Source organism: Mirounga leonina, unplaced genomic scaffold (genome assembly GCF_011800145.1).
Source record: "Mirounga leonina isolate KUSES-001 unplaced genomic scaffold, KU_Mleo_1.0 Mir_82, whole genome shotgun sequence".
NCBI classification, from domain to species: domain Eukaryota; kingdom Metazoa; phylum Chordata; class Mammalia; order Carnivora; family Phocidae; genus Mirounga; species Mirounga leonina.
Genome location: NW_023270825.1, coordinates 38,335,529 through 38,407,003, shown reverse-complemented (window position 1 = coordinate 38,407,003; position 71,475 = coordinate 38,335,529). Strand labels below are relative to the sequence as shown.

General features: G+C 45.3%; 4 long non-coding RNA genes across 4 annotated transcripts; 1 reads left to right on the top strand and 3 right to left on the bottom strand.

Moving 5' to 3' along the window:
- Positions 1-22,344: 22,344 nt before the first annotated feature.
- LOC118002121 lies at positions 22,345-31,886 on the bottom strand. Its single transcript, XR_004676948.1, has 4 exons — positions 31,783-31,886; positions 31,569-31,669; positions 24,034-24,162; positions 22,345-22,420 (listed from the first exon to the last, which is right to left on the bottom strand). It is a non-coding gene; the product is annotated as an uncharacterized LOC118002121 (long non-coding RNA).
- A 1,667-nt stretch (positions 31,887-33,553) lies between these two features.
- Positions 33,554-35,611, top strand: LOC118002122. The gene is made up of 2 exons (XR_004676949.1): positions 33,554-35,107; positions 35,326-35,611. It is a non-coding gene; the product is annotated as an uncharacterized LOC118002122 (long non-coding RNA).
- A 68-nt stretch (positions 35,612-35,679) lies between these two features.
- Positions 35,680-39,144, bottom strand: LOC118002123. Its single transcript, XR_004676950.1, has 3 exons — positions 39,042-39,144; positions 37,043-37,203; positions 35,680-36,425 (listed from the first exon to the last, which is right to left on the bottom strand). It is a non-coding gene; the product is annotated as an uncharacterized LOC118002123 (long non-coding RNA).
- Positions 39,145-43,756: 4,612 nt separating this feature from the next.
- On the bottom strand, positions 43,757-57,063 carry LOC118002120. The gene is made up of 4 exons (XR_004676947.1): positions 56,929-57,063; positions 50,317-50,516; positions 46,212-46,313; positions 43,757-43,904 (listed from the first exon to the last, which is right to left on the bottom strand). It is a non-coding gene; the product is annotated as an uncharacterized LOC118002120 (long non-coding RNA).
- Between the last annotated feature and the right edge of the window lie 14,412 nt (positions 57,064-71,475).

Genomic DNA, 71,475 nt, shown 5'->3' with positions numbered 1-71,475 from the left:
AGGCTTCCTGCCGAGCAGGGAGCCCGATGTGGGGCTCGATCCCAGGACTCTGGGATCATGACCTGAGCCAAAGGCAGACGCTTAACGACTGAGCCACCCAGGTGCCTCAAAACTTGGAATTTTCTGATTGAACCTTTTCAGATGGACTTAATAAGTGAAACTGCATAACTCAAAGGAAAAAAAAAATCTACATTTTCATACATTTACATAACGGTAGACTTTTTACCATTCTGGAGTCAATACTTACCTTTGTTTAAATCCCAGCTCTACCTCTTTTTTGTCTAGTTTCGGACAAGTCTCTTTAATTCTCTGAATTCTTTGAAGACCTTCGTGTTTAAAGACTTAAGTTTTCTCTTAACCAGGTTTTATTTATTCCTCAAATCACATATCTCTTCTCTGCTTCAGCCACCTATTCAATAGTCCGATCAGAAAGTAGTATTCTAGAAATATTCTTGATCAGTGCAGTTTATGTTCACTACTGATGCATTCTTCCCCAGAAAAATAATTTTTGTAGTTTTGTAATAATGTCACCATACTCTGATCTTACATCAGCTTTTTCACAATGACAATACACTTCAGCCTCGTAAAGTATGGGGTCAGTAAAAGCTCCAGGTCTCTTTTCAGTGAACTGCCAGATTTGTAGGTCTTGTACTTGATTTTAATTTTTTTAAGTATAAAGGAATATATATTACATAATACATACACGTATTCATACACACACACCTGTTATCTATCTATATGTTTTAAACTTTGTCTTGTTAACTTTAGCTCATCCTTCCAGCAGTTGAGATCTTTTTTGAGTTTTGATTCCAATGTATCATTATTCCCTGCTTTTTTATATTTTTCATGATCCTGCCATTTCTTTATCCCATTCACAGATAAAGATGTTCAGTGAGACAAGACCAACTCTAGAGCCCTGCAGCCCACCACTAGAGACTTTTCTTCCATGTTGTTATTAATCTCCTCTTTGGGTAAAGTTACTGTCCTGTAGTGTCATCTAACCTGCATTTCTTCAGTCCTTCTGGAAGTGTCTCCCAAGTCAGTAGGTACAACCGAGATCCTCACCTATTCCCCACATTTCTAGTTGTCCTGGGATATTTCTGCTTGGATGCCTCACAGTTATCCAAACTTAGCATGTTCTAATCTGTCCTTCCAGCTAGTTTTCTTGCTTCCATTCCTGCCACCTGCAGTCCGTTTTCACACTGCGGCCAAAGTAGTTGTTTAAAAATGTAAATCAGATCATTTACAATGTAAATTGCTCTGCTTAATTCCTCCAAGGGCCTTCCATGTCCCTGAGAATGAAATCTGTCATGGCCTACAAGGCTCTGCTTGGTCTATGCCGACTTAGTTCTGACCTCGTCTCGTAGCTGTCTTTCACTCCTCTCCAGCCAGCCAGCCTTTCTGTGCCTTGAACACACCAAGCTTTGTTCCCACATGCTTACTGTTTTTCCTAGTTCAAACATTCTCTTCAAAGACCTTTGCAAGCCTGGCTCCTCCTCATTCAAGTGTCAGCTCAAGTGTCGCTGGCCCAAAGAGGTCTTCCCTGAGGTCTTCCCTGACCGCTTTCCGCAAACGAGCAGCCCCCAGCGTGGAGTCGTGCTTTCCGGCCGCCCTGTTGCGCAGTGTGTTCCTGGGAGTCCCACCTGTTGTCTGTGACCACTGGACTGCAAGTTTGTTAAGAACTGGGACTTGTCTGTCTTGTTCATCACTAAATCCTTAGAGCTTAGAATGGTACCTGGTACTTGGGAGTGACTTAATAAATATTTGTTGAATGAATGCAGAAATCCAACAGACTATATATCTTTTCACTCTTTACCTCCAGTCGGTCACCACATCAGTTCTTCCTTGGAAATGTCTCCTAGATGTGCTTTTATCCTGTCCCCAACCTCCTGCCAGTACCTGAACCTTAGCCTTCATCCCTTTGTGCCTGGATTATTACACTTCTCAACCCATGCTGCTCTTTAAATCACTTGGGGAGCCTTCAAAAATGAGAATGTTCAGGCTCCACCTCAAACCAATAAAATCAGAATCTCTGCCTGAGACTCAGGCCTCGGTACATATTTTTAAAGCTTCCCAGATGATTGTAATGGGCACCCACTGGATTGCTGCATCAGCCTTCTAACAGTTGTCTATTTTTTAGTTCATTTTGTCTGTTGTGTCCATTGATCTCCTTGGAATCCTGCTTTTATAATAGGACTTCCCTGCTCAAGAGCCTACAGTGGCTCCCTGCTGCCCGCCACGTTAATCCCACCTTCCCCTGCATCATCTACTAAACTGTATTTCATTCTTTTCTCTCTTACCTACATTCTATGCTACCCTGAAACCATCTCACTGTCTGGCACTTGATTTGCCTTTCATTACCCTGCTTCTCCATGTTTACTTCTCTCCTATTCTCCTTCCCTCCCCACTCCAACTTGTACGTACACACCTGGCCTGTCCTTACTCCTCTCCTCTTCCTATGCAAACACTTCCCATTCCTCAGGGCCCAGCTCAAATTCCACCTTGTAAATACTTCATTCTCCATTCCGGTTTATCACTTATTATCTAGATAATTCTTTTGGTATGTGTCATTAGTACCTTATAATACATTTCTTATATTTTTATAAATTGCTTTGTCTTATATTTTTTGATTGGTAATATTTAAATTTAATTGGTACAAATTCAAAAGTTACAAAATTGCCCTCCTTCATTATCTGCCCCAAGCATCCAGTTTTCTTCCTTGGAAGCAGCCACTCTTACAGCTTTCTGTATCTTTGCAAAATATACTCTAAGCCTAGCTAACTATATATTTATATAGAACACACACACACACAATGTTGGCATACTACATGCAATCCTCTGCATCTTGACTTCTTTTTACTTAGAGATCTTTAAAGATATGTATAGATATATAATTTCAATTGTAAAAAAACACAGCAGGAAATCTGTCCTCTTAATAAACCTTTAAGTGTACAATACTATTGTTAATTATATGTACATTATTATACATACAGTAGATCTATAGAACTTTTTTATCTTGCATGACTAAAACTCTATGTCCATTGAACAAAAACTCATTTTCCCCTCCTCCCAGCCCTGGCAACCATCATTTTACTTTCTGCTTATATGAGTTTGACTGCTTTAGTGGAATCATGCAGTATTTGTTCTTTTGTGACTGGCTGTTTCACTTAGCATAATGTCTGTAAGTTTCATCCATGTTGTAGCATATGGCAGGTTTTCCTTTTTTAAGGCTACATAATACTCCATTGTACGTATATACCACAATTTCTTTATCCCTTCATCTGTCTGTGGACATTTAGATTGTTTCCGCCGCTCGGCTATTGTGGATAATGCTATAATAGACATGGTAGTATGAATATCTCATTCAGTTCTTTTGGATAAATATGCAGAAGTGGAATTCCTGGATCTATAGTAAATTCTATTCTTAATTTTTTGAGGAACCTCCATACAGTTTTCCTTAGTGGCTGCACCATTTACATTCCCACCAACAGTGCACGAGGGTCCTAGTTTCTCCACATTCTCACTAGCATTTGTTGTTTTCTGATTTTTTTTATAATGACCATCCTAACAGATGTGAGGTGGTTTTGATTTGTATTTCCTTAACAGTGACATAGAGCATCTTTTCATAAGCCCAGTGGCCATTTGTATGCCTTTGGAGAAATGTCTATTCAAATCCTTTGCCCATTTTTAAATAGAGTTATTTGGGGGTTTTTAGTTATTAAGTTGTAGGAGTTCTTATATATTTTGGATATTAACTCCTTATCAGATAAGATATATGGTTTGCAAATATTTTCTCCCATTTGCAGGTTGACTTTTTACCCTCTTGGTTGTTTCCTTTCTTGCACAGAAGCTTTTAAGCTTGATGTAGTCCCACTTGTCTATTTTTGCTTTCACATCTGTTTTGGAGATTATTCTGTATCAGTACATATCACGCTGCCTAGGGGCACCTGGGTGGCTCAATCAGTTAAGCTACGGACTTGATTTCAGCTCAGGTCCTGATCTCAGGGTTGTGAGTTCCAGCCCCATGTTGGTCTCCATGCTGAACGTGGAGCCTACTTAAAAACAAACAAACAAACAAACAAAACAGCCTAACTCTATTTATAGCTGCATAGTATTTCGTTCCTACCCATTTAACTGGAGTTCTGAGTCAAAGGGTATGCACGTTTCTAATTTGTATAGATATTACTAAATTGCCCCCCATTAAAGGTTTTACTAACTTACATTTTCACCAACAATGTAATAATTACTCTTCACATTTTGTGGTGTTATTTAACTTTTCACATTTAAGCACCCTCTCTCCCTGACTCAGTTGTAGTTAACCCCAAAACAGAAACCATGTCCTGCATATATTAGCTTATACACAACACCTAATACCATAAGTTCACTCAATTGGTGCTCAGTAAATATTTGTTAAATCTTACTTCACTGTGTGTTTAGGGAGTTTTCTTGTGGCTCTAATGAGTGCCATGTGAAAGTTGGGCCCTTTACGTGTGTGCTGTTCCTAGGACAGGAGGTGACGTGTGACTGATACTCTGAGGAGAGATGCTGTCCGTCGCTGTAGCTCTTCCGGGATTCCGTATTATCCTTGCTTAGGTCAACCAGTCCTTGGATCCGTTATCAGGCTTGTTTAGTTTGAATGATCAGTGTAAGCACTGCAGCCGACACTAGACTTGTGTCCAGTACCCTTCATTGCCTAAAATTTCATATCCTAAAAATGTAGATAACACAGGTGTATACTAATTATGTAAAAAAAGAGCTCTTCTTTGTGAGTTTTTCCCAACTTTTTATTATGAACAATTTCAAATATACATCTGAGTTGGAATAATAGGTCCATAGACCCACCACTGAAATTTAACATTTGTTCATAGTTGTTTTGCTACATATATAAGCATATATGTGGGTAGCAAAACAGCTATGAACAAATGTCAAATTTATATGTAATATATAAAAAATATATATATGTATATTTGCTGAATGATTTGCAAGTAAGTTGCTGATATTCCATTGAGTAACAAATAAAGCCGAAAATTAGTTTTGTAAATACCACCTTCTCTGAACAAATCTGTTTTAAATGTTTCACAACCATTTTCCCCCCACAAATTATCTCTCTTTCTCCAAAAGGATAAGCAGCTGTTTGACGGCATCTTTTCCTCAAATGCCAAAAGACTAATATCCCTGGAAGAACAAGGTTTAAGGGAGGGGACGCAACTGGCATTCTAAATTTCCCTTAGGGGGGCACCTGGCTGGCTCAGTCGGTGGAGCATGTGACTCTTGATCTCAGGGTTGTAGGTTCAAGCCCCACGTGGGGTGTAGAGATTCCTAAAAAATATATGATCTTAAAATTTTTTTCTCTTAGTACTAGGAAATATCTTTCATGTCTTTGTTCAGGAAACTGTCTTGTTAAGTCATTGGGGATGCAGCCTCTATGGTTTCACAGTTTAATAAATGCCTATGAACTGTAAAATGGTTAGTTTTATGTGAATTTTACCTCAATTTTTGAAAAAAAGGTAAGACCTTATGAGAATGAGTTGGCAGGAGAAGAGGAAGTTGAAGAATTATCTACAGCACTCTTTGTAAAAGAGAACATGGATTTTGGGGTTGAGGAGAAGCCAAGGGAAAGAGGCAGCAGGTGCTAAGCCGGCGGTGGGAGTCTGGAGCTTGTGAGCGAAAGTGGCCGAAGGGTGTTTTACGAACAGAAACGTCTAATACTCAGCTTTAATTTGCCTGCCTGTGTCTCCTGAAACCAATAAAAGCAATACACAGAAATGCCTTGTGTGAGCTGGATTGTGTGTGCAAAACCCTTCCCTGGAGCCACATGGGGCAGAAAAAGTATAATAGCATCTGTGCTAGCCAGGCGATCCGAACCCTCACAAAAGTGGACTGCAAAGCCAGCGATGACTGGGAAAAATGTAAGCCAGTGCTTCTTCCCAGAGTGCTGGGGACGTCAGAAGGGCTGTGAGGCCATCCCCCTGTGAAGATGTGATTGAACCAACTAGGCTTGGCTCTCAAAGCGAGGCCCTTCAGGTGCCATCTCAAGAGCACCCCAATGTTATTTCATTGACTTAATGTCACTTATGATTAGTCTTCAGTTGTCCTTATAGGGAAATCCTCTCTTTTAAAGACAAAAGACCAAACCTCAAAGAAGTAGATCTTGGGAGTTGAGGTAGTTCTGTGCTTCTAACACTTCCCCTTAGAGTCATCTCCCTGGGTTCTCTAGAACCAAACGTGGTAGCTCAGAGACTGGTCTCCCAGAATTTGCCTTCTATCAACCTAAGGTGTTTTGTGTTTGGGATCAGAACTCCTGACCCCACTTCTGGTTGGATGGTAAAGGTAGGAATCGAAGGGAGTGCAGTCCCTAGGGAAGGGCACCCCCATGAGGAAAGAGTGAAGACCATTTTTGTAGTTCCCTGGTTCTTTTACTCAATTCTCTCTTTATATCTGAGTTTGATATTTTAAATGAATGGGAGGTCATCAGTCTCATAAAATAATATACCAATCATGAGCAAGCCCATGTGTGGATGGACCAGGCACCAGGCCAAGCACATGATCACATGTCATCTGAAGTAGGTACAGTTTTATTCCCCCATTTAATAGATTAGAAATTAAAGTTTAGAGAAGTTAGGAAGTTATATGACTTGCCCAAGATCACTCATCCAGATTGTAAGCAAGTTTTTGTGTGCTTAACTATTGTGCTAATGGTTAAATATATCCACTGTTGGAGTTTTCCCCATAAAAAGGTTCTGCTCTTAGTAGATACATCGTCAACACCAACTGTATAGAAAGCTGCGTTATTCATTGAAATGTTGCACCTGAGTCTGAGTCTGTTCTGTCACACCAGCCGGACAGCTTTGGGCCCATTCTTTGTCGTCTGAGTCATGGTCTATTGCCACAGCATTACTGTTTCTTTTTTGTTAAGTGTTTCAGAGGAAATTCTCTGCAAAGGAAAGGCATGTGGGCTTTTTGTAGAGCGGGAATGTTTTCCAATATTTGTCAATCAGACTTTGTGAAAACTTGGACCCCTTGAAAAACAATGTTAGAAATCCAATTCTGTGTTCTATGACTCTCTACAAATACAATTTTTAAAAATCCAAATATACCTCAGACCATCAACAATCTGATTCAGTGTTTTCCAGACTGGATTTCTTTTGGATCCTTAGACCTTCAAAATAGACGTTTGGGACCGTCCTAAGATGGCCAACTTTTTTTTTTTTTTTAAGATTTTATTTATTTAGTTGAGAGAGAGAGAACGCACACAAGCAGGGGGGAGGGGCAGAAGGAGAGGGAGAAGCAGACTCCCTGCTGAGCAGGGAGCCCAACGAGGGGCTCAATCCCAGGACCCTGAGATCACGACCTGAGCCGAAGGCAGATGCTTAACCGACTGAGCCACCCAGGCACCCCGATTGCCAACTTTTTATTTTGCAAAGTGATGGACATTAAGAAAAAACTTTGCCACCTATCTTCACTATCCTTTAATATAAAAAAGTTCATAAAAGAATATAATACACTCCTTTAAATTCAATAGACCCATATTTGTTCAAAATTTGCCATATATTCCCCCCGCCTTTTTTTTAGTTGGATTTCTCCCCAGTAATTGCTGATCCTAAACTTTGGAAGGGAAAAATATCTAAATAATTCCTGGTTTATAAATTTACAAAATTTGGCCAACATTTCAGCATTTAGGAAAAATACATTTCTACTACAAAGCTTCATAGGTTTATATGTTATATTAAGAGTCAATCAGTAATGATTATACCATGATAATATTTACATTTCACAGGGAAGCAAAATACTTGGACACTCCCATGTCTTTGTCTAAAGATTTGTCATTCATTTGCATTCAAATAAATTCTTTGCTTTCAGTCATCCAGAATAGTTCTCAACTTATTAGCTAACCAGACTAAATAAATAGAGTTGCATTCATGCATTTTAATGTCAAAGTAAAAATGGTTTTCCCGGATTTTTTTTCTTTTCAATCAAATCCCCCAAAAGATGCCTAATCACTCCCAGACTCAGTTACTTAAACATTTCACAATGTTGTCACTTCTCTAGTAAAACAAAAAGAAATTTGCTTTCAGTAAGAGAGCCATGTTCTAGCAACTTAGAACTTTATTCTTTTTTTTAATTTAATTTTTTATTGTTATGTTAATCCCCATACCTTACATCATTAGTTTTAGATGTAGTGTTCCATGATTCATTGTTTGTGCATTACACCCACTGCTCCATGCAGAACGTGCCCTCTTTAATACCCATCACCAGGCTAACCCATCCTCCCACCCCACTCCCCTCTAGAACCCTTAGTTTGTTTTTCAGAGTCCATCGTCTCTCATGGTTTGTCTACCCCTCCAATTTCCGCCCCCTTCATTCTTCCCCTCCTGCTATCTTCTTTTTTTTTTTCTTAACATATATTGCATTATTTGTTTCAGAGGTACAGATCTGATTTTCAACAGTCTTGCACAATTCACAGCGCTTACCAGAGCACATACCCTCCCCAGCGTCTATCACCCAGTCACCCCAGCCCCCACTCCATCAACCCTCAGTTTGTTTCCTGCGATTAAGAATTCCTCATATCAGTGAGGTCATATGATACATGTCTTTCTGTGTTTGACTTATTTCGCTCAGCATAATACCCTCCAGTTCCATCCACGCCTTGCAAATGGCAAGATCTCATTCCTTTTGATAGCTGCATAATATTCCATTGTATATATATATACCACATCTTCTTTATCCATTCATCTGTCGATGGACATCTTGGCTCTTTCCACAGTTTGGCTATTGTGGACATTGCTGCTATAAACATCGGGTGCACGTACCCTTTCGGATCCCTACTTTTGTATCTTTGGGGTAAATACCCAGTAATGCAATTGCTGGATCATATGGTAGCTCTATTTTCAACTTTTTAAGGAACCTCCTGCTGTTTTCCAGAGTGGCTGCACCAGCTTGCATTCCCACCAACAGTGTAGGAGGGTTCCCCTTTCTCCGCATCCCCACCAACATCTGTCGTTTCCTGACTTGTTAATTTTAGCCATTCTGACTGGCGTGAGGTGGTATCTCATTGAGGTTTTGATTTGGATTTCCCTGATGCCGAGCAATACTGAGCACTTTTTCATGTGTCTGTTGGCCATTTGGATGTCTTCTTTGGAAAAATGTCTGTTCATGTCTTCTGCCCATTTCTTGATTGGATTCTTTGTTCTTTGGGTGTTGAGTTTGATAAGTTCTTTATAGATTTTGGATACTAGCCCTTTATCTGATATGTCATTTGCAAATATCTTCTCCCATTCTGTTGGTTGTCTTTTGGTTTTGTTGACTGTTTCTTTTGCTGTGCAAAAGCTTTTTATCTTGATGAAGTCCCAGTAGTTCATTTTTGCCCTTGCTTCCCTTGTCCTTGGCGATGTTTCTAGTAAGAAGTTGCTGCAGCTGAGGTCGAAGAGGTTGCTGCTTGTGTTTTCCTTTAGGATTTTGATGGACTCCTGTCTCACATTTAGGTCTTTCAACCATTTTGAGTCTATTTTTGTGTGTGGTGTAAGGAAATGGTCCAGTTTCATTCTTCTGCATGTGGCTGTCCAATTTTCCCAACACCATTTGTTGAAGAGACTGTCTTTTTTCCATTGGACATTCTTTCCTGCTTTGTCAAAGATGAGTTGACCATAGAGTTGAGGGTCCATTTCTGGGCTCTCTATTCTGTTCCATTGATCTATGTGTCTGTTTTTGTGCCAGTACCATACTGTCTTGATGATGACAGCTTTGTAATAGAGCTGGAAGTCCGGAATTGTGATGCCGCCAGCTTTGCTTTTCTTTTTCAACATTCCTCTGGCTATTCGGGGTCTTTTCTGGTTCCATATAAATTTTAGGATTATTTTTTCCATTTCTTTGGAAAAAGTGGATGGTATTTTGATGGGGATTGCATTGAATGTGTAGATTGCTCTAGGTAGCATTGACATCTTCACAGTATTTGTTCTTCCAATCCATGAGCATGGAACGTTTTTCCATTTCTTTGTGTCTTCCTCAATTTCTTTCATGAGTATTTTATAGTTTTCTGAGTACAGATCCTTTGCCTCTTTGGTTAGATTTATTCCTAGGTATCTTACGGTTTTGGGTGCAATTGTAAATGGGATCAACTCCTTAATTTCTCTTTCTTCTGTCTTGTTGTTGGTGTATAGGAATGCCACTAACTTCTGTGCATTGATTTTATATCTTGCCACTTTACTGAATTCCTGTATGAGTTCTAGCAATTTTGGGGTGGAGTGTTTTGGGTTTTCCACATAAAGTATCATATCATCTGCAAAGAGTGAGAGTTTGACTTCTTCTTTGCCGATTTGGATGCCTTTGATTTCTTTTTGTTGTCTGATTGCTGTGGCTAGGACTTCTAATACTATGTTGAATAGCAGTGGTGATAGTGGACATCCCTCCGCATTCCTGACCTTAGGGGGAAAGCTCTCAGTTTTTCCCACTGAGAATGATATTCGCTGTAGGTTTTTCATAGATGGCTTTTATGATATTGAGGTATGTACCCTCTATGCCTATACTCTGAAGAGTTTTGATCAAGAAAGGATGCTGTATTTTGTCAAATGCTTTTTCTGCATCTATTGAGAGGATCATATGATTCTTTTTCTTTTGTTAATGTATTGTATCACATTGATTGATTTGCGGATGTTGAACCAGCCTTGCAGCCCAGGGATAAATCCCACTTGGTCGTGGTGAATAATCCTTTTAATGTACTGTTGGATCCTATTGGCTAATATTTTGGTGAGAATTTTTGCATCCATGTTCATCAGGGATATTGGTCTGTAATTCTCTTTTTTGATGGGGTCTTTGTCTGGTTTTGGGATCAAGGCAATGGTGGCCTCATAAAATGAGTTTGGAAGTTTTCCTTCCATTTCTATTTTTTGGAACAGTTTCAGAAGAATAGGTATTAATTCTTCTTTAAATGTTTGGTAGAATTCCCCTGGGAAGCCATCTGGCCCTGGGCTTTTGTTTGTTGGGAGATTTTTGATGACTGCTTCAATTTCCTTAGCGGTTATAGGTCTGTTCAGGTTTTCTATTTCTTCCTGGTTCAGTTTTGGTAGTTGATACATCTCTAGGAATGCATCCATTTCTTCCAGGTTATCTAATTTGCTGGCATAGAGTTGCTCATAATATGTTCTTATAATTGTTTGTATTTCTTTGGTGTTGGTTGAATCTCTCCTCTTTCATTCATGATTTTGTTGATTTGGGTCATTTCTCTTTTCTTTTTGATAAGTCTGGCCAGGGGTTTATCAATCTTGTTAATTCTTTCAAAGAACCAGCTCCTAGTTTCGTTGATCTGTTCTACTATTCTTTTGGTTTCTATTTCATTGACTTCTGCTCTGATCTTTATTATTTCTCTTCTCCTGCTGGGTTTAGGCTTTATTTGCTGTTCTTTCTCCAGCTTCTTTAGGTGTAGGGTTAGGTTGTGTACTTGAGACCTTTCTTGTTTCTTGAGGAAGGCTTGTATTGCTATATACTTTCCTCTTAGGACTGCCTTTGGTGCATCCCAAAGATTTTGAATAGTTGTGTTTTCATTTTCATTGGTTTCCATGAATTTTTTTTTTTTAAAGATTTTATTTATTTATTTGAGAGAGAGAATGAGAGACAGCACGAGAGGGAAGAGGGCAGAGGGAGAAGCAGACTCCCTGTTGAGCAGGGAGCCCGATGTGGGACTCGATCCCGGGACTCCAGGATCATGACCTGAGCCGAAGGCAGTCGCCTAACCGACTGAGCCACCCAGGCGCCCTTCCATGAATTTTTTAAATTCTTCTTTAATTTCCTGGTTGACCCATTCATTCTTTAGTAGGATGCTCTTTAGCCTCCATGTATTTGAGTTCTTTCCGACTTTCCTCTTGTGATTGAGTTCTAGTTTCAAAGCATTGTGGTCTGAAAATAGGCAGGGAATGATCCCAATCTTTTGGTACTGGTTGAGACCTGATTTATGACCTAGGATGTGATCGATTCTGGAGAATGTTCCATGGGCACTAGAGAAGAATGTGATTCCGTTGCTTTGGGATGGAATGTTCTGAATATGTCTGTGAAGTCCATTTGGTCCAGTGTGTCATTTAAAGTCTTTATTTCCTTGTTGATCTTATGCTTAGACAATCTGTCCATTTCAGTGAGGGGGGTGTTAAAGTCCCCCACTATTACTGTATTGTTGTCGATGTGTTTCTTTGCTTTTGTTATTAATTGCCTTATATAATTGGCTGCTCCCATGTTAAGGGCATACATATTTACAATTGTTAGATCTTCTTGTTGGATAGACCCTTTAAGTAGGATATAGTGTCCTTCCTCATCTCTTATTACAGTCTTTGGTTTAAAATCTAATTTGTCTGATATAAGGATTGCCACCCCAGCTTTCTTTTGGTGTCCATTAGCATGGTAAATGGTTTTCCACCCCCTCACTTTCAATCTGGGGGTGTCTTTGGGTCTAAAATGAGTCTCTTGCAGACAGCATATTGATGGGTCTTGTTTTTTAATCCAATCTGATAGCCTGTGTCTTTTGATTGGAGCATTTAGCCCATTTACATTCAGGGTAACTATTGAAAGATAGGAATTTAGTGCCATTGTATTGCCTGTAAGGTGACTCTTACTGTATATTGTCTGTGTTCCTTTATGGTCTATGTTGCTTTTAGGCTCTCTCTTTGCTTAGAGGACCCCTTTCAAGATTTCTTGTAGGGCTGGTTTCGTGTTTGCAAATTCCTTTAGTTTTTGTTTGTCCTGGAAGCTTTTTATCTCTCCTTCTATTTTCAGTGACAGCCTAGCTGGATATAGTATTCTTGGCTGCATATTTTTCTCATTTAGTGCTCTGAATATATCCTGCCAGTCCTTTCTGGCCTGCCAGGTTTCTGTGGATAGGTCTGTTGCCAGTCTAATGTTTCTACCATTGTAGGTTACATCTCTCTTCTCCTAGCTGCTTTCAGGATTTTCTCTTTGTCTCTGAGACTCGTAAGTTTTACTATTAGATGTCAGGTTGTTGACCTATTTTTATTGATTTTGAGAGGGGTTCTCTGTGCCTCCTGGATTTTAATGCCTGTTTCCTTCCCCAAATTAGGGAAGTTCTCTGCTATAATTTGCTCCAGTATACCTTCTGCCCCTCTCTCTCTTTCTTCTTCTTCTGGGATCCCAATTATTCTAATGTTTCATCTTATGATCTCATCTCTTGATTCTGCCCTCGTGATCCAGTAGTTGTTTATTTCTCTTTTTCTCAGCTTCTTTATTTTCCATCATTTGGTCTTCTATATCACTGATTCTCTCTTCTGGCTCATTTATCCTAGCAGTTAGCGCCCCCATATTTGATTGCACCTCATTAATAGCCTTTTTGATTTCTACTTGGTTAGATTTTAGTTCTTTTACTTCTCCAGAAAGGGTTTCTCTAATAACTTCCATGCTTTTTTTAAGCCCAGCTAGTATCTTTAAAGTGATGATTCTAAACTCTAGATCTGACATCATTCTAATGTCCGTATTGAGTAGGTCCCTGGCAGTCAGTACTATCTCTTGTTCTTTTTGTTGAGGTGATTTTTTCCATCTTGTCATTTTGTCCAGAGGCGAATAGATTAATGAGAGAACAAAATGCTAACAGGGTAACAACATCCCCAGAAAATATAATCTAAACAAATCAGAAAAGACCTGAAGCAGTGGGAAAAGAAAGGGAAAGAGAGAAAAAAGAAAAAGAAAAAAAAAAAAAAAAGAAAAAGATAAAGATAAAAACAAACAAAAACAGAACAAAACAAACAAAAAAAACAAAATATGATCAAATATGATCAGGCTGGTATATAGATCAGTGCCACACACTAGATTTTGGGTGTATTTTGGTCTGTTAGAAGAAAGTGCCTCCCAAAATTTTAAAGAAAGAAAAACTTATATATGTACAAAAATAAGGGTTGATATGATGAAGGGATGGAATATGACTCTAAAGATGGAAATTATAAAAAATTTTATAAAAGGAATTGATAAGAAGTTTGGAAAAAGAAAGAAGAGGATTTAAAAAAAAAAAAGGAGAGAATGTGATCAGGCAGGGGAGTAGGAAAAAAACCATACATTAGAGATTTAGGGTACATTTTGATCTGTTAGAAGAAACTATCTCAAAATTTTAAAGAGAGAACAACTTATATATATATGCCAAAAATACAGGTAACTACTATGAAGGGATAGAATATGACTCTAAAAATAAAAAATAAAAATGTTTTTTAAAAAGGGGATTGATAAGGGCGCCTGGGTGGCTCAGATGGTTAAGCATCTGCCTTCGGCTCAGGTCATGATCCCAGGGTCCTGGGATCGAGTCCCGCATCGGGCTCTCTGCTCCTTGGGAGCCTGCTTCTCCCTCTGCCTCTCTCTCTCTGTCTCTCATGAATAAATAAATAAAAATCTTTAAAAAAAAAAAAAGGGATTGATAAGATGTTGGTAGAAAAAGGGAAAAAGAAAAATTAAAAAAAAAAGTTAAAAAAAAATTAACTTTGAAAGACTACAGAATCATGGTAAAAAAGCCATGGATTCTATGTGCAGTAGTCCCCTAGCGCTGGAGTTCTGCCGTTCTCATTGATCGGTAAACTTGGTCTTGTCTGGCTGTTCTCGCTGATCTTCTGGGGAGGGGCATGTTGCCGTGGTTTCCAAGTGTCTCTGCCGGAGGCGGAATTGCCCCGCCCTTGCCCCCTTCCGGCTAAGTAATCTGCTTGCGTTTGCTCTCCGGGGCTTTTGTTCCCTGCGAGCTTTCCGTACAGCTTTGGAGGCGGAGAGTGAAAATGGCGGCCTCCCAGTCTCCGTCCCGGAGGAGCCGAGAACTCGGGGCCCCGCTCCTCAGTGGACCCCCAGGGAAAAGCCGCCAGTCACTCCCGTCTCCCCGGTCTCTGGCCGCACTCCTTGCTCACCAGGCCTGTGACCGCACGTTTCTATCTCTGACACCCGACCCCGTGTGGAGTCTCCAAACCCAGCAGATTCCTGCAGTGTGCTCCCGTGCCTCTCCTCCCGGGGGAAGAAGGTGAGTCTCCCCGGATCTGCCGCTTGTTGGGTCCCTGCTGGAGGAGCAGGGGCCCGACTCCCGAGCTGAGAGCCCGCGCCTGGGCTCCGCCTCTGCAGCCGGCTTCCCTGCTCCGATACCTGGGAGCTCTGCCGCACTCAGGCACCCCCGGTCTTTCTGTGACCCCGAGGGTCCTGAGACCACACTGTCCCGCGAGGTTTCCACCCCCCGCTTAGCCACCAGAGTGACGTCCCTCAGCGGAGCCGACTTCTTAAAGGTTCCAATTTTGTGCTCCGCGGCCTACGGAGGCCCCTCCCCCGCCGTCTATCCTCCCGAATATCACCTCGGATTCACTTCTCCGCACGTCCTACCTTCCAGAAAGTGGTCGCTTTTCTGTTCAGAGAGTTGTTGCTATTCTTTTCTTCGATCTCCTGTTGAGTTCGTAGGTGTTCAGAATGGTTTGATCCCTATCCAGCTGATTTCCTGAGACCAGACGAAATCCAGGTCTCCTACTCCTCTGCCATCTTGCTCCGCCCAGAACTTTATTCTGATGAGAGAAAATTCTTTAACTCCATTTCCAACCTCATTTGCGAGTGGATGATTCTGTCACATAGGTTCATGGCATCATTCCATACACATAGTAACTATCCTTTGGTTGGTGAATCACTCCTGGAGCTCACAATCCAATAGAGGCAAGCTGTATACAACTAGGATCGTAATATCCAGAAGGACGGGGTTTGGCCATAGTGCATGCCATGTGCACACTAGACATCAGTGTACACTTGTTGAAAGAATGATATAGCTTGGTGAATACTAGGAACATTAAAAACTCTACTGGACAAGTTCATAGTGAGGGAGGCTCATGGCCTTCTGGGTGAATGGGAAAGATTTTGCAGAGGAAGTAAGAGCTGAGTAAAATTGTAGGACAACCGAAGTAGAGATGATAATGGGAGGAATGCACTTCCACTTGGAAAGAAAATAAACACATAAAAAAAATGAAAAGTATATTTTAGAAATGACAAGTAAAAATTTTGTCAGGAGTAAAGATGTAATGAACAGTTTGAGAAATAAAGCTGAAGGATAGGATCCTGGTTGTAAAGAATTCTGGAAGCCAGGCTGAATTTGGACTTTTTTTTTTTTAGAGCGAGAGCACGCACCCATGTGAGCAGCAGGGGAGGGACAGAGGTGGGGGGAGAGAGAATCTTAAGCAGACTCCATGCACAGCACAGAGTCCGATGCAGGGCTCGATATCACGATCCCCAGATCATGACCTGAGCTAAAATCAAGAGTTAGACGCTTAACCGACTGAGCCATCCAGGCGTCCCTGAGTTTGGACTTTAAATAAACAAAAGGTTGAGTCTTGGTTGAAGGCTTTTGAATAAGGCGTGTCCCAAAAGTGATCTGAATTGCCTGTCTGCCTTGACGGCCACCACCATCGTCTTCCAAAAACGCACTTTCAGCCTTCAAGGGCTGGTCATCTAAAAACCCACGCATAATTTCTTCCAAAGTCTCAACTCTAAGGGGCACAAGGAACTTTTTCTGGAGCTGTGGGAAATCCCTCATGCTCTCAGATCCTATGAAACCCATGGCATCTTAAGGAACCCATCCATGGGTTCTGCCTCCACACTTTCGCATGAGCCATTCATGCTGTGTTCTCTTTCCAAAGTTCCTCCTCTTCCTCAATACTTGCCTCTTCTGAGGACTTCTAAGACTAGGAAATCATGAAACTATTTGCTCCATTATCCAGGAAACCCATCTTTAACATCTTGGTGCTACATTTAATTTCTTTACATTATGAAGTATACAAATCCTTGTATATTGACATCTAACCACACTGTAATAGGCTTTAGGAAAGATACTATGTCTAGCAGCCCCTTTACATCCTCTGTCCAGGACCTGCCTCCCATGCCCCCCCCTCCCCCCCGCCCAACTTCACAGTACCGTGTAGTGCACTTGGTGAGTGTTGGTGGTATAAGAGCTTGCCCTCAACAACACAGGATTTCTTTGGACTGAAGACCTATGGGGTCTGTGGGGTGTGGGTTTTCACCTCTTTGGCTCCAGCTTCTTTTCACCAGCATGTATAGAGCTTCTAGAACAGTCCCCACGAAGACAGCAATCATTTCATAAGCCTTCTTTCTATCCTCAATGTCTCCAGTTTCTATGGGCCTCCAGTTTCTAGCGATGAAAGGAATGCAGGCTAGTAACATGGTCGTGCTCTTAATAACCTGGGATCGGGCACCATGAACAGTAAGCATTTAAAAAGAAACCCCAAAACCCTCTCAATTGTATTGGGCTTAATTTCTTCCTAGCTCACTTTTACCCTGCTGCATCCACTCTCTCAGACCTATGACTGACAATGGTAGGTCACATACACGCCTAATTCCATCCGTCCAAATTTTGTTTAGTGAGCTCCAGAGCCTGTTTGTCCTGTAACCTGCTGTGGGGACAGGCCCAGCTGAGGGGATTTGTGAGGCCAGACGGACAAAGGCACACTTCTATCTCCAGGTGTCAGCCCAGCAGAAACCATAGCACCTGAGGATTTGGAGCTGGCCCTCTTCCTTGGAACTTGCGCCCTCCCAAAAATGTCTCTTAGGCTGCCTGTCCCTGCATGATCAACTTTGTCACCAACTGCTGCTTCAGACCGAGCTTCAGAGTCCTACCTCACGGATGCAAATCAAAACAGCCCAGAATCAAGCCTGGGAATCAAGTCAGAACGGATTGATTTGCATGGAGGAGCACTGTCACTGAGTGAAGCCAGCCAAATTCTCCCCGGGGGCTCTCCAGCCATCCGGAAATAAGCTTTACAGGGCCCGGGGGCCTGGGCCCAACAGGGTGGGCGTGATTTGAATATTCACTGCCACAGCTGCTGCGGCCCAGCCCTGGTCCCTGCCATGGGTTTCGCTTCATTTTACTGCCTCAGAACCGCCCTGTGCATGTTAGTGGTTAATACAGCAGCCTGGAGACGCCAGACAGCTCTCGGCACCTGGTTCAAATTTAAGGCTCATTTACACATGATGTCACACACGCATTGTCAGCACAAGGGAGGTCAGGATGGTTCATTTTGGGAAGGTTCGCATTGTTGAGTCTTTACAACACTCACTGCTATTAATGCTTTAACCATCTGACTTGGATTTCGGTTTTCTGGCATGAGGTAATCCCAGGCAGCAGATTTATATGCTGAATGGGAAGCCAGCAGTGGTGGCTAATCACGCTGGTTTGCAGATCTGCACCTCTGGAGCCTTGGGATGGAATTAGAGGGCCACATGGCATGTAGCAAATCATGGAGGGTTTGAGCAGAAGGGGAATTAGCCAGACCTGGAAGCAGGGGCTGTGAGGGGGCGGTTGCCTGAGGTGGGAGGCTTGACTGAGGACTTAAAACCAAAGTAAGTTGGACAAGGGTCTGGGCCCAGAGGCCGTGGGATTACTTTCGTTTGGCCAGTGTTTTGGGGTCATTGCTTGACCCGTCCTTTTGCTCACCATCCACAGACATTCCAAACCCACCTTCCCAGGCCCAAGTCAAGTTTCTCAGGTTCCGCCAAGCCTTTCCTGACCACCCAGCCCATGGCGATTTTTCTCCCAAATCCCTAAGTACTTCTGTCAATAAAACAAGACAGCTAACAATTGCTGAGTATTTCATTTGTGCGGCTTGTTCATTTTACTCTCACAGCAACCCGATGCCAATGGCACTACTGTTTCCGTTGCACAGACGACGAAATCGCTTCACGGAGCTTAAATAAATGTGTCCAACGTCGGAGCTGGTCAGTCAGGATGGAGGCCTGATTCCAAAGGCCAGTCCTAAAGCACTGAGGCGTGCGGCCGAACTGCGGAGGAGCGCCACGTCGCCCGCAACGCTCCACCGCACGGGCGAGGCAGGCCGGGCCTCAGGGAGATGCCACGCGGGAGCGCAGGGACCGCCGCTCATGCTTTTGTGACCCCCCCGACCTCCTAGCACAGTAGCCCCCACCCCGAGGGTGTGCTCGGATGGATGGATAGATGGATGGATGGATGGATAACCCCCTCCACCCTCGTCTATGCTGTGTCCTGCCTAAAACATATTGAAATGTTGACATCTTTGGGTGACCACCGCTATCATGTGCTATTGTCCCCTGGCACATGGCTAAAACCAGAAAACTGGTCTGCCTATTACATCTGCAATAAGAGTCTCCTTACCTTACAGGAAGTTCAGAGTATGTCCCTCAGTCCTGCCGACTGCCTTGATTTTGATTTTGGACCGAGGCCTGTTGCCATGGGTCCCCCCAGTGGGCTTTCTCATTCTGTGAGTCTCTGTTTTCGTCAAACGAGCGGTACAATGCGGAGAACATTGGCTATGATGGTTGCGCGCTAAGGGGTACCTACTCTGGGCCTGAGAGTCCAAGAAAGGGTTCTGGGAGTGGATGCCTCTCTTGAAGAATAAGTGAGAGTTGGTCAGTGAAAAGGAGTGTGAGGGCGCTCCAGGCAGAGGGAGCAGCACAGGTAAAGGCCTAGAGGCGTGATCACATGCAGCCATGAACACACCTAGACTCCGACTGGAAGGGCTCTGAGGAGCCGGTGGAAACCCAGGTTATCCCTGATCCTTCTCCGCTGTCCGCTTAAGTAATGTGGATGATGCCTCTGCCCCCAACCCTAGAGAAGACATCTCCAAAGACTGTTTTCTTGTGAAATGTCTGCTTAGAATGACCCTACAGACATAGTTGTTTTCCCAGTGTCCTCTCACCATTGAATGTACCTAGGAATAATTGAAAAACCAGGCAATGGGATGCCCCTCTTGTAAATCACCATCACTTCAGAGCAGACTTTAGTGCTCAGTTTGTAAGCCATGCTGAGTATCTCATACTTGCCCCTCCACCCTTTCCCACCCGGCTCTCAGTCAAGGAGGCAGACCCCTGTGGGCTGTGTCAGTGGGATCGCTTGCCAAAGAAAGAAAGTCACCCGTGGGAGGTCAGAGAGGAGATGAAAGTGATATCAGGGTAAACACCCCCCCACACCCCCTCTCTGCCAGGCCATGTTGGCTGCACCTCTCTACCAAAGGCACAACTCCTGTCAGGTGGCCCTCTCCATGTAGCCATCCTTGCCGGGGGCTTCCTCTTTGCCACTTCAGTCATAGGGGAGTAATAACTACCTGTCCCTCATTGTTACTAGCTGTTATGGGCTAAATTGTGTCCTCTCCCAAATTCATATGTTGAAGCGCTAACCTCCAATACTTCAGAATACAACTGGACTTGGGAGATGGGGCCTCTGAAAAGGTGATAAAGTTAGGGCCCTCATCCAATCTGGTCGGCGTCCTTATAAGAACAGGGAACTTGGACAAAGAGACACCAGGGCTGCCCACGCATGGAGGAAAGACCATGTGAGGAGGCACCCGCCCATCTGCAAGCCAAGGAGAGGGACCTCAGAAGAAACCAAACCTGCCAACACCTTGATCTTGGACTTCTAGCCTCCGGAACTGTGAGCAAATGCATTTGTACTGTTGAAGCCACCCAGTCTGCCCTGTTTTGTTACAGGAGCCCTAGCAGACTCATACATGGGCCACGAGGGTACTTCACTGTCCCCCAGTGATTTCCTTAAACCTTGCTTCTTACATTGTGTAAAGTTTCTTTACTACACTTTCCTTTTGAGTACATCATCTGTTTCTTGTTTCCTGACTGAGAGACAAGCTCAGACTCCAACCGGAGGGCTTAGGGACAAAGGCGAGGACATAGGTTGCAGAAAGCAGCTCCCACGTCAACTCCCTCCATTGTGTGAAACCCCCCCCCCCCCCCCTGCACTCTAGCGCTACTCCAAGAGATTTCTCCTCCTTAGGAGCTGAGTGACTGTGTTCGTCACTCCCTAGGAGCTTTGATTTTCCTCTCTGTGAAGTGTAGATAACAAAATCTACCTCTTTAGGGGTATTTTGAGGTGAATGTGGGATGCAAGTATGAATTAACTGAGAGTCTCAAACCCTACAAAGAAACAGTGCTCTTCTATAGCCTATCTGTAAGCAATTTCATTGATAAATATGCACAAGCATTGAAACCTTTGAAGGCAAGAGCATGGTGATTTTCACTTTGAAGGACACCCCTGAGTGTGGTAGAGGAGGGGCTCTGCTGTGTGCTCAGCGGCCCCTATTCGCTCTTCACTAAAAGGAAAGAAAGAAATCAACTGTTCCTTTTCAACACTGTTACAGACCCCATACATAAAACATATGAGTGTGTGCATCTCTCTGCCCTGTCTCTCCTTTTTGTTAAGAGTGAAGGCAAATGAACCAGCTGGAAGCCAGAGCAGCTCAGACACCTAAGAAGGTACACAGTGTGGAGTGGGAACACATGGACCCCGTTTTCTATTGCCAATAAATGTGGCTTCTCAACCACGTTATCTTCACCTGCCAAGGCTGAAACAATCTCCACCGCCCCCGGCTGCAAAGAGGGAGCTCCTGGCATTACACATGCGTAAGCTGCTAGGATGGGGGCAGCCTCCCAGATGACAGCTGTGGGGGCACAAACAGGCACTGGAGACTGATACAGAGTCTGGAAAGCAAAGGGGCTGCTTGCATGCTCATTGCTCTCTCTGCAAGCTGGACTCTCTACTGACCCTTCCCAGCGTGGGACTGAGGACCCCGGCTTCCTCCTCAGCTGGACCTCTGGCTCTCCACAGGGTAGACCTGGCTCCTGGAAGGAGGCTCCCTCCAGGCGGATGGGAGCATGTCCGTGCTAGTGTGGCTGTCTCTGAGGCATTCTTGTGAGTATGAAAAGCATATTGAGGAATGAAATGGCCCTGTGGGCTAGCCAGGTGAGAAGACAATAGAAAACTCAAGATGTAGACATCTAGAAGGAACGTCACCTCCACTCTCATTAAAGTAAACAAACAAACAAACAAACTACAAGTTTACTCCTTTTTTTGGACCCATCCGAGAGCTGAGGTTACAGGGCAAGCAAGTAGGCTGAAATCGAAGGATCAGTCGGGCGTGTGGAGAAGTGCAGGCCACGAGCCCTCGCCTCCCTGGGGGGGAGATGGGGCCAACAGAAGTCACCTGGAGTAGGTAAAGAATTAGTGGAGAATGAGTGTGGGCTGGTAAGGGAGTGTGAGCCCCTGGGGACCACATAAATAGGGGAGTCTGCATCTGTTTTTCAGGCTTTTCTCCATGAAGCCCATCAGGCCCTCACAGAAAAGACTGGCCAAAGTCCTGAGAAAGAATCCCTCCGTGGGGCAGGTCTGGGGAAGGGAAAAATAGCCACTGTGGAGGGACCTGAAACCATCCACTCCCAGCCCTCCTCATCCCTTCTGGAACAAAAGCCTTAATCTGCAGGAGATAGGACAAAACCTCGTTTTCCTTGCAGTACTGATAAAACTGAGAGAAGGAAACAGAAAAACAAAAACCAAAATCCTTCCCCCTAACCAAGGGGCAAGAATTCAGAAAATGAAAACCAAGACTTTATTGCCCACAGATGTAGTCTACAAGAAATGTTGAAGTTCTTCAAGCAGGAGCTGAAACAAAGATAACGAAGAGCACTGAGAATTGAATGAATGAAGGCAAAATACATTACAAATTCAATTGTTCTAAAAAGACACAGGACAAGAGTAAAAATAGTAACAATGTGTTATGTGTGTTTAAAAATGCTGTTCATATGGTGGAAGACAATTTTTAATATTGAACTAGTTTTGCTTTCTCAGAATAAACTCCATTCACTAGTAATGTATTATTCTTTATTTTTTGACCCAAATTTCCACTTTTAAAATATTGACATGAGCAATTTTATCCATTTATCATTTAGTTGGTGTTTATTCCCTGTATTCTTTTTATATATCTCCAATTTTTTGAAGGATTTCTGCACCAATGTTCGTTCATGTGGGATATTAATAGTTTTTAAAACTATCTTTGATTTTGATGTCAGGATAATGCTGGCCTCATAAAATGAGATGTGTTACCCTCTCTTCTATTTTCTAGAATATGTTGCATATAATAGGTGCTAATTTCTTTTCTAAATGTTTGATAGAATTTTCCAATGAAACCATCGGGTCTTTCTTTAGGTGTATTGTTGAAGTTTTCAGACATTTGTATGTATAATCCAATCCCAGCAGTTTGAATATAATGTGTTTTGGTGTGTTGGCTTCTTTATTCATTTGTATTTATCCTGCCTGGGGTTCTCGGCATGATGTCTTTTATTAGTTTTGGAAAATTTTGACACCTATCTTTTCAAATATTTGTTTCATTTTTTCTTTCACTCTTTCACTTGCTCTTTTGCTCTTTTTTTCTCCCTCCCCCCTTTTTTTCCCCTCTCTTTTTAGAATTCCAAACAGAGAGTTTGATATTGTTTCACAGCTCTTAGATTCTCTGGGCTTCCCCCCCCCCTTTGTGTTTCAGTTTGATTCTTTCTTTTTTTTTTTTTTTAAGATTTTATTTATGAGAGAGAGAGAGAGGCAGAGGGAGAAGCAGGCTCCAAGGAGCAGGGAGCCCGATGCAGGACTCGATCCTAGGATCCTGGGATCATGACCTGAGCCGAAGGCAGACGCTTAACCATCGGAGCCACTCCAGGAGTCCTCAGTTTGATTATTTCTATTGACCTACCTTCAAGTTTACTGTTTCTATCCTCAGCTGTGTCTAATTTATTTTTGAGCCTATCAAAGGCATTCCTCATCCTCACTATGTTTTTTTACTTCTGACACTTCTGCTTGATTCTTTTTTATGGTTTTCATTTCTTTGATAAAAATTTTGATGTGTTCATACATATTCATCATTTCCACTAGACTTCTAATATATTAGTTATTTTAAATGCCCTATTTGATAATTCTATCTGGATCATCTCTGAGTCTGGTTGTGTTGATTACTTTGCCTCTTGACAGTGGGTTGTTTATTTTTCCCTTGATTTTTTTTTTAATGTTTCTCCTAATTTTTTTATTGATGCAACATTGTGTGTAGACCAGAAAGCTAAGGTAAATAGTATTTGTGCCTGGAAATAGACATTAACCTTGTTCTGTTAGACTGAGTGAATATAGCAGGATTTTAGCCAGGCTTGGGTTTGGTTTGGGGTTTTTTTTTGGGGGGGGGGTGCTATGATTATATTCAGTGCATGACCAGATTCAGATTCTTTCAGCATTACCTTATGTTTATGATCATGGCTGGGGTATCGGAGGGTTTTTCTCAGTGTTCTTTCTTCAGCTGCAGAGTTCAGCCTTCACTTTGTATCTCTGCCTCAGAAAGGTTCTTTCTCCATGCTCTTGTCCCCAGCCTGTGGGGTAGACTGCTGTTACTTGTTACTGGGTACTGGGAAGTGTGGGTGGGTTTTATCCTGGTGCAATCCCAGGCTGGCCCTGTGTATCTGGGTCTCAGGAGTGGGGCTTACTCAGAAATTCTGCCGTTTCTCCCTGTGGCAGTTGAACCATGCCTTCTGTCTTATGCAGGAGAACATGTCCTATCCCTTTCCCACTTCATGAGAGACTTCTTATAGGATCTTGGGCCCAGAACTGTTTCCTGCCCCTTTTCCAGGAAGGATTTTTTTGTCTCTTACCCTTCTCCCAGCTACAATGGGTGCCCCAGTGCAACAGAGTTTGCTGCCTTCCCCCAGCGGCTTAAGGGGAATAGTGTCTGGGTATAATCTGTGCCTTTCCCTCAGCAATGCTGCTTCCCTTCCACAGGCCTGTACCGCGGAGGGCAGCTGCTTTGGTCTCTTGCCCTACTTTCAGTCCTTTCTCAAGCAATGGGTGGAGGCCTCTGATGAAAACCTGCAAGTGGGTGTAAATTCCACTTGTATTTCCAACTCCCAGGGGTGCTATACTCTCAGGCTTGCCCACTTTTAGCCTTTAACAATTTATTACACTTTTTAGCTGAATTATTTTTTTTCTTTTTTCTTTTTTTTGTATGGCACCTGGTCTCTGTTGTTCATATACTCAACCACAAGAAAGCCCTTGCTTATGTCCCATCTCTCCTTGGAGGGGCTGTCTTTCCATAGATTTCAGGCTTTTTGATTCTGTATGAGTTTAACTTTCTGATGGGTTTAAGGAAATTTATGGTTTTGTAGTTTATCTGACTTTCTGTGCTTGTGAGGATGGGAGAGGCACTATTTTCAGCTTTCGACACACTGGACAGAAGTGGAGCTCATGTTTTCATATCTAATCAAGCATGTACCCTCTCCTTCCTCTTCCTTTCAAAAATCTTTCTTGGCTATTCCCATATATTTATTCTCTTAAATACATGTTAGAATTGTTTTGTCAAGTTTCTCATTTCCCAAACTCTCAAAAAAAAAAAAGTCTTCTCTGATTGAAATGGTGTTGAAATATATAGACTAATTTGGGTCCCAGAGGGTGTTGAAACTCCCATCCCCATGATCTGAACATAGCAGCCAAAGCAGGTGTTGTGATTGGACGAATGCTCAAAGGCCACCCTGTCTTGAAACTGCCCATTTGCTCTGGTGCCCTGAAATTCCAGCACTGGAGGTAAGAGAAACACTCCCAAAATCTTAAGGGATTAAAATCCATGCAGTTTGCCTTGGAAGGACCAGTATAATAACTAATTTGGCAACCATCACTCCACTTACAACTTAAGACCATGGAACTAGATTGAGTTTTATGTGATTTGAGTGAGTATGTGAATGTGTGTGTAAAGAAGGGAAAGGGATTCGTTAAGGACATGGGAGCTGGAGGGGAAATTATCGAATCTGGAACTGCGAGCACCTGAGTGGTTGAAAATCCAAATGCTCAACCTCCTGGTGGAGAAGGGCAGTGGGAGGGCGAGCTCCTTCGGCCACCCTTGTGGTCCTCCCCTTCATTCTGGCCACAGAGGAGAGCCAGAGGCAGGGCAGATGAGGCTCCTCAGAGCAACTGGGCATGACCAGGTAGCTCGGACTATCTAGAGGTCATGTAGAGGAAAATGTTCTCCAAGAGGAACCAGCAATTATCACACCTATTGACTTGTGCTCCCAAGGCCCTTGCAAATAGGAATCTCTTAGAATCCTCTGAAACAAACCATCAACAGTTTCAGGAAGAATTTTCCAGGAGGGGGGATAAAGACAAAGATTCCAAGAAGGAAAAAAAAAATCCTTGATGTTTTCCACAGACTGCTCTAGAAACAGAAGGAATGATGTGATCAACACAAGGTGACGATCCTTGGTTGACCCAGGACATTTCATAGACCAAAGCCAGAGCCACACAGCCCGCACAGACACCCCCATGTGGGCCTGAGTTCTGGTTTTTAAGATGCACCATTTTTGTAAATATTAAATTTTTAACCAATTCCAGCACCTCATTTAGGAGAGACCTGTTCTTTGCCAAACTCTTCCGAGGGAACCTGCTGGATTTGAGTGTAGGTGTCAGCAAACGTTCCCCAGTGTGCTCTAATGGGGAAATATTTATTTTGTAACACTCCTCCATGCCCCCAAACACAATTCTGTGACATGCTTTATATGACCGTGGGGATTTGGACTAAGATTTCATATCCACAATGTTCTTTAACATTGAGAAACACAGTTTTAATTGTGTTTTTTTCTTTGGCATGGAGAGGGTGCCGCATCCTGGAAAAGTGGGTCTTCATGGGAATTTCTCTTTAACCCTGAGGAAAAATAATTTGGGAACACATAAGACTGTATTTGGTTTGGGATCTTGAATCCTGGAAGGTCTCTGAAGGAGGCGAATGGGTATGTGAAATAGTTATTGGCTACACAAGTGGGTTTCATGATGGCCTGTAAAAATATACATTTTCTATTCCAAAGCTGCTATGCCTTTACTAAAGCTACTTTTTTTTTTTTTTTTTTAAACACAAAAGACTTTCCACAGAGTCATTTTCTGCTTTGGAGGGATAACATTTAGAGCAAGGTATAAAGGATCTTTGCCAGAGTAATTACCATTTAAGGCGAAGATCTCCAAGATTGTATTTGGACCAGAAGGTGCTAGCACAGTCCCTGCTCTGTGGACACATGCCACTCTCATCCAGCAACCGTGGGAAAGCTGGCCACCCATTAATTTCAATCACATGTTCTAAAAGGTGAGATGTGATTATCTGCTAAGAGAAGGCTCTATCCAGAGAAGCCAGAGGAATGGCAACAGCACCCTGAGCCAGAACCCAAGAAGGGGTCCCAGTCCTTTTCATTGTCCTCTTTTATGTGTTAGAACCTGTCCCTGTGGGCACTTCCGGGCTTGGGTGCCAGAATTCAATGTCCCCAGCCCAGGGCGAGTTTATGTGCAGAGGGCTCATTTACATGACTGTTGCTTCTGAACTAGTTCAGTGATTTGGGATCACAAGGAAGAAGGGTAGTGATGTGTTGTGGCCAAAGACAGAACTTGGGCTAATGTTCATTAAGACCAGCCAAAGAGCGTCTGCATTAATTAGTGTCTTTGCTGGTAGTTCTGTTAGGAAGGACTATCGTTTGTCACTAAAATAAGACCTTTTGTTAGGAGATGATTGTTTTTATAATGAAACTGGTTAATTTTGGGGGGGGATAGTTTTTACATACACACTAGCAAAAATCAAGTTCATCATCTGATACACAAACACAATAGGAAAGGTAGAAGTGTAAGTTCAAATATTGGTACATTGATTCGTGGTCCATCCAGCATAATATTTGGTTTGAGGAACGACAGGTAGAGGGCATAGTTACTGGCCTCAGTGTCTGCCTCATCAACTTAGGAAATACGTCCCTCCTCCCACATACTGTTTTCTCTTCATAATTTACAAGATGCCTTAATCCATCCAGCTCTAAGCCAATTATCTTTTACTAGTTGTCACTGTGTAAAAAGTTAGTACTACTCTTTATCTTCCTTCTCAATGTGTAAGCAGTAATACTTCTTTTTATGTACCTACATTTATGTTGATCTCCAAGGTAGAAAGAAAAAAGTGTTTCTGTTATTTTGGAATTTGGAAACAACTCTCCATGTTTATCTTCTTTGTGAAACTTTCACAATTTTATAGCTTTTTATCACATTTTCTTTCATCATCTTTCCAGGAAAAAGAACATTTTTTTTCTTTTTTTGGCTGCATGGAAATTATTCCATTTTCTTGACCATATTATTGTATTTCTTTGGATCTTCTCCAGCTCCATTTTGCCTTCCCAGCAAAGAGATGTTTTTAAAAAGCACTAATTTGGGAAATAACATCAACATGGTTTATTATTTTTCTTGCTTCATTAAACACCAGTTTGCTGTACTAACAGCTGTCAGTAAAGCCAAAAGTTAGTTAAGTAAGTAAATAGTTTAGTTTAAAAATAGAAGTGTTGACACAGGCATAATGTATTAATTTGCTAATCCTTTTGGGACTCACACACACATAACTAATTTGTACACACTCTTGTAACTTCAGAAGATCCAAGGTGGTGATAGAATTATGTACCCACCCTTAGCTATCAGTCAATGATCAATAAATTGGTAAATTATGAGTGTACCGATGCATTTACACAAATAACTCAATAGGACTATGGAGTGTGTAAGTTAATTAAGGTTCCCACAATTGAACAACTGGAGAAAACTCTCAAACATTATCCAGACCAGCCCCATACTCCTTGGTTTGGCAATACTCAAAATAGGCAAATCCAACTGTCTTGCAACTCATACCCCTTTCAGTAGGCACTGACTGTGGCCAGCACTGGGTCAGGCACCAGAGGCAGGAAGATCCTGGGGTCTGGTTCTAGCTATGAAAGTAGGGTGATGCCGGGTTTGCTGAGCCGCTGGGTTATTGAGAAGATTGATGCGTTGATATCTGCACGCTGCTGAGAGGAGCCCAGGCATGCAGTGAGCCTTGCCTAGGTTATTATTAAAATTCCAACATTTTAACTTTGTTTTCCTAATCAGAAGGAAATGGCCTATGTAAAAATGAGCAGTGCTGTACTAGAGGTATGAATGGAGAGTGTTGGGGGCCCAGGGAAAGGGGGGGCTTGGGACATCTCGGGAAGTTGGGACCAGTATCGGGAAGAAGTTTAATTTGGACCTCAGAAGCTGGAGGAGGTTGAGGAAGAGCTTTCCAGATTGGGGGAGCATCAAGTACTAACTAGACTTGTTCTTGCTTCATTTTGAGGCAATTTCCTCATATTTAGGTCTTTGGAGAGCTAGAGAACACTGATGAGAGATGCCCTGATAAGAGCCTGTCTTTTTTGAAGGCTGGTAAATCATCCATAATAACACTTCCCTTCCAGACAGTAACCTGCCCAGTTCCCCTGCTCTTTCTTTGGGGGATTCATTTTTGTCTTTTTTTGGTGGAGAGGCAGCTAGGAAGAGCCTTGGCAAAATCACAAAGTAAATACAGTCTGTTTGCCTGACGTCGGGTTTGCCGCCCCCAGGGCGAGCCCTCCCTGTGCCCGCTGAACTCAGGAAGTCAGCCTTCCACCTTTTGGCGGAAAAGGAACTCGCAAGCTCATTGTCACGGGACTTGCCCGGACTTACGTACTACCTGCATCCTCATGTCAAGCTTTCTGAGAATGTTTTAATGCAGAGGTTCCTAAGACCAGTGAAATTTGCAAATATTTTGGCAACCCCTGGCAAAGGGCTAACTGCTTATTTTGCTAAGTGAGAACATTAAAAAAGAGAACATCATCTAACATCATCAGTCCTTCCTAAAAGAAAGCCTACTTTAACAACAACAAATAGTGGAAAGGATAGTCCTTGCCATGGAGTATAATTGGTTTATGAAAAATCAACTACCTTTATTTTGCCACTGGCTGTGACGGTCATTTGGGGAGCACTGTATTAACTAGAGGAGATGAATACCTAAAAGTAGGAAGGCAGACACCTGTAGGGGCCAAGTGGGACCAGACGGAGAGGGTCTTGGTTTGCTTTGCTGTTCTGCCTTGTGTTTCCACCATCGGACCTGTCTGTGCCTCGGTAGCCGGGCTTCATCAGCCTCCAGTTCGTGACTGTTACGGGAATCCAGCCTTGGTTGCTAGGATTGACAGCCCAGACCGTCCGGGTCAGGAATTGACCTAAATGGACCTATTGTTAACGAAGGCCATATCAAGTCTCCTTAGTCCTCCTCCCCATTTCAAAACATTGTTAAAACCCATGGTTGACCATGGCCCAGGCCTTGGAGAACACATTAGTTCTAAATGCCCACTGAAGTTTAGAAACCTTCACTGCATCGAGGGAGGTTAATGTGCTTAAAATATTAGACTGTGACGTAAATGCTGCTCTGAAGGTAACTGTCACCTTTGAGGCACCTGGCATTTCAGGCCAACTTGGGACACATCAAGTGTCAATAAAGTTTGATTAATCATAGCAGTCTTCTCAGTCCACTATGGACAAGGTCAAAGTGCTAGCATTAAGGAATGAAATGTGCAAAACCTGCATTTCTATTTTTGGTCCTGCTCTGCAGTGTGGTTTCTTAGGTCGAAAAGCACCGCTGCACGGCAGGACTCAAGGAAACAGTGCTGATGGCCTCACTCTCCTTGCATTGCGATGCCCGGGGAAAGATGGCCTGCTGCTGACTTGTGTCCTGAATGAAAAATGGATTCCAGGTAGAACTGTGACTCCTTACAATTTACTGGAGCTTGCTCAAGAGAAATATCCTTGAGTATTTATTTATAGCTGCTGACTCCCTTTCAGACACACTCCAAATTTATTATTCTTGAAATTGAATTGATCGTAATCACTGATTATGGAAACATTGAGCAATTTCAAGGCGGGCTGGGAGGAAACCTTTGTCATCAGATTCTGCATTCAACCCTGCTGTGTGCCTTGGGCCACGATTTGATCTTTTCATTGTACTTTTGTGTCTGTGAAATGGGGAGATGCCACCTGCAATGCACAAGTGTGGAAACTAGAATAACTGCACAGCGCCAGACACATAGCAGACCCGCAACAAATAGTTCTAGCAATTATTGGCAAAAATTTTTTAGGGTGGGGGGAAGAAAGCTCCTTTGGCACTTCCTTCCCCGTCTGGGACAGGGGTGCGGTTTGGGGGGTGCTGGGAGAATATAGTCTCTTTCATTGTTCTTGCTTCTAAGAACGTTTCCTCCTGCTGCCATCACAGGTGGCGTGAGGAAGCGAGTGAGCAGCTTCTCCTTTGCTCTTGAAAGTCCGGGGCCCTCCCCCACAAGGCCTGTGCTGTTAGTGCTTGCTCACAGGCACGTGTGTCCTTCACTTAGGCCGAAAAAATCCTTGTATGGCCCCCAGCAGGGCACGAAGCAAATGCTGGTTGGTTGACTTTGGAAGCTAGGTGAGCACAAAGCAAATAGGGCTCGGATCCAGACCAAGTCCAAAGACCGGGACATCAAAGTGTAATCTCCTATTTACTATTAAGTTTGCCTCTGCTGTTAGCATTGCACTTTGTAAACACTCGGCACTCAATAAATGCCGGCAGACAGATGGAAGCACCGATGCCAACCAGCTGGTCGGAAAGTACTGACTGCCCAGCTCCCAGAGCTGGCTTCTGAGTCTCGGTGTGTGGCACAGCTCTGGCTAAGCCCCGCACCCCCCCACTTAGCACCTGTCAGTCTCCTGTCCTCTGTGAAAGAGCCCGTTTTTCTCCCTGCTGGGCCCCCCACTTCTCCAGGATTTCCTCAGTGCTGTCTGCCCAAGTCTCACTGCTGTGGGAGGTGTTGCTCAAGAAACTCAGGGACAGGAAAACTGGAAACTCTAGCCAGCTCTAGGCTAGGCATGGCTACAAATTCTTCACCTTCCTAGCAGCCCCGGGGACGGGGAGGGGGGGGGTTCTTCTTACCAGGACAACAGTGAGTCTCTGAAGTCTGGCCCGCCAAGGCCCCGGCCAGCTCTCATGGTGTCCCCTCCCAACGGGTAGATAGCCATGTGATCTCGAGGAGTCTGAGGAATAGGAAGGGAATGGAAGGGTGAGGGTGTTTTCTGCTGACGCTCAAAAGCCCCCTCCCCTGGATACAGGCCCGTGTGCCCAGCCTGAGTCCCAGCATGAAGCTTACCCCGTCCAGTTTGCTTGTGCATTAGTTCATGGCAGCTGTGGTCGCAAAATAGGACCAAATCGTCCCGTTTTTAATTCTGTGTAATGCTGCCATGAAAATGGGCTTAACTGCTTTTCAGTATGGTCATTATGACTCTCTTAACTTCCCTTCCCCATGAAACCTTGCATGAGTCATGGCTGGAGAATCTCACTCCACCCCACTACCCCAAGAAGCAGAAAGGCTGGCTTCCTGGGGTTTCTCTTCCTGGCAGTAAACCCCGTTGTCCCTGCAGGACTGTTATAAGTGATCCAAGGTTATGGCCAGGGAGCCCATAACCCCTGGCAGGGGTTCTTCTTACCAGCTCCCTCCCCATCCAGGAGGGAAGACGGGTGTCTGTTCCAGATTTCCCTTTTGGGGGAGAGGGGAGGATGGAGGAAGACCCCGAGGCCTACCAGACACAGAGCGTCCTGCCCTGTGAAGTCCTCCCTGGCCAGGATCTTCTCTTCCCAAACTCAGGTCTGTGTGCTCCCAGGGTCACTTGGGCTGTTTTTACTGTGAGGGACAAAAACCCACTTAGGCCTCTGTATTAGTTTCCGAGGGCTGATGTAACCAAGTACCACAGACTAGGGGGCTTAAGCAGCAGACATTCATTGTCTCACAGATTTGGAGTCTGGAAGTCCAAAATCAAGGCGTCGGCAGGGTGCTTCCTGCTGAGCTCCATGAGGGAAGGATGTGTCCCAGGCCTTTCTCCCTGGCTTGTTGGGGGCTGTCTTCACACCATCTTCTCTCTATGCATGTTTCTGGGCCCAAATTTCTCCTCCTTATTAGGACACCAGTCATATTAGACTAGGGCCCTTGCTAATGAGCTCATTTTAATTTAATATCTCTTAAAAATCTTCTCTCCAAATACAGTCACATTCTGAAGTACTGGGGCTTAGGACATCAATGTATGAATTTTTGAGGGGATGCAGTTCAGCCCCTAACAGCCTCCTAAAGCGAAGGTTTATTTTAAGGATGCTCACGGCCCTGAGCTTAAGTGGGCCAATAGGAGCAGCAACTTCAGGGAGTTTTTCCTTTCCCCATCTCTCTCTCTCTGGCCTTTCTGTTCCCTCCAGGTGAAGTCAGGTGTTTCTGTTATACACACTCCTAACACTGCTTTGTCTCTTATGGAATTTCCTGGTACGGGGACGAGATGGTGTATTGTGAAGTTACCTAGTCGATTCGATGTCTGCCTCCACGTTAGACTGCAGGCAGCGGGACAGACAATAGTCTTGTTCTCTGCTGCATCCCCAGCCTCGACCCAGGCATGGCACGTGAAGGTACTTAGCTGGTAGTTGTTGAGCTGAATGTCTCCCCCTCTTGGTGTTTCTGCTCCCCTCTCTCTTTACTGGCTAATTCCTCAGCAGCCTCTGATCTAATTTACCAACATTTCAGAGTTGCATTCTGTATACCATATTACACTTTGTACCGTTTGTACTTTACTGAATGTTCTCCTTTAAAATAATTCACATTGTGTACAAGCAAATTTATTATTATTATTATTATTATTATATTTTAGAGAGAATGCATGCGCATGAGGTGGGAGAGTGGAGGGTGGTTGGGGGGGGAGAGGGAGAGGGGGAGAGAGAATCTTAAGCAGGCTTCATGCCCAGCACTGGGCCCCACAGGGGCTCGATCTCATGACCCTGAGATCATGACCTGAGCCCAAATCAAGAGTCGGAAGCTTAACCAACTGAGCCACCCCAGCACCCCAAGAAAATTTATTTTTAAAAGAAACCTGGTGTCACAGGTTTGATATTCTACTTATAGGTTTAAATGAATAGATGATAAATACATAACTACTAAAAGTTTGTGTACCAGTTAAACCAGTTCCTGAACCATTGGTGGGCTGCTTGTCCTGCTCACGTCCTGGAGGGGGATTGTCTACCCAGCTTAGCTGATTGTCTTTCAGGTCATATCAAATAGGGTGCTCTGGGCTGTAAGTAACAGAAACCCCAGTGAAGCAGACTTAAATAATGGCATTTACTACCTCACACAACTGAAGTAGTGGAATTGTGAGTGTGAAGAATGGCCGTTTTAGGGGCTCAGTTATCTCCTCATAGACTAAGTCCTTGCCACCTCTGTGCTAGAAGCTTCGGCGTTGGTTTAACTCCTGGCAGTAGCAAGATGGCGGCAGCATCCCATTGAGACACAGCGTGCAGGGAATAGGGGAGATTGTCTTTGTCATTTTCTTTTTCCTAGAAGTCCCCAAGCAGACTTTCCTATAAATTTCACTGGCTAGAACTGAGTCACATGTGCATTCCTTGGAAAGGGAAATGAAATGACCAGGTCCTCTGAGGTAGAGAGGATTTTGAGGTGAGGACCACAGTGTCCATCGAATATGTCAATGACTAGCCTATGGACAGGTTGTCATGGAGGCAGGTGCCCACTGTAGGTCCATTCCATGGCCAACCCTCGCCCCAACCCAGCCTAGCTCAAGGGCAGACCGTTCCTACCAGAGGAGGGGCTGGGGTATGGCAGATGCCACAATTACCACATCTGTGCTCTCCCTTCAGGTGACCGTTTCTGTGCCTTCGAGCTCTGCCTGGCCTCAGGCTGAGCCATCGGCTTCCAGATCGATGCTGCCTCCTCCCTAATTCCCCCACACTCTGGCTCGAGGCAGACCTGTGCAAACAGAGCCAGCGCCCACCCCACCTTGGCCCCTGAATCTGGGAAGAGAGATTTTGCCCTAAGTCTGCTTTTGATGGGGCTGGGCCAGACCCACAGGGCTCATTTTCTCTGTCTCCTGCTAAATTCCCTGGCTGCTCCTCAGCTGTCAGGTTGCCAAGCCCCGAGCGTCTCCTGGCTCCGTCTGCAGCAGGAAATGGGCCTGACAATTGTTCTTCCAGAGCCGGTGATTTTTCAATATGTATTTGTGTGGATCCCACCCACACTTCATCTCTACAACCCAGCTTGAGTTCGGCTCTGATTTACTAAGCACGTACTACAAGCCCAGCTTTGTACTCAGCACCACGGGGGGGTGGGCGCAGAGGAAGCGTCTGACACGCTCTCTGCTTTGGGGCTTATCCTCCAGCCATAGCGACAGCCACACACTGGGAAAGTAAGATCACCAGCCAGGGGCGCTTGGTTTGGCTACAGGTCACGTACGTGGTCCAGATGAAAAATGCCCTGTGGGATCCAAGGAGGGCAAGAGAGACAGGGTGTGTGCTGATTATTCTGTCTGCCCTGGACTCAGGCTCAGAGACTCTCTGTTCCCTGCTGGGCGCCCTGGGAGAGACCTCCGTAGACCACATCGACCGGCCCCTTGCCCCCATCTTCTAGGTGGGCTTTGCCCGTGGAGCCACAGGTAGGAGACAGGAGGGCAGAAGGAAAGGGAGGCCTGTGAGGTGCCCCCCCCTTCCTCCCTGTCTTGTTAGGATTCTGGTTTGGCTGGTTCCTCTAAAGCCACAGCTCCTGGGGAGCGCAGGATGTGTGGCTTCCTGCTGCCGCTGGGTCTCTGGGTCCCTTTTTGCTTTCCCTTAGCCTCCCCCTTCCTCTGAAAATAGTCCTCCCTTTATTCTTCAGAGTTCCCTTGAGTGTGCTGGGACGCAGACTAGTGAACCATCCTAGGAAATAACCCTCGAAGGAGCAGAGCCTGCAGCTGGGCTTCTGAGCGGCGGCTGAAGCTGGATGCGCCGGGACGAGAAGAGAGGGCTTTCCGGGGAGCGCGGTCCGAGCCCGGGCACCAGGGAGGGAAGGCTGATCATGGGAGTCCTTGACCACCGGGCTGAGGGACTTGGCCTTCATCTCTTGGGTTGCATTGAGCTACTGGAAGGTTTTGAGCTAATGAAACAAACATCCAACTTTATTATTTAATGGTTTTGTTTTGCTTTTGTTTCTACTTTTCCCCTGGTTTTGAATTTACTAACAGCTAACGTTTATGAAACACTTACCTTGAGGTTGAATTGTGTCCACTCTGAATTTCATATGTTGAAGTCCTAACCCCCAGTACCTCAGAGCGTGACCTTATTTGGAGGCAGGATCTTTACGAAGGTTATCAAGTTACATTAACGTTGGGTGGGGGGCGGGCATGACTGGTGTCCTTATAAGAAGGAGAAACTTGGACACAGACACGCATGGAGGGAAGAGGGTGTGAGACCTAGGAGCAGCTGACCATCTGCACACCAAGGAGAGGGGCCTGGGACAGATCTCCCCTCACAGCCCTCAGAAAGAGGCACCCCGGCCCACGTCTGGCCTCTGGAACTGTGAAATACACAATTTCTGCCACTTAGGACGCCGGGTCTCTACCCTTGCTAGAGCAGCTCCAGCAAATGAATCCACTCCTGGCGTGTGGGTCACGTGTGCACGAAGTGAGTTGCGGGCCGGCCCTCCCAGCTGCCCCACCACGCAGGCCATGCCTCTGGGCCCCCCTCTGTCTCCGCACACTCGCATTCTGGCCGTAACACTTAGAGCTCGGGCGCCTTTTCCGTGGTTATTAACATGCTCATTTACTGAGCGCTTATTATGTGCCAGGTGTTCTTGTAGGGTCTGGAGAGACAAACGGATGAAACTCCTGACCGTCCTGGAGCACATCGGATGTGTCTGCATTTGTCTGTCTGTCTCTACCAGAAGAGCAGCTCCGTGAAAGCGTGACTGGGTCTGTACCGTGCATGACACTTGAATGTCTGTGGAATGAATGAGAAGGACACGCAATTAAAACATTGACGTTTTTGCCCAAGGTCAGTAAGTGAGGGCCAGGCCCCAGATGCTGCAGATTAGACAAGCTGAGGCTTTGCATCACCATCGTCAACTCAGTATCTCTTGTCAAACCATAGGGACAAGGGACTTCGAGCATGAAAAGGGACGAGCCACTTTACAGTCCTTGCTGAAGCCCGTAGCTCCCAGTTGTTTATTTGACGCAGAGATGCCATGACTCAGAGGACCCGAGGGATGTTTAAAAGAGAGGGACACACAGACTTTCTATGGAATGTCTATTCTGGTTTCAAGCACATCTAAATACCCAATTAGCTTGAAAGAACTCTGACCCGCCCATAGGCCAGCAGTGGCCTCCTAAGTGCTAGTTCATCCAAGGATCTCTGGCTACTGTGTGAGGAGCAGGGCTCAGTGCTATCTGGTGTGGCAAGCCACTGGTTTGATTTGAAGCTCTGAAATACATATTTTCAGCTGCATTCTTTATTGGAGGTAGGAAGGAAAAAGAAAGAAGGTATTAGCTGGCCGGAGGCCCAAGGTATGGCACAAAGAAAGCAGATTCTAAATGCTGAAAGAATCCTTCACCCCATACCTTGGGAATTCTCGCAGACATCCCCGCATTTTCTTCTAAGGCCTCCCTGCCAGCCCACCTTCCTCAGCTTCATCTCTCCTCAGTGGCCCAGGAGTCCAGTCTCTTCTTTTGGGTCACAAGATCACATGATCATCTTGACGATGTGATTACACTTCAGTTACCTGCCAGACACAGAAGTCCTCAGACTGCAACAATGGGGGTGCAAAATGCTACAATATTTGCATAGTGGACAACACCAGCCCTGGGGCCACCACTTCTGAAAGGCTGCAGATGCTATCCTGGAACAATGGCAAGTCCCCAACACCAGACCCTGAGACTAGGGCAGCCAGGCCTGTTGGCCAGGGGTCAAACACCCTCAGGGAGCTCCACGCTGCTCCAGCTCTCTCTCTCTCTTTTTTTTTAAAGATTTATTTATTTGAGCATGCACAAGCAAGGGGAGGGGCAGAGGAAGGAGAGAGAGAATCTTAACCAGACTCCCTGAGTGTGGAGCCCGACACGGGGCTGGATCTCAGGACCTGAGATCATGACCTGAGCTGAAACCAAGAGTTGGATGCTTAACCAACTGAGCCATCCAGGTGCCCCTCCAGCTCTCCTTTTCAACCATCGTCCCAACAAGACTACACTTAGACAACAGTCATTTGTCCCTTCTAGTAAAATGTGTGAATGATTTGTTCACTAATTTATTTTTTGCAACTAGAGTGGTTTCTAGATTACCTCCATTACAATGCCCTTCTACCCACTTTTATCCTGATGCGCCGTCGTGGGTGGGAGAGGAAAGGTGGAGGCTGGCCAACATGCTGGGAATTGGGCACCGGTGTGGGAGGGGCCGTGGGAGTGTATTGCTTATACGAATGTCATCATCTTATATGTTGTGGCAGAAAAAGTGGGGACCCAAACCTCTTTCAGATTGTTAAGAGATGGGCTTCTGGAAGACCCATTAATAGAATGCTTTGGAAACCAGCTTGGAAAATTTGACACGTTGTCACTTTCATCTGCTAAGCAGCTTACAAACATTCTCCCAGTCCTTCCCATGACTCCCTCCAACGTCTTTGCTTCAGCCCGACCATCTGAATTTTCCAAGTGAGATCACAGACCCAGAGTGGGCTGGCTCCAGGCTCTGGGAGGGTGTCAAAGGCAGATGTGAGGTTTGGGGACAGGAGCCATCAGTCTTCCGGAAGGTCACCCATTTCACTCAATCTATTGTGATAGCCAAAACCTGCCCATCACAAGACAACAAATCCCTGAATTCCTCAGAGCTCCAACCTCCTGTGTGGGAGCAGTCCCAGTCCTTGCACTGAGATGCCCCCTTGCCCTCCTGGCTGCTGGGGATGCACACTTCCCCAGGCTGACTCCTGGTGCCTCTGGGCTCAGGATGAGCTCGGGCCCCTTCTTTGCAAGAGTGAAATACTGGAGGGACCAGAGCTGCTTCTGGGACGTTTTAGAATGTGTACCGCAACAGGCAAAGCCCAACCCAAAGGGGCATTCTCTTTTCTAGGGGACCTCAGGGACTGCCTTCGGATTCCCCTCCCCTCTGACTTTTGTTGCGATGGCCCAGAGCAAAGTCTCTGGTCTGCCCGCCCCCCCCCCCCCCGGCCCCGTGAGCAGGACCCCTCTGCCGGGCCGGGGCTGGGGAGGCAGCCGCCGAGTTAACGGTCTTTTTCATGTGTGCCTCTGCGCCTGCCCGGTGAGGGGCATGATGGATGCCCTGGGCTACCCAGGGGGCAAAGCCGAGGGATGACCTGAGGTGGGAAAGGAAAGCAGGTTTGTAAATAAACAAGGGCAGAGTCGGAGACCCAGGGCCTGGCTCCCGCCGTGGCTTTCCGGGCTTCTGACGAGGGGAGCTCCTGAGGCTCCCTCTGGGGTGGCTGGGGAGTCCGTTATTGTTTTTGGATTTCACTAAGATGAACTCCAGATGATTTTCCAAGGGCTGATTTCACAGCACATTTGCTCCATCTGAGCAATCACTCTCTGCAACAGTTGGATTTCCATTCGCGTTTACCTCGTGTGCCCGGAATCAGGACTGTCTGCCTCCTTAGGGTCGAATCATTTTCTTTTCTTTGGGACTTGGCCAAACCCTTTCCGTCGGTCTTAGTTCCATCTAGGCATTTCCATTTGCGTGTGGGCAAGACCAGATCCAGTTCACAGAGGTTTCCAGAGCATGAGGACAATGGCCACTCCTTACAGAATACAGAAAGTGAGGAGAGAATCACCCTATCTTTTCATTTCACAGAGCTAGATATTTAGCTGCAATGGAAGACGTCAAAAGCCAGAATGATACCAACTCGGGAAAGGCCATGTTCTGTGCCAGGACACTTCTGAGGGGCCAGGACAGGCCTCTGGAGGATGCGTGCCAGGACGGGGATGGGCAGCATCGCGCACGGCGGAGCACCCCGGAGATGTGTGAGGGGCGGGGGGCTAAGCGTAGCCTGACTGAGCTGTTTCGGGGACTGAATGCCTGGGAGGCAGAGGCAGTCGACCTTGCATTGAGTCATGTCCTTGGTGTGTTGAATTGCATCAGAGGCTCATTGCCTTTATTTAATTTTGTATCTTCCAATTTTTCTGATATTTATACTTTTGCAGTACAAATAAAACCAGCCCTGGAAGTCAACCTGCAGGTCATTTTTTTTCACTCAAGGAGAGATACCTGTGCCTAGCCTGGACACAAGGGTCACCTGATGCCTAAATGGTTACGGTGAACAGCCTTCGATCCTCTGTGAGCCCTACTCTCCATAGAATGCCCAGCAGTCGCCCTGTCCTCATGCGTTTCCTTACTGGGACACGTGCCCTCCACCAGGACGGCCCTACTCCCAGAGCTGAGTCCTAAGATTCTCCCTGCTCATCCCAAAAGTTACTGCCCCTTTATCTGCCCTCTGACCTCACTTGGGGGGCCATGCTACTGTGGCTAAGGGTCCATCTCTTCTGGTGCCTTGGTGCCCTCCCCAGGGCATAGGGATGGAACCATGGAGCATGTCTGTCATTTACTTGCTGACTGAACACCCTCTTTTATGATGGCTCATGGTCTTCTCAATCCCACTGCTTCCTCCAACCCTCCACCTCTGGCTTTGCCACCCTCCTTTTCATGTCCCCAAGGATTTCCACAGACTGCGCTTGATGATCCAGCTGGGGGCAGCCACCCAGCAGAAGGGTGAGTCCAGGCCCTGGAGCCGGACCCAGATGCTGGCTTGTCTCTGCCTCTTGTTAGCTGTGTATCCCTCGTTTCTCAACTTCCCTGAGCCATAGGGCCCTTATCTGTAAAAACAGAGAGAGGGCTAATGCAGCTCTGAGTCTTACATTATAGATGATAGAATCTAGTGTTAAGTAACTCCCAAATTTTAGGAAAGTGGGAAAGAAAGGAGTTCTTCTCCACTGGGGTTTATTTTATAATTAACAATGGTTAGGGAGCCCTCTCTGAAACTTATCTCTTAGAAGACTGGGATTTCACTGAATCCAAGAGAAACGTGCAAACTGAATTCTAGAAGAAAAGCAAGGAAGGGAAGTTGAACTTTGCCAGACCCTTGGGGATTGAAGATCTTATGCAGCTTCCTTCACTGTAGTATGTGTGTGTCCCTGGATTGTGGTGATCAATTTTAATCAGTCAAGGATTAAGATGGCTGATTGTTCCCTGACATTGGCCTTTGTTGTGATGGGAGGTGGCCCTGGAGGCTGCACCTGTTTATTTGTCTTGTCTTTTTTTCTCTACTCAGACCGTGTAGTAAACATGGCTTGGTCTTTATTGAAACTCCACTCTTCTGTTTCTCTGTGCCTATCTTCCGAGTGCTCAAGATCCTAACTAAAAAACCCCAGGAAGGAAATCGTGGGCATGTGAGGAAGAAGTTGGCAAGCTTTCTATTTTCACTGTTCAGGTGTCTCTACTGCTTTTCACTCCACTACTTCAAGATCTTTGGTTGGGAAAAAGCACGGGAGGGTCTGGAAAGAGATCATTGCCTCCGAGGATTTGAAGAGAAAACTTGTGATTAGAATGTCTGTTTCCTACCACTACACTTAGGCTTCATTTCCTAACAAAAAGGGTCTATGCTCAAAATGCCTACATTGTTGTCCCCAGGAAAAAAATGGCTCTTGAGTTATGGTCCAAGGCTAATGGAAGGGCTGAGAGAGGGTTATGAAACCCAAAATGCCAATTTCTCCCAAAGGTTATTTATTTGAAGCCTACTAAGAATCATTCAGCATTACTAAACTTTTGAAGAAAGCATTGTTTCATGTTATAAAATATAATGCTATGTAAAAATATTTAAGTTTTTATAAAATATATACACATGAGAAATAGGTATTATATATATTAGAAATTCAGTATAAAATCATGTGTATATGTTTGTAATGTTTTTATAAAGTGAATAAAAAATTCTTGTTCCTCTGATTTTTTTTTCCACTGGGTTTTTTTAAATTTTCTTCTGGAAGGAGGAAACAGGCAGAGGGACATAGGCTGTGGGGACTTCTGCCAAGCCTAAGTTGGCCACAGGCAAAAACATTTGAGGACACTCTCCAGAAAAAGGACATTGAGAGTAATTTTTCCTAGTTTCCTCTCTTTTTTCTCAAAATGGTTTGAGAATTAGTGGTTGGGCGGTGAAGCATTTTCAGATCTCCACAAAGGCAATGGTACAGAAAAGTTCCAAGTGTGAAAGCATAGATTATCATCCAAGACAGAAATATTTGCCTTGTCCACCCGAAGGTGCAATGGGCATATGGGTTGGTTGTCTTTTTTTTTTTTTAATGGAAGGATAGTTGACACATAGTGTTACATTAGCTTCAGGTGTACAGCATAATAATTCCAGAAGTCGATACATTATGCTGTGCTCACCACCCTCCGTGACCATACAGCACTATTACAACACCACTGACTGTATTCCTTATGTTGTACCTTTCATCCCCATCACTTATTCATTCCATAACTGCAAATCTGTATCTCCCACTCCCCTTCACCCATTTTCCCCATCCCCATCCCCTTCCCCTCTGGCCGCCATCAGTTTGTTCTCTTTACTTATGGGTCTGACTCTGCTTTTTGTTGATTCATTTGTTTTGTTTTTTATTTTTTTAAGATTTTATTTATTTATTTGACAGAGAGAGACAAAGCGAGAGAGGGAACACAAGCAGGGGGAGTGGGAGAGGGAGGAGCAGGCTCCTCGCTGAGCAGGGAGCCTGATGCGGGGCTCGATCCCAGGACCCTGGGATCATGACCTGAGTCGAAGGCAGATGCTTAACAACTGAGCCCAGGCCCCCCTTGTTTTGTTTTTTAGATTCTACATATAATCATATGGTATTTGTCGTTTCCTGACTTATTTCACCTGGCATAATACCTTCTAGGTCCATATATGTTGTCACAAATGGTAAGATCCCATTTTTTTAAAAGATTTTATTTATTTGTGAGAGAGAGAGAGAGCAAGCACAAGCAGGGGGAGCAGCAGGCAGAGGGAGAAGCAGACTCCCCGCTGAGCAGGGAGTCTGATTCAGGACTTGAACCCAGGACCCTGGGATCATGACCTGAGCCAAAGGCAAATGCTGAACCAACTGAGCCACCCAGGCGCCCTATGATCTCACTCTTTTTTATGGTTGACTAATATTCCATTGTGTGTATATGTATGTATACATACACACCCCCCACATCTTATTTATCCATTCATCTATCAATGGACCCTTGGGTTGCTTCCATATCTTGGCTATTATAAATAATGCTACAATAAACATAAGGGTGCATATATCTTTTCAAATTAGTGTTTTCATTTTCTTTGGGTAAATACCCAGTAGTGGAATTATTGGATCATATGGCATTTCTATTTTTAACATTTTGAGGAACCTCCATACTGTTTTCCACAGTGGCTGCACCAATTTATATTCTCTCTAACAGTACACCAGGATTCTTTTTTCTCCACATCCTCACCAACACTTGGTGTTTTCTGTCTTTTTTGATTCTAGCCATTCTGACAGTTGTAAGGTCATATCTCATTGTGGTTTGATTTGCATTTCCTTCATGATGAGGGATGCTGAGCATCTTTTCATGTGTCTATTTGCCATCTCCATGTCTTCTTCAGAATAACGTCTATGTCTTCTGCCCGTTTTTTAATTGGATTGTTTGTGTTTTTTGGTGTTGAGTCGTGTAAGTACTTTATGTATTTTGGATTTAACTGTTTATTAGCTATGTCATTTACAAAAATCTTTTTTCTTTCAGTGGGTTGCCTTTTAATTTTGTTGATGGTTTCCTTTGCTGTGCAAAAGCCTTTCATTTTAGTGCAGTCTCAATAGTCTATTTTTGCTTTTGTTTCCCTTGCTTGTGGAGACGTTATCTAGAAAAATGTTGCGAAGGCCCGTGTCAAATGACTGCCTGTTTTCTTCCAGAAGTTTTATGATTTCAGGTCTCACATTTAGGTCTTTAATCTATTTTGAGTTTATTTTTGTGTATGGTGTAAGAATCTGGTCCAGTTTCATTTTTTTGCATGTAGCTTTCCTGTTTCCCCAACACCATTTATTGAAGAGACCATTCTTTCTCACATTGTATATGCTTGCCTCCTTTGTTGTACATTGACCACATAAGCATGAGCTTATTTCTGGGCTCTCTATTCTGTTCCACTGATCTGTGTGTCTATTTTTGTGCTAGTACCTTACTATTTTGATTACTGTAGCTTTGTCGTAGATCTTGAAATCGGGGATTGTGATACAAGCTTTGTTTTTCTTTCTCAAGATTGCTTTGAGTATTCAGGGTTTTTGTGGTTCCATACAAATTTTAGTATTATTTTTTCTAGTTCTGTGAAGGGGGTTGGCTTTCTTTTCGTCTCTCTTGACTATGTGCAGAATTTCTCTTCAATGAAAGAACAGAGAAAAGAGAACAAATCCAGCAGTGTCGGCTTCTGCTCTATCATAAGGAGAGGAAAGATATTTGAAGATGAAAATCAGTGTGGAATGATATTTTACTTGCAAGCTTTTAGAAGACACACCTAAACAGAGATCAATGGAAGGCAGAGAAACCAGGAGACAGTGGTTGATTATATTTTTCCAAATGTAATTGTGCCTCAGTTTGCAGGCAAATAGGTTCCCGTTCACAGACCCACTGTGAGCTGTAGGACCCTCTAGGCTGCAGGAGAGACCAAAATGTCCCAGAGCTCCAGCTTGGGGGTTTCATGTGGTCTGTGTGTGGGCAGGGCCCCTGGCCCCCAGTGCTGCACCAGGTTACATGAAGAGTCAGCATAGATGGTGGGATCTGGGCCCACCAGGCTTCTCATCCACACATAGACAAACACAAACACTCCAGACGCCACATGGAATGGCTGTGCTTTTTATTTGTATTTGTTGTTTTTTTGAAAAATATAAAAAGTCTGTTTATTATTTGAGGTGGAAATTTCTAAGCTGTATAAAGAGGAAAATAAATATCATCATAGACCCACTACCCAAGTAACCATTGTAGAAATCTTGGTATTGCTTCTTTCAGTGCTCTGTGCATGTGCGTGCGAGCGTGCGTGCATGCGTGTGTGCGCGTGTGTGTGTGTATACATGCACGTGTGATATTAGCAAGATTCCCCAGCATCTTGTACTCCGGAGAGGCTCAGCCCTGTGGCATTTACTCCGGAAGTCCAAAGTTCTCCCCAGTGTTTCTGGAAATCCCAGTGAGTCTTATGTCCTCTGGATTAACTCTGCCCACAAGCATCTATTTCTACAGCCATTTTAATTGTGTTGTTCTGCATTTCATAAACTTAGATGGGTATTAAGTCTTTCTCTGGATTTCTTCCCCAAATGTCTACTCACACGAGGCATTTACTGATGAAGTGGACTTTCCTGAAAATTTCAGGTGGGTACAGAGTTGAGGTGTCGATGGCAGCCACCATGGCACCTTTAGATGGAACACCAGGCATCTTTGTGCCTCGTAAGCAGCTCCCCCAATGTGGACTATCTCTGGCTGCTTTACTCTGGGAAGTCTCAGAATCATGCCCCCAGCTCCTTGCTCCTCCTTTGGTTCCATGCCCCTTTCTCCCCATGGTCATCACCATAGCCCCCCAGAGCTCTTCTGCTACTTTGCACGTATTCAGTACCCAACCTTCAAGGTCTCCCTTCTAATACACGTGGCTTATGAAGGAATCTCCTTAAACAGGGACCTTTCTAATCTTATAGCCACTGTTATAATAATAAAAAATGGTGAGATCATACTCTCTCTAGTCTTCATTCTGCCTTTTTAAATCAAGTATTACATTTTTAGCACTTTCCCATATCATTAGTATGTATCATTATTAAATAGATGCTTTGTTGTTCATTTCACTTTTCTCCTATTGTTGGGCATTCTTTGTTTTCGGGAAATTTATAAAGCAGAAATGATTAGCTTAAGGGGCGTGAATATTTTTAAGGTCCGATAGTAGTTGCCGAATTGTCTTCCAGAAAGCTTATGTCAGTTTGCACACCGCTGTACATGAGCGTGTCAAGTGACTTTATTCTTTAAACGATTTGCTAATTTGGCATTGGCTGTGGGAGACTCTTTCAGGGCAGGAAAGTATCTGGTCAGTTACAGCCACAGAGAGCCCAGGGCGCTGAGGGAGTTCTTGGCCTGGCTGGGCTTCGGAGCCCTGGGGTAGTCTACAAACTTCTCAGGACCTCTGGTCCTGCTGCCCCACCCAGGCACGGATGCCCATGGACTTGTGTAATCCACACAGGTCCTCCCTCACCCCCTGCCTCCTGCTCTTCGAGATGTAACATTCCCTAGGGTATCTCTTATTCCGTCTTGGATATGCTGCCCTCAGCCGCTCCTCCCAGCTATTCTACAGCAGACCAGGGTAGCTTAGGGGAACCGGCCTTCTTCCCCATTCAGTGGGGCACCAGGCCTGTGGTCCCACCTCACTTGTTTCTGTCTCCCTCATTGGAGCCTGGAAGGGATCAGAGCATCAGCTTTTCCACCATTCCATCCCTTCAGTAGAGCATTTCATGGGCTCTGCTTTCTCCCTTCCTGAAGGCCTCAGGAGGGCACACACAGAACGTCAGAGCTCTCCTTTCCAGACCCCCTTCTTTCCTTTTCAGAGATGGAAGACATCTAGGGAATGTGAGGCGACCACCCTTCGCTCTGTCAGGACGTTAGTGAGTTCTGCTTTTCCCACTTTGCAAGCAAAGCACACATGTGCCCAAGCAGCTGAGACTCTGGCTGATCAGACTATTTTTAAACAGACTAAAAGTACTGACTTACCTCACAGGATTGTGCTGAAGGAGCTTGTTTAGGGTATCGGATGAACGTTTACAAATATGAAATGCTTTGCATCCCCTGCTCTTACACTGCACAGATTCCTCCCTTGAGAACAAAGCAGGAAGATAGTTATAAACTCAGGCTGGGCAAAGGAACTGGGGTGATGGGCAGACGGGGGAGCGAGGGGCCCTCATGGGTTGGGTGATGTTCGGTTTGATTTGGCCTCTCTGGTCTCTGGACGACTCTGGGGCAGACCCTGGAGCCCCAGGCCCTGTCCAGGCCCAGCACATAGAGAGAGTCCTGGAAGTGTCAGCTGGTGATGGGGAGGCAGCAGGATGGGTGTCCCTGGGCTAGAACACAGCGGTGCTTGAGGCCAGCTGCCCGAGATGCTCTGATTTCCGATCTCCCTGTTTGGGTAAGAGAAACCCGGGCACATGCACACCCTTGTCTGCCCTCCTTTCCTCCCTGCCCCCCACCCCCAGCCCTTCCATGGTGTCCCTGGGCTCTGTCCCTCCTCGGGCCACCTGCTTCCCCAGCCTAAGCCTCTGGGGTGCTTTCACTGCCGCGGAGGGGAAGAAGATCAAGTGCTCTACTGTTCCAGGTCAGGCACTTTGGATTTAACCTTGAGGCAGAAGCTCAGCTGCCCTGACAACCGGCAGCCTTCTACAGCAACACCTCCCGCAAAGGTGGCCCAGCACGTCCTTGGCCACCGGCTTCCTGGGGTGGTAAAAATAGCCGAGGCCGTGCAGCTGCTGAAGGATGAGTTCTGGAAGGAGATGATTGATTCCCACAGCTGAGCCTCAGGGTCAGCGAGCGCCAGGCCAGTGGAGAGGCTGGGGTGAGGGCTGGGCCTGCCGGGGCTCCTGCTATAGATAGAGCTGTTGACAGAGTGATCCTGGGCTCTCCCCACCTGAGGGCAACACAAAACAAACTAATTCAAAGGAACTGCAAAGGGCTCTTGCGAAATGAGGCCGAAGGTGCACCTTTTCTTTCAGGCCAGACTTGACCTTTCTTGGTACGTGCAGTCATTCCCCGCTCCTTTGTCTGGGACAAGACTCGAAGCAGGAAGAGTGATCCCTTCCAGGGAAGGCAACGGGGTGGTAAAGTGAGAGGAGCCCCCACTTGTCCTAACACCGCGCTGAGGAGCTGTCGGGGCTTATGAAACACCCCGGGGATGCCGATGTCAGGCCCCTCCCGGTGGCCTGGAATTATTGCCACCCCGCCCCCACCCCTTGGGCTGGAGCAGTGGCCCTGCTTGCCTGGCCAGGAAGCTCGGTTTGAGTGATCTACCAGGGCTGTGGGCTGAGTAATCACGGTGATCCAAGGTTAACCACGCACTAGACGCTCCTGACATGAACAGAGTAGCTCTTAAGCCGGTACCTACATCATGAGGCTGCTGGGTTGTGCGCTAGTGAACAGCTGGACCTGTGAAGTCACACAGCTGGTGTAGATCTGGACAGTTCAGAGCCAGGGCCATATGCGTTTACAAGACATGTTTTATCAGGCAATCTATCCCCCAGTGTTCTATAAAGCAACAATAATCAGGGGAGAGAGAGAAAGAGAGAGGAAGGGAGAGAAAGACATTTGTGGAGGAGGGAGAAATTAAGAGACAAATGAAAAAGGATATGTTTTCAGATGAGATTATGAAAAAGCTGATGAGTTGAAGAGAGCTCCAGGCAGAGAAGATAATCCAGATGGTTGCTCCCCGCTCCCACCCTCCAACCAGGAGAAGGCACCTCATTGTAATCAGGGCAGAGGGGAAGGGAGAGGAGCACCCACAGGTGTTCAGGCAAGAGACAAAAGGAAGACTGCAGAGGGTCAGCACCGTGGGCTTGAGAGTGAAGTGGACCTTCCCTTCCCTTTGTGTTTGGTGTACCTGCGGGACATGTAGGTGTGTCTTTGTCTCTTCTGGAGTCATACGAGATGCATGCACTCAGCTCCTCTTCCTCTTGGTTCTTTGCTCATTCTCTCTCGTCTGGATTATGGCTGTAGAGCTCCAAACCCTTCCCCGAGTCGGCACTCTCTCTCCCGCCACTACCCTAATTCCTGAGTCACTTCTACGTCCCTCAGTGTTTGGGGGGGACTTAGGCTCTTATATATAATTGAATCTGAATTCCCCGGTTGTCCTTGATTGTAGTTTATGCAGCAGAGATCTGAATTTCTAGTTACACAAAACGGTCAATTCAAAAGAGGTAACCACGATAATGAGGGGTCTGGAAAGGAGTCGGACCAACCTTGGGTGGGGGTGGGAGGTAAGGCGGGCTTGCAGATATTATAACTAATCTAGAAAGGAGATTTCAGAACACCAAGTAACCCTACAGGTTACCTCTAGGTCAGTCCCTAATATTTGTGGGAGCCAAATGGAGACGTTTTTTCTTCCAAACCCCTCCCCTGTCCCAGACCCCAAGAGGCCTTACACACATGTATAAGTGCAAAGACCCCACAACCAAGCTCTGTCTGTGCGCTGCACCAAACAACGGCCACTTGGCCACTGCCTGGGACTAAAGTGTGCACATCAGCCAGCCTGGGGTGGACAGGCCTGGGAAGAGGCCACAGACTGGGTCATTCGGGCAGGGGATTCCCAGGTTCTAGTTACCCGGGTCAGGTCTAGAAGGAGGCGTCTCTGCATCTAGGCGGGCACGTCCCCATGGTCCCACAGACTTCTCCTCGTTTCATGGGAAGCAGTGTGACCCAGGAAGGGCTCCAGTGGGGCTACCAAGGTGAGAAGGCCGGGGGGGCACCCCCTTGCCCAGCTATATATCTGGTAGTGAGTATGTCAATCTCGAACTGTCCAGAAGGGGATGGATTTCCTGCCCAATCTACTCCCCTCCATGCTGCTACCGTCACCCACCCTGAGGGGAACCGTGAGAGTGAAAGCCCTTCTCCATCCCCAAAGCAGCTTTCTAAGGGCTCCAACTCCTCCACAGAATCTTCCCTCTCTTTCAGCCCCCGGCTTCCACCCAGTGGCAGCTCTCACTGTGCCTCGCCTGATTCCCTGGCCTCCCGGGTTGGTCTCCTCTCCTCCAGGCTCCTCACTGCCACCCCCAGCAGTCTTTACGACCTCTACACTCTCTGTCCCACTTAAAGCTCTTCACGGGAGCTCTGTGCCCACAGGATCACGTCTAAGCCCGGCATCCCAGCACTCAAATCTCCATAACCTGCCCCACCCCCCTAATCCCCCCAGTATCGGACACTGAGTCTTGCCAGATACACATACAATTCATGCAGTAGACCCTTTCTGAACTTCCCCCCCCCCCCCCCCCCCCCTTGCTTACCCTGCTCCCTCCACCAGAAAGACCCTTTCTCATCTGCCTGGTCAACATGTACTCACTCTCTCCAAATGGAAACCTTTCCAATGTCCCCTGCTCTCCCTTTTCTCCCCAGCTACAATTGATCACCTCGTCTGTAAACTGAGCTGGTGTTCTACATCAGAGCAATTAAAATACTTTCTAGCATTTACTTGTTTACAAGTCTTTACTTCTAACCAGACTGTAAGCTCTCGGAAGGCAGGGCCCGGCCTAGAATTGTGGGTTAAACTGAAATCCAAAAGTGTCCCTAGGGTCAGTGCTTCTTGCCACAGATCAAAACATGCGATGAGGGGCGCCTGGGTGGCTCAGTCGTTAGGCGTCTGCCTTCGGCTCGGGTCATGATCCCGGGGTTCTGGGATCGAGCCCCACATCGGGCTCCTTGCTGGGCGGGAGGCCTGCTTCTCCCTCTCCCACTCCCCCTGCTTGTGTTCCTGCTCTCGCTATCTCTCTCTCTGTCAAATAAATAAATAAAAAATTAAAAAAAAAATGTGATGAGCATATGTTACCCGATTTGTTTTTACCAGATTTTTTCTATGTAAACAATTCTCAAACAATGGGCAGAAACTCATCGTGAGTTTCTGCCGTGCCCTCAAAACATGGATGAGCCCATAGAAGGTGCTCAGTCTTGCTGAGAAGCCTTGGCACTGCCTGCGGCTGGAGAGGAGCCCAAGCCTCCACCAGTTCCAGGCCTGTGGCCTTTGTGTCTCAGGTGCCAGGGTTATCTCAGGACAAAGGCTAGGTCAGTTACTCCGGCCGCTTGGCGCGTCCACCCGGTCGTCCAAGCGGAGCTGCTCTCTTACCTTGGGAAGGGGAGAGAATAGACAGGTACGAATCTCCTCAGGCGGTCAGGGGTCAATGCCCATCTCATCCAGCCACGATACGCTGAATGGGCCAATGCCAAAGATGCAGTCACAAGCGAAACACAGCCTTGCCCTTGAAGGGCTCATACTCCGCTTGGAAGGTAGAGAAGTAAATCAGTGGGAACCGTGTAACAGAATGCCTGCCGAAACAGGGTAAAATACCAAATGATTGAAGGATCCTGAGTGTGGACGGCCACCCAACTCCTTCCCGTGGCTGCTGGCCCTGAGTGATCTAAGCCTGACTGCTCTCCAGCTGCAGGAGCCCCTCTGTCCTCTCGCTCAGTGGTCTCTCGGCACACATCGTCCCCTCTGAACTGTACCACTGGGGGCTCGTCTTCCAGCTTCTGCTGAATATCTGTCCTCACAGAGGCCTTCCTTCATTGCCCCATCTAGGGTTAACTTAGCAAATTTACTCGTTATCATTTGCTCTCAGTTTAAAGCATTTTTTAAGTGTGACCATCTTAAGTTATATTTTATTATCTCTCTAATCCAAACAGACGAAACTCCATGAAGGCAGAGACTGGGTCCATCTTGTTTTTGACAGCACCTGGCACATAGTAGGACTTAACAATCGTTTGTGAAGCAAACGAAAGAAAGAAGGGCTCTCGTTGGTTTTCTGGCATGTGATGGCGTGAGGTGGGGGAGATGTCATGGAAGGCTTCCCAGAAGATGGGGCATTTGGATGACACCTCGTAGCATTATTAAGACTTTGCCAGATGGAAGGGCTCCTGCAGGCGTACTAGCAGGGATATGATGCGGACAGTGGTGAAGCCGTGGGGGGCAGGGCTACATGTAGCTCAGCTGGGCTGGTAGGGAGGGAGACAACTGCTATCTGTAATCGGTCCCTTTTTGTGTATGGCCCCTCCTTGGTGGATGCGACAGTGAGGTGAACTATAAAAGTCTACTGTGACAACCACCCCCTGGGCAAGCCCACCCAAGCTAAACACTCAACACAAGCTAAACAGAATTCAGTGAGCTACCTGAGGGACCCAACAAGGAGGGCAAGGACGCTCAAGTGACCTCAGATGATTCCAAAATCTGAGGAAAATACTCCAGCAAGCCTAAGTCATCTGATCATGAGACTCATCTCCTGACTGTCTCTGCTCACCAAGAGCTGGCCAAGGACATTCGAGCTCTGCCAGGCCACCGGGCCACATTCCCAGGTTCCCGGGGACAGATACCCACTCTGTTCTACCCCCATCACACTCAAGGGGAAACACACAGAATGGGCTTGTGTCCATGGACTGGCAGACACCTGCTCCAGAGCCAGCAAAATAACCATCATCTTTGCCCTGGGCCAGTGGGCAGGGCTGTGGTGGGCAGAGCCACGGGGATTTATGACACCCAGGCTCACCCTCAGGACGGTGCCAGGTAGAGTCTCCAACTTCACCGGGCAAGGTCTCTCCCTTCCAGTGATTTATGAATCCAGAGTGAGCCAGCCATTTTTTCCTTTTCTTCTTTCTGCTCCTTCTCCCTGGACAAGTGGGTTCCACACCAGCATAGGCACTGTGGGTGTGCCCATCTCCCCATGGCCCCTGCTGTTGGGGGACGGGTGGCTGCGGGTCCGTGGCCACGTGTGTTTTGCTGCTACTTTCAGCTCTGTGTCGCACTTGGGCCACAGCCCCGGTCATCATCCTTGCACTATGGCCTCTTTTTTTTTTTTTTTTAAAGATTTTTATTTTATTTATTCATGAGAGACAGAGAGAAACAGAGGGAGAAGCAGGCTCCCAAGGAGCGGGAAGCCCGATGCGGGACTCAATCCCAGGACCCTGGGATCATGACCTGAGCCGAAGGCAGACGCTTAACCACCTGAGCCACCCAGGCGCCCGCACTACGGCCTCTTTGGCAGCCGGCGTCTACTCTCCATCCATTGTGGGCCTGGCTCCAAACGATGAGGTCCAGTTTTTCTCTGTCCTTCTCATCCTCCTACCTCCTTTTTTCCTTCTATAAGAACACAAAAGTCTCTGATTTCTTGGCATGAAAACTGAGGGGACTGGGGTTTCCTTCCGTAAGAGAAGAACAGTCATGAAAGCTACCCCCAAGGAGCTAGTGCCCTGAGCCCACTCTGTTTGGGCCGTACCATGAATGGGCCTTGAGCTTTTTCAGAATCATCCCTTTGCCCCAAGAAGTCAAAGAAGGAGGAAGAGAATGGCATTCACCTCTCTGTTGTTCTTGGGTGCCCCGCCCTTACTCTGGGGCTGCATCAGGGCGTTGGTGTCCTCAGGGTCTGGGACATGGCAGAGGCACAACTAAGACAGAGTAGGAGGGAGGTGGGGAAGTACCTCCCGGCATCGCCAGCTTTGGAAGCCAGAGTTCCTTGGCAAAGAACCTGCATTCACTCACACCCACAGGGGGCGCTTGGGTGTTTACCGGGTAGAAGCAGGCATCTACAGACAATCTCAAGCAAAAAGCAAGAGCCACCACCCTATGAGGTTAGGCCCCTTCCCCTCTGCCCTGCCCTGGCATGGGGGAGGAAGGGTTGGCGATCCTGCACCAAGACCCACAGCAGCCCCCCTGCATTCTGCTGAGGAGAACTGACAGACGCCAGGCTGACTGAGTTCCCGCTCCAAATGTGGCAGCCAGCAGCAGGGTACAGCAGGTCTCAGGGAGGCCAGGACTGCGGCGTGTGGCTGCCCCCGCTCTGGTCTCTGCTGGCCTCCATGGCCTCCACCAGCCTACCTGCACCTCTTCCTTCAGCAGAGCTAAGCACAAATGTGGGCTGGAGACTCTGGGTGCTTTGGGGGCCTCGGGGATTGTAGGGAAGGCACCCAGCGTGCTTGTTTCAGGGGTCCCCACTCTTGGGATGATGCCCTATTGTGGGTGATTACTAATGCATGCCTACCCCTCTGGAGCGCTTACTTTCTGGCCGGCCCTGCGCGCAGTGCCTTATGTCATCTCACTGAATCCTTTCAGCAACCTGTCAGGAATGCGTTCTATTTCAACTTCTGTAGATGAGACTGAGCTTCCTTTGAGTTTAATTATTCAAGATCAAACAACCTGTAACTGGGGGAGCCAAGAATTCTACGCATGACTCCAACGCTCCTGTGCTTAGGAAGTGAATTATACTGGCCCCTTCCCCAAGGGTTATCAGAATTCAGATCGTTAAGACACACTCGGTAAATTAGTCAAAATTCCAAACAGTTAAATCCAGGCCATTCAGATAAAGGGATCAATTTCCCAGAATACGAGTGGGGACGAAGCAGAGACGCCACCTGCCCTTCTGTGCCGCTGGGCAGCCACCAGCTGGGACGTCTTCCTCTGCTCCTCATTATCTGCCAGAGGCCCAGCTCCAAATACCATTGCACTGGGGATTAGGGCTTCAACAGATGAAGTTTGGGGGCACAGAATATTCAGTCCATAGCAATCACATAGCCAGTAAATGTCGGAGCCAGGGTTTGAAAGCAGATGGTCTGACTCTGGTATGTTCTACTGCCCTGTGAGATCTTCCATAAGCAATATTCTATATGGCTGTTTGGTAGCCTATTTTCTTTAACTCCGTAATATATTTTGACCATGTTTCTATTTGAATAAATATATATCTACCACATCATTTTAGTGATTGTACCACTAATGGAGTGAGGATACAAAGAGTCCAAATTCTTCTACTGAATACTCATGTGATCTTACTGCTTTATGCCTTTGCCATACGAGGCCGATGGTGACGATATCTATCACATAATTTGAGGGCCTTAAATAAGGCATGTAAATATATTTATAAATCATCCTATATAAATATAAGACATAATGATCATTGTTATGATTAATTATATACCAGGATGGGGAGACTTCCCACAGATCGAGGTACTGCAGGGAATAGAACTACTGGTTACCTGGATGTTCTCACTTGGTGAAAGTTCACTTGTGATTTGTGCCCCTTTTTGTATATGTTACATTTTAGAGCACAATGTACATTAAAAAACGATTCCTCCTTTTCTATGGAATTAAGTGCCAATTTCTGATTCTGGCATTAAGGGTCTTCTACACTATGACATGACCTACCTTCTCAGCCTAATCCCCCTCGTCCAGCCTTACCAGGGGACACATCATTCTGTTCAGTCGTCCTATACATTCTTATTTCTGCATCCTTAGTCTGGTGCTTCTATGACCTCCCCTTTAAGATCTTCTCAGATACCATCTTCTCTATGTGTTCTTCCTTAGTCTCTGTTCAGCCCCCCTTTTGAGTCCTCTTCTTCCTTGAGTTCACATTCTGTGTCCTACTCATCAGGGACTTTCTGACAACAAAGAGTCTTTGAGTGGAACTTTCCAGAATCCTCAGTGCAGGCCTCCAGTTCTGGGAGCTCTCCTTTGTGGGTCCCTCTCTCACAGAGGACGTTGATTTCATGGAGCCCTGACCTAGGGTGGCTAATGGTTGAACACATTTCTGACTTTGTTTGAGAAAAGTCCCATAGCATGAAATGGAAGCACTGCTGTTTTTGCCTTGCCTGGAAGTTTTCTGTATTTTCTTTCCAGCTAAAGTGTAAGTCCCAGGAGGGCAGCGGCCATGCGTCATATGTGTTTGTATCTGCTCCCTGCTGACCCTGACCATGGGCAAGCACAATGGTGTGTCTGGGGCAGAGGCACCATGGGACATGGTATGATGTCTACTGATTTTGTATTCATTGGAGCATATTACTAAGAAAGCTCCGCTACCTGCTATACACACCATGTAGGGCCCTTTAGCAGTCACAGGGAAAGCCACCTGGCCATTGTTCACCATCTTTGAGCCAAAGGAAACGGAGCCACAGAATGATTCCCAGGCAGCAGGGCTCTGATGTGGCTGGTGGCTTTGACTTGACCCATTGGGAATCCCTCCGTGAGGGAACTGATAGGGAAAGTCTTTCTCATTCCATTGGTTCTTCAACTGAATGGAATATGTTAGAGCAGGGGTTGGCAAACTTTTCTGTAAAGGGCCAGACAGTAAATACTTTAGGCTTTGCGGGCCATGGGATCCGTGTTGCAGCTCTACTCAGCTCAGCCATTATAGCTCGAGGGAGGCCACAGACAACACATACGCACATGTGTGACTGTGTTACAGGTAAACCTGATTGTGGACACCAAAAACATTTGCATTTCATATTATTTTAACATCACAAAACAGTATATTCTTCTTTTGAGATCTAGAAGCCGTTTAAAAATATAAAAATCTGTCTTAGCTTGTGGGCTCCAGCTGGCCAACCTCTGAGTTAGACCAGTGTGAGGGCAGGCTTTCTTTTGCTGTATGGAATTCCTTTTCAGACAACTTGCATCAGAATCACTGAGAGGGGGAGGAGGATGCTGCTAAAAGTGCAGCTTCCTGGTCCCCTCAGCAGACCTGGTGAACCGGACTCCTGGGGAAGCTGTCCAGGGAACTGCAGTGGTCACAGATTCTCCTGGATGAGCATAGAACACGCTATGCGTGGAGAACCATTTCAGACAAAAGGACACCAAGAACTTTCTTAGGAGAAGCTTTTCAACTTTGGCAGAAAAACGAAGCCAGCCAACAAAATAAGTGCTTCCTACCAAAGCAGGTTCTTTTAGGATATTTTGAAAGCCAATTAGAGTTCTCCCTACACTTCTCCAAGGTATTTTAATGTTGCTCAGACTCCAAGTGCTGTGTTTTCTAGAAAGAACGAGTGGGCCACTGGGCCCTTCTCAGATAATGTTGATTGCCCATTTGGCATCCACGTCCCTATTTTTCTTTCCAGCTAAAAGAACCCCAGTTTTGTTCTGGCATCCAGCCTTAAGGAAGGTGACCCTGTTGCCGTGAGATGTGCTGGTAAATACGTATCAACTGGCTCTTCAGGAAAAAAGCCTGGTATGTAGCGTCTGCCAATTCCTGTGGTATAAATCTGCCCATTGTGGCTGGTTTCAAGATACCCACACGAGGTCACTAAATGGAGGGCTTTGGTAAGAGCTGTGCGCTGTCAGCTCCTGCAGACTGGCCTGAGCTGCTCCAGTCCAGCACTACTTTGGCCACTCAGAGATAAAGAGTCTAAGTCAATCAATCATGGGATCCTGTCCCTATGTCAGTCATTGGCTTGGGAGCAAAAGATCTTAAGGATGGGATTGGGCACTTTAAGAAAAGTTTTCTTTGTTAACAAAGGAACAAATGGCTTCTCCCCTTCTACTGGATGTGAATGGACTGCAGTCATTTACATTCCACTGTGACGTAGCATTGGCAGCCGTCATGGAGGTCATGGGGGCAGCTAGCCTGTGGACAACTGAACACACCACGGATTGCAGAAGGGAGACGGGAAGGACTCGGGTCTTTGGTTGATGTGATCAAGCTGCTGAATTAACTGGGTCTGACAGCACTGTGTATCAGAACTTCTAATTATGTGCATTTAGCAAACTTCCAGATTGTTTACGTTGGTTGAGTTGGGGAGTTTCTGTTACTTGCAGCAGAAAGCTTCCCAAGTGATGTATCTTTTCTCATTGATCACTCAGAAATTAAGAAGAGGGGTTATGTGAGTTATTACCCAGCCTTTAGCACCTCACCATGGGCAGACTCAGAGGCAATAAAGCTACAAGCTAGCTTCTCGTGGCTCATTATCTCTTCCAAAGCCCACTTACCATGTGAAATGTCACCAGCCTTCTGTTTCACCTCTTGCTCCACCACCGCCAGCACGAGTGATGTAGGGCATTATTGGGGCTTCGCAACGGCGTGTGTGGCTGAGGTTTAAATGAATTTCATCAGCATGATTAAATACTTATTACATGAGTCAAACATACGGGCTTCATTAAGCTAGTGAACTCCCAGGAACCTCCTCTTCTGTTTATACAACCCATCTGGACTCTCAGATTACTTTAAAGAAATGGGATAAATGGAGTTCGGTATGACAGCCAGGTCGTCTTTCAGCATTATACTCTCAGAGGAAACTCATCTTCCATTGCTAACTCTGGCTTCCATACAACTGGGTGCAAAGGTTTTTTCCATCTGCTTCTGGCCTCCGTTAAAGCCTGACATGATGCTGAAATTGAGACTTTAAGTGTAACTTGCCAGGACATGACAGACATACTTTTCTCATTGAAGCATGGAACATTGTCTAAAGTCATTTGCAAGCACAAACCTTGGGCCTTTTACAGGGGAGGGTACACCTTGAAAGCAAAATAAAGGACGAGGTTTAATTAACTTACCGGGGCTCTGTTAGTCGTTATTAGAAGCTCTTTATCAAATTAAAGGCCTGCTGGGAAGGCAGCTGAGTGCCTAGAAGCAGTGACATGCGTTAAGTGCCAAAGTGGGTTTTAATTGGCTGTTTAAATGAGGAAAAGCTCCCTGCAGTGTGACAGACACATAGCGGGAGTGTGCAAACACACCACACACACACACACACACACACACACACACGACGGAGCCCCAGGCAGTCTGGGAAATCACAAGAATCACATTTTTGGAAAGCTGACATCCCTAAAGAGGGACCACAAACCTACCAGGATGGGAACCCTAAAGCACATGCTTTATGCTCAATAAATGCCATTTATTATTTCTAATAATAATAAATAACAGGATGGAGCAGTACGTTGTTTGAACGCTGCCAAATGCATATTGTATGTAGTCCAGCTGCATGGCCAGGGTCCTCTTACTCTAGGATCAAACTCAGGGTTTTGCTTTGTTCCCATGTCTGTCGGGCCACTGACATCACATGGAGTCATGTTAGCTACCTTGCAGGAATGTTCGGAGAGATTTATACAAAGCTTCTAGCAGTGCCAGGCACATACTGAGAGCCCAATAAATGATAGTTATTTTGGCCAAAACGTTTTTTATACTATACTCCTTGAAAAGATTATTGGGGATTATTTATTCCTAACATCCCTAGTTAGAAGAGGCACAGCGGCAGGGTGGCTAAGCTGTGATGTCAGATTTATGTTGTTTGCATGCTGGTCCCACCCCATGAAGGGGCCTTTCTGAGCCTCAGGCTCTTTTTCTATGAAATGGGGTGAATCATACCTACTTCCCTGAGTGGTGGGGAAATCCTATGATCATGCTGGGAAAGAGCTTAGCACAATATGTGCATCTTGTTGGTGTGAGCATCAGTATGTTTATTAGGGTTATGTTTGTGCTTCCCGAAGAGAGAGATTACAGAGTGGCTGTGGGACCGGCCCCAAGGACATCTTGTCTTTTCACAGAGGCTGCTAACAAAAGTTCTTTGAGTCAAACCACTGGTTGAGTTTATGGGATGGAACCTTGCTGAGGTGGCAGAGACCAGACTTTTAGGGGTTGGGGGCACATTTAGGACACGTGGGGAGTTGGGTAAACAAAGGAAGAGGTTGGCAGTCAGCCTCCTGCTGGTGCTCATGGCATTTCTTGCCCCCTTAGAAAGCTGGGGCTCCCCTGACATCTCGGTATGAACACATTTTGACCCAGAACAACTCCGTGGCACAGTTAGGAGAGGCTAGGGCCCCAGTTTCTGGTGTGTGGCTTATTTTACTGAGAAAGTTTCTTATTAGGGTGAGATTCTCAACTGTTGGGGAAGAAATTATTCCAAAACAACTGTGTTTATTTCACATGCAGATTTATTATCTTTTTTTTTTTTTTTTTGGTAAGAATTTTATTGGTAGGGCGCCTGGGTGGCTCAGTTGGTTAAGCAACTGCCTTCGGCTCAGGTCATGATCCTGGAGTCCCGGGATCGAGTCCCGCATCGGGCTCCCTGCTTGGCAGGGAGTCTGCTTCTCCCTCTGACCCTCCTCCCTCTCATGCTCTCTGTCTCTCATTCTCTCTCTCTCAAAAAAAAAAAAAAAAAAAGAATTTTATTGGTAGTCTGGGCTTGCTATTTAACAGGAGCTTTCAAATGAAATCCTTATAAAATCAAGATCTCCCATGTTCCTCTACAGGGTGATAAGCAGTAGCCGCTGTCCTTTGGCTCCCCGCCAGCATCACAGTTTGGTGTAAAGTTATGGGGAGGGTGGGGGAAGGAGGAGGGAAGGAATCACATGACTAGAGAGGTCTGGAGGCACGGTAGGTAGAGTGACCATCTTTTGAAGAAGTTAAAGATGTGAAAGAGCCTCAGCCTACAGCTGTTGATGAGGAACTTAAAATACAGGACTGTGGGGCCTTGGAGCCATTTTGAATTGGGGGCTGTTTTCGTAAAGGCTGCAAAAACAAACATTCCCAGGGGCGCCTGGGTGGCTCAGTCGGTTAAGCGTCTGCCTTCAGCTCAGGTCATGATCCCAGGGTTCTGGGATCGAGCCCCGCATCGGGCTCCCTGCTCTGCGGGAAGCCTGCTTCTCCCTCTCCCACTCCCCCTGCTTGTGTTCCCTCTCAGGCTGTGTCTCTCTCTGTCAAATAAATAAATAAATTCTTTAAAAAAAAACAAAAACAAAAACAAAAACAAAACAAACATTCCCAGTTGAAAGCATGCACTACGTGCATTTTAAACACACACCCTCTGTTCCAATAACACCGCAACTCGGAGCTATCCCTGATACATCAGCAAGGAAGAGAACAAACTCCTTCCTTTCCCAACATCCTTGCTGGGGCTTGGAGGGACAGCTCTCACTCAATTTTCCAGCCCAGCAAGGCTTTGAACATGAAACAGAAGCGTCCCAGGGCTCTTACAAATGAGCCACAGCAGGCTGGATGTCAGGGGATGGATTCATGGGCTGCCGGGGGGTTAATATCTCTTGCAATTACAAATCAGAAAAAAGCCTGCATTCTTCTTCATTTCGCCTGTTCCACACATCCTCGGCAGCTGGGCTTCCCAATGCTTCATTTAGGCCAATGCCCGTGAAGGAACGGATCAGCAGGCGCAGGCCATCAGGTGGCCATTTTAAGCCCTTGGCCTGGGTCCTCACTCCCGGCGCTCGGGTGAGACAGACAGGCCTTTGTGTGCTGGAGCCGGCTAAGCCAGGATGTGACTGCGAGCTGGAATCTGACCTTTCATGGGCTCCAGCACCTGTCAGAAAAAACGAACAAGCTTGGGGTGTTTTTTCCGCTCCGGACTTAAATGCCAGTTTTGTGACTCCCTCACAGTGGAACCCTGCCAAGGCAGTTGTGGTCAGCTCCGGCTCTCCGAGGAGCGAACCTGAGACAGGAGTGATGGACGGCCCTGCATTGCTGAGAGCTGGCCAGCTCTCGGCTCAGAATGAATGCGAGCCAAGCAGAGGACTCCAGCGTTCCGAGTTAGGAAACTGAGAGCAGAACAGAAGAGACACATTACTCTGGCAACCCTGGGGAGAGGGGGCGGAGGAGAGAGGGAGAGGGAGCCTGCGTTCAGCACTGGAACAAAGCCCCGGTCCCGGGGACCCTGACAGGGAGCCATCAGGGGATGGCAGTTGGGGCACACTCCCTCCTGCTTGCTGTAGGGGTCTGAGGAGGAATGTATTGATCAGGGGCGCCTGGCTGGCTCAGCTGGTTAAGCGACGGCCTTCGGCTCGGGTCATGATCCTGGAGTCCGGGGATCGAGCCCCGCATCGGGCTCCCTGCTCAGTGGGGAGTCTGCTTCTCCCTCTGACCCTCCCCCTTCTCATGCTCTCTCTCTCTCATTCTCTCTCTCAAATAAATAAATAAATAAAATCTAAAAAAAAAGAATGTATTGGTCACACGTGGGTTGGACTCTGCTACTTATGATCTGCAGGACCTTGGGCAAACGATTTAACCTCCTTGAACCTCAGCTTCCTCAGCTATAAAATGGGGGAGAGAAATGACTAATCCCAAAGACTGTTGTAGATTAAATGAGATAATATACCCGAATCACCCAGTGCCTCGCCGAAGCAGCTTGGCTGGCGGTGCCTCGAGATGGCCACTTTCCCTCACCTGCTGCAGCGCATACCTGGGCTGGAGGAGGAGGAGCGAGTGTGCTGGCACCATGATGTGTGATTGCCCCGTGGACACATCCTACCCCGATTATGGAAGAGGGACTGGCCTAGCCCATCAGTGACTTCAGGTGTGGGAGGACAACTTTCTCCTAATTGTGGCTTCAGAGGATTATTTTCAAGGCTCCTTGGTGACCTGGTCTTCTGTTGGAGGTGGCTGCAGCTTCCAGAAGGGCCCGGAAACCTTGGCATGGTCAAATGGTCGGTGCACTTCCCTGCACTCCAAGTAGCTTTAGAACCCCACGAATGAAGGAAGGCTAATGCGTACCGATACTGAGCCCAAGGAGCTTGCCCCTTTGAGGAGAACATGGCCACTCTGCCTGCATTCTTGGCTCTGGGGATCCTGCATCTGCAGAGATATCAGGCTGTTGGGCCACTGCGTTTCACAGACTAGAGGTCCAACAGTAAGAAGTAGCAGTTCAGGTGGAAGAAAATGTCTACAGTTATATAGATGCCTGGCCCAGAGCTTGAGACATGCAGATGTCAATGGAAAAAATCCAGAGTCTAATCATCATGCTCAAAACTGTTAGTACTTTAAACAAACATTGCATCATATAAAACCTGTTTTTGAACTACATGGATCATAAATGAACATAAATGAACTTCATTTTAAGAAATGAGGTTTCTGTTTCTTTGTTTGCCTTTACCACATCCCGTGAAAATACCTGGGTAGATTTTTACCAAATTTGAAGAGCATGTTAGGATGGTATGAAAATGTGGGCTCTGCCTGGGGGGAATCTCAGGAATATAAGCCATCATTCTTCAGAGGGAATGAAACTGAAATTTGGCGACAGGTAGCCGTGCCTGACAGCTGGGGGGTGCTGGCCCCAGAACTAAGATACTGGACCAAGAAAGCAAATGGCTGCATCGGGGCCCTAAGTTGGAATGTGGTTGTTGATTTGCAACAAGTTGCTTCTCATTTGGGCAACTGTCTGGAGTCAGATCCATGAGTAGAACATGTATTTAACTCTTCTCCTAAAGAACACAGGGTCGGCCAGTTAGTCAACACACAAATAGGCTACCAAGTCCATTACCTTTATATATTTTAATTTTAAAAAAGACAATTACTGGGGCGCCTGGGTGGCTCAGTCGTTAAGCGTCTGCCTTCGGCTCAGGTCATGATCCCAGGGTCCTGGGATCGAGCCCCACATCGGGCTCTCTGCTCAGTGGGGAGCCTGCTTCTCCCTCTCCCACTCCCCCTGCTTGTGTTCCCTCTCTCGCTGTGTCTCTCTCTGTCAAATAAATAAATAAAATCTTTAAAAATAAATAAATAAATAAATAAAATAAAATAAAAAAGACAGTTACTTGTCTAGACTGTACATTTTGTAGCCTTTTTTTCCTAATGTTTGAAACACATAGTTGCAGTGTGCCAAGCACTTTGTTTTAAAGGTATCACATTTAATCCTCCCAAGGATTCCCCTATAAAAAGGCTTCTGCTCTCCCCATTTCCTGGATAAAGGCAGAGGCTTAGGGCATCACGTAGCTAGTAAATGATAAAGGTGGGACCCAAACTCAGGCCAGTTGATTCCAGGGCCGAAGTTCTTTAGCAAAATGCTGGGTTGCCTTTTCCTACGGTTTCTCAAAGTATCCTTCCTTTACTACAAAGATATTCAGATGGTCCTAATTTGATTTGTTGTCTTAAAGGGCTACGTTAATCAATCCAATTGCATGCTGACAATATATTCCTCTATACTTCTCAACAGTGTCTGAGTCTTAAAAATTCAAATAAAATTTAAGAAATGCTCCAAATTAGATTTTCACTGGTAAGCATGTTATCTGATCATGTTGTTATTTGATGTTTGATAAATATTCACTGCTACCGTTTGGTACTCAGTTGAACAGTTAAAAGGTGGCCTGTTTTAGTCTTAATCTGAAATACATTAAGAAGGGTCAGCCAAACCCAGGCTGGCTTTGCTAAAGGTTTTTTGCATTGGTCACAGTTTTGACTTATAGATCACCAATTAGTTGCAGATGTCGACGGTAATATGAAGTGTAGGAAGGGTCAGGAGAACACTTCGTTCCCATTTGAGAGGAATTTAGAACTTGAAAAAATACCCTGTTAATTCTGAGCTGCCAACATATACACATTCATGTGTGTGTGTAACTCCCTGGAAAAACAATCAGATTTTTGGAAGCTGTAGGCTTTAATTCTATAGACTTTATAATTCAATTCATAAATATGTGGGTTTTTAAAACATAATCACAACAAGAAGAAGAATAACAAGAATCGTTTTCATATTTCTCTCATCTCTATAACTCAATAAATACTTAATATTTAATTCTAATGATTCTCATAAAAATAATAACAGTAATGAGAAGCACAGCTATGTTCATGGCAAAGTGCTGAGTGCTCTGTTTGTCTGTTATTCCATCAATCCTCACACCTACTCTCTGAGGTAGGTTGTACCATTACTCCGCTTAGAGCTAAGGAAAATGAAAGGTCGGGGGGTCCTTGGAACTAGCCATAGCTTGGGTGCCCCACCCCTATATGCTCCTGCCTTTCTCATAGGGCCATGCTTGGTGTGAGGCATCTTGCTTAGCTCTCTGGAGGATCCATGTTTAGGAAAGACAGTATCAACTTTCTAGGAGCTAATGGATTTAGGAAGGGCTGAGATGCAGACATCAGAATTTATAGGAGGAAGAATGTGGAGAAGTCCAAGTTCTTGGTGAAAGAGCAGGAAGGAAAGATTGCTTCTGGAGCTCATTGATCTCCATGGGTCAGCCGGCGATGGCCCATAGGCTAAGTCTGGGGCCAAAGCCTGTTTCCGTATAGCCCTGGAGCTAAGGATAGTTTTTATATTTTTAAAAGGATGAAAGAGAGGGAAGAGGAGCTGTAGGAGGAGAAGAAGGAGAAAATACATGACAGACCATGTGTGGGCCATAAACATTAAAATACTGTCTGGCCCTTTACAGAAAAGGTTTGCCAATACCTGGTCTAGACCAGTACTAATAGAAATATAATTCAGTCACATACGTAGTTTAACATTTTCTAGTAACCCCCCCAATAAAGTCAAAATAAACAAGTACAATTAATTTTAATGTATTTTACTTAACCCAGAATATCCAAAATATTGCTTCAACATGTAATCAATATAAAAATTATGAATGAAACATTTAACATTCTAATTTTCATACTAAGTCTCTGAAATCTGATGAGCATTTGACATAGCACATCGAACTTGTACTCGCCACATTTCCAGGGTTCAATAGCCCCAGATGATAGGTGGCTACACAACTGGGTAATGCAGATCTAAGTGGTGAAGGAATGGATAGCATTTTGATGTGGAGAGTAGAAGGACATCCTGGCATAGTCTCAAGCAGGGTTCCTCGACCTTGGCCCTCTTGTCATTTGGGGCTCTATAACTCTTCGTTGTGGGAGGCTGTCTGTGCCTTACAGGATGTTTAGCAGTATCTCTAAAATCTAGCTATTTGATACCAGTAGCAGGTCCCCTCCCCAGTTGTGACGATCAAAAATGCCTTTAGATATTGCCAAATGTCCCCTAAGTAGCAAACTGTCCTAGGTTAGGAACCATTGGCCTAAAGCATGAAAAACTGGTATGTGGGAGCACACATGGAATTACCTAGAAAATGTCCTCTGAGTCAGTCACTCTGATGGAAGAAGGACAACTGAAGGAGAGTCATGAGAGTTTTGGTAGAAAAAGATGAGTGCAAAGCTCAGGGTAAAGCATTTGAAATTTATTTTCTCAGCAGTGATAGTCATCAAAGAGCTTTGAGCACGGGAATGAAATTAGCAAAGTTACAAATTAAAAACGTTTTTTCTTCCATCTTTGAATAACTAGATTCTTTCTCTTTTTTGCTGGCATAGATAGATTTTTTTTTCCCCCTTAAAGGAACGCATCATTTAAAGAGCCAGTGCCCCCACCCTGCGTCTGGTGGGTGGTTTTTATTAAATTCCAGTAGAGGGATGGGTTTCCAAAGCAATCATCCAGCCCCTTGGTGAGCAGGCTCCCTGCCACTCAGCTGACATTCCACCCTGCAGGAGCTGAAGAGAGAGGAAAATCAACAGTGGGCAGGCAAAGGGCCTGGAGCTTACACTGTTGGTATCTCTAGTAGGGCCACTTGGTGTTACAGGTGGGGCCCAAATGGGGCAGGGCCCCAGGGTAGAGGCAGCCTGATAACAACCTCTGTGTCTTACAGTTGCTACATTATTTATTTACTCAGCTCCTGACATCCAGTTGCTATAGAGTTTTCTAATTCCCCTTTGAATATTATTAATAATAATAGGACTATGGGTAGGTCTTGATAGTTGATCATGTGTTTTCTGTGTACAGAGTCATATTTAACAGGCATGCATCATATTATGTTGAAGTAGGAGTATACGCTGTGGATGTGTATTTTGGGACTTATTCTTTTTGGGGGGACTCTGGGGCTTTTGTCCAGCTCTGCTGGTATTCTGTTTGCCCCCTGGATCCACTCTCTCCCCACCCCCCTTTCCACTATGGTCAGGCGCCCTGGGAGGTTGGCCTTTAACGATTGCATCAGCTGGGCTCCTTTGCCCCCATTTCCTGCTGGGTTCAGCCAAAGGGAGACACAGCAGGAGATCATGGAGGAGGGGGGAGAGTGAGGTTGGGGTATGTGCTTCCAGGCAGGGCTGTGGGTTGGCAGCAGCTACATCCCTCCACTGAAGACCACAACTCCTACAATGACAGGTCTCACCAGATTCCAGGAACTCCTTTTTATCTCTTTGTCCTTTCAAGCCTGAGGAGAAGGCACAGTACTCTTGTCAGCCCTGGGGTGCTTCATCATCCCTTATAGGTTGACCCATAGCCCTGCAAATCTATTTCTAAACTCTCTCCAGTCACCCCTTTGGAGTGTGCCTTCTGCTTCCTGCAGGGACCCCAACTGACATTCTAGCTCTGCTGAGGAGAGTCCACATCTTTCTTGACCATCCCAACATCCAATCAGGAAAATTCAAGCAAGGCTACAGTTAGTAGTTTGGCCTTTGAAGTCAACATGTTGACCCTAGTTTATCCCCAGAGAAGGTAGGCATGGAGTTCCTGTGGCTTTTCCTGGGTTACCAAGTAACTTGGTACACAAGAACTTTAATCATAAGCCCAAAACCCACACACCCGATTCTCATCCAGGGAGGAATGTGTGTAATGCTTAATTCAGTGTTTTTCTTTCTGGAATTTCTAACAATAATAATGGAAAAGGAACTTGGGGGAAAGTGTCAGAGAAAATCACGTTGGCATTTTCCTTTCCTTATGTGTAGATTGTTTGAAGGAATCCAAACCCCAGCTTGAGCTACAGTGTCTAAACCAGACATGTCAGCTGTCAGCAGGCTGGCCCTGGTCATCAGCAGAGGGGGCTGAGTGTGCTCTCCTCTCTCTGCTCTCAGCCTGGCTCTACCTGTGGGGACAGGCCTGGAAGTCACATCACCTGTGCTTCCTCATGGACCCTCACTAACTACAAAAAGAACACACCCTTCTCTAGGTTTTGTCTCAGCCAGCTTAAATGTTGATCAGTTGAAAAAGGCTTGGGGGCGGCTGGGTGGCTCAGTCGTTAAGCGTCTGCCTTGGGCTCAGGTCATGATCCCAGGGTCCTGGGATCGAGCCCTGCATCGGGCTCCCTGCTCTGCGGGAAGCCTGCTTCTCCCTCTCCCGCTCCCCCTGCTTGTGTTCCCTCTCTCGCTGTGTCTCTCTCTGTCAAATAAATAAATAAAATCTTTAAAAAAAGAAAAGAAAAGAAAAGAAAAAGGCTTGGTCTTTATTAAGATGCTTTCCAGCTATTAGTGAGCACACTTTAGGCTCTTGATAGCATCTGGGTTCTTAAGAGCCAGTAACAGCAGAGATACTACTGGTAGGTACAGTACCTACAAACTATAGCAAAAGAGAAGACAGGACTCTTCAGGCCATGCTAGACAGAGGGCAATGAGCTGCCTGTATATTCAGCCTCTTTAGGCAGATAGAGGTGGGCATAGGTACACACAAGATCTTGGGGCTCTTGTCTTGCCTCACAGGGTTACATGCGGGCCAATTCCTCCAACATTTTAATCACAGTTTCCCAGGAAAGGAGATGCAAGGGGCTTAAGCACTATTAAGTTGAATGCCTCTCAGCCCTGACTCTGAATTCAAATCACCTGGGCAGCTTTTAAAAAGGATCCGTGAGTTTTGCTGCACACCGATTAGATTAGAGTTGCTGGGGATGTGGTCCTGGCATTGGCGTACACTGTTCTGTTAACAGTACCGCCCTCAAACCAGATGAGAGAGACAGGAAGACAGTCTGTAGAAGGGGGGAGGTGGAGAAAGAGAGAGGGGAGAGAGAAAGATGGGAGAGTGCTGGGTTGTGATGTAAAAATGTGTTTTCTACTATGGGTCGTGATGGAAAATTTTGAGGCAACTGTACTTTATGCATAGTGGGTACTTGATAAATAAATGTTTAATGACAGGGAGGAAAGAAAAAGGCATAAGAGAAGAGGAAAAGGAGGGAAGAAAGAATGACAGAAGGACATTAGGACAGTTTTCTGTCCTCAGTGTTTGTGGAAATTGTCGGCACAGCCATGAATAACTTACATGAATTTGCAAAAAGTTTTAGAAGAAACTAAGGAAGACAGAGGAGAGAAAAAGGCAGTAACCAAAAAGTTCATGAACCAAAACCTCAAAAATCAGTCCTGACATTTCATCATCTCACATTTGACTCATTCTGGCTTGTGAGCCTTGATATAGGAGTTTTCAATGAATTTTAATTTCCTGTTGGTTTGAGGAGATTCAAGACTGTGATATTTGAAAATAGTTTAAGGCAATCCAGTGCTTTCTTGCCAACTGGATTTCTCCTTGGCCAGGCTCTGATCTGAAGGTGATTCAAGCATTGTTTTGTAACCCCAGTCTGAGATAACTAGGATAACCCTGATCTCAGTACACTCTTTAGCGTGAAAGACCTTCCAGAAACCTTTGGGGCTTTTTAAACAGACTATTTCATGAATGCAGCATGTTGGTGCACAACAGAAGATATAATAACAGGGACAAAGAGGGAAATTTATTAATGAGAGAGGAGTTAATTCATCAGGAAGACATGACAATCCTAGATGCATATGCAACTTATACGAGAGCTTCAGAAACATGAAGCAGAACTGGATATTTACCCAAGGTAGATGAAAGCATATGTCTTCACACACACACAAACACACACACACAAAAATGCAAAAATGTTATAGTACCTTTATGCACAATTGTGAAACAAGCCAAATCTTCTTTGGTGAATACAAAACCAAACGGTGGTACATCCATACAATGGAATACTACTTAGCAATGAAAAAGGATGGGCTACTGATACATGTCTTTATTTACAGACAATATGATTGTTGACATGGAAAAATTCTTAAAAATCTACCAAAAAAGTTTTAAGAATGAATAAGTGAGTTTAGCAAGGTTGAAACATGCAAACTGATTAAACAAAAATCAACTGTAGCTTTATTAGTCACAAATCACTAGAAATTGATACTTTAAAATATAACATTTACAATGGCATCTAAAAACATGAAATTCTTAGGGATAAATTTAATAAAATATGTGCAACACCTGTACTCTAAAACATAAGACTCTGTTGGGAGAAATGAAAGACTTAAATTAATGGAGAGATACAGACAAAATAGGGGATCTAAAAATAGATCCATATACACATGGTCAATCAAATTTCAAAAAAGGTGCCAGTGTAATTCAATGGAGAAAGGAGAATCTTTTCAGAAAAAAACAGCTGATGTTCAGGGGTGCCTGGGTGGCTCAGTCGGTTAAGTGTCTGACTTCAGCTCAGATCATGATCTCAGGGTCCTGGGATAGAGCTCTGTGTCAGGCCCCCCACTCAGTGGGGAGTCTGCTTGTCCCTCTCCTTCTGCCCCTCCCCTGCCCATGCTCTTTATGTCTCTCTCTCTCTCAAATAAATAAATAAATAAATAAATAAATAAATAAATAAAATCCTTAAAAAAAAGTCTTAAAAGAAAAACAGCTGATGTCTATAAGGAAATAAATGAACTTTGACCCTTACCTCACACCATATACAAAATTTATTTTAAGTAGGTGATAGACCTAAGTGTAAGACCAAACTATAAAACATCTAGTAGAGGGGCGCCTGGGTGGCTCAGTCAGTTAAGCTTCTGCCTTCTGCTCATGATCTCAGGGTCCTTGGATTGAGCCCCACACCGGGCTCCCTGCAAGCGGGGAGCCTGAATCTCCCTCTCCTCCCAGCTCAGTGCTTTCTTTCACTATCTCTCTCTCTCAAACAAAACAAAACTTCTAGTAGAAAGCATACCAAAAAAATTGAATTGGGTTAGACAAACATTTTTTAGAATAAAAAAAACACAAACCTTGAAAAATAAAAATAAACTGGATTTCCTCAGAATTATGAACTTTGGGGCGCGTGGGTGGCTCAGATGGTTACGCCTCTGCCTTCCGCTCAGGTCATGATCCCGGGGTCCTGGGATCGAGCCCCGCATCGGGCTCCCTGCTCCGCGGGAAGCCTGCTTCTCCCCCTCCTTCCTGCTCGAGCTCTCTCTCACTATCTCTGTCTGTCTCAAATAAATAAATAAAATATTAAAAAAAAAAGAATTATGAACTTTTGCTGTTCAACAGACATTATCAAGAAAATGCCAAGGCAAGCCACAGACTGGAGAAAATATTTGGAAAACAGATATATTATAAAGGACTTGTAGCCAGAATATATGAAGAACTCTTACAACTCTGATAAATGAGAAGCAAATGGACAAAAGATTTGGGCAGTCCGTTCACCAAAGAAGATACACAAATGGTAAATAAGGACATGAAAAAATGCTCAATGTCAGTCGTCATTAGGGAAATGCAAGTTAAAAACAATGAGTTATTGCTACACATGTACCTAAATGACTAAAATTAAGAATACTTACAATACCATGTGTTGGTGAGGATGTGGAGCAATAAGAACTCTCTTCCATTACTGATGGGAAATGAGAAGTGGTACAGTCCTTTGGAAAACTGTTCCTCAGTTTTTTATAAAATTAAATGTACACTTATGACCCAGCAATTCAATCCTGAGATATTTACATAAGAAAAATATCATGTGTTCACATAAAGATATGTACATATATGTTCATAGCAACTTAATTTTCACTAGCTGAAAGCTGAAAACAATCCAAATATATATAAACTGATGAATGGATAAATAAGTTATAGTATTTCCTAACAATGGAATACTTCTCAGCAACAAGACATGAACTACTGATACATGAAACAACAAGGTGAATCTCCTAAGCATTATACACTAAGTGAAAGAAGCCAAAAATGGAAGACCACGTGATTCAATGTCTAGGAGATTCTAGAAAAAGCCAAGCTGTAGAGTGACAGACCAGATTAGTCCTTGCCTGTGGCTGGAGATGGTGAAATGAGATTGATTGCACCTGGGCATAAGAGTACTTTTTGAGTGATGGAAATGTTTTATAGCTTGTTTGTGGTAGTGATTATATATTAATCACACCCATCTAACTATACATTTAAAAATGGGTATATTTTCTTGTATATAAATTATAACTCAAGAAAGCTGATTTTTAAAAAAGGTCTAGGTCTAGGGCTTCACACCAGAGTGACAGGTAAAAAGTTACTTGGCAAACTGTGGGTGCAGGGAAAGGTGAACGATTAGAGCAATTAATGAAATCCATCTACTATACTAGGTTTCATGATTATAGAGACTATCTGTTATTGGAGATTTCAAACCTCACTCTTGATAGAGAGTCTGTTACTTTACACTCTTCTTTATGTCTCCTTCCTTCCCTTCCAGCCTTCTGGCTGGTCCTCTAATGCTGTCATTTCTTATTACCTCTTGAACCGAAGTCTAATGTTTTTGTGCTTGGATCTCACGTAGTTTCTAAGAGACTAAGAATTCAAAAGTTTATGGTCATCTGGTCAATTCAAAAGTGATCTTTACTTAAACTCATTGGTATTTGCAATGCCAGCATTTCACATGTTATCTTTTCCCAGTGGAAAAGCTGAACAACTAAAGAAAAAAGAAATAAAGCTAATGAATTAGACACCATGGGAAACCATTTAGGGATTTTGTTAACTTTCCCTTTAAATGTAACAAGGCAGTTCACACGATCACCACAATTTATGGCAAAATAAATTATTGCTGTTCCGTGCACTGTAGTCAATGAAGAAAATCCTTCAGTATATTCCTACGAGAGCGACCTGTGCAGGGACTCTTTCTTCCTTGAGAGACCTGAGCTGCAGCAAAATGAGAAAACTGGCCCAGTACCGTGGAATCCCATGAAAAATTGAGATGGAAATCACAACAAAAAGAGCAGAAACTTTTCATCCTTTTTAAGTT